General features: G+C 39.1%; 2 protein-coding genes across 2 annotated transcripts; both read left to right on the top strand.

The window, feature by feature from the left end:
- Nucleotides 1-34,062: 34,062 nt before the first annotated feature.
- LOC144025968 (uncharacterized) lies at nucleotides 34,063-35,978 on the top strand. The gene is made up of 3 exons (XM_077532383.1): nucleotides 34,063-34,219; nucleotides 34,847-35,146; nucleotides 35,333-35,978. The coding sequence occupies exons 1-3, from the start codon at nucleotides 34,075-34,077 to the stop codon at nucleotides 35,650-35,652; spliced, it is 765 nt and encodes a 254-aa protein (XP_077388509.1). The 5' UTR covers nucleotides 34,063-34,074; the 3' UTR covers nucleotides 35,653-35,978.
- A 16,473-nt stretch (nucleotides 35,979-52,451) lies between these two features.
- LOC144026295 (uncharacterized) lies at nucleotides 52,452-60,826 on the top strand. Its single transcript, XM_077532884.1, has 11 exons — nucleotides 52,452-52,643; nucleotides 52,769-52,844; nucleotides 52,956-53,227; nucleotides 53,348-53,449; nucleotides 53,800-53,882; nucleotides 54,383-54,448; nucleotides 54,527-54,732; nucleotides 55,273-55,372; nucleotides 56,586-56,733; nucleotides 60,159-60,279; nucleotides 60,537-60,826. Exons 1-11 carry the CDS (start codon nucleotides 52,545-52,547, stop codon nucleotides 60,824-60,826), a joined length of 1,563 nt encoding a protein of 520 aa, XP_077389010.1. The 5' UTR covers nucleotides 52,452-52,544.
- Nucleotides 60,827-72,089: the final 11,263 nt, after the last annotated feature.

Genomic DNA, 72,089 nt, shown 5'->3' with positions numbered 1-72,089 from the left:
ACCGGACGCTTCCTAAATAATATTGGCCAGAGGCTTGTAGGAGTACCCATTGTGAACAGCGAAGATGTTGATCTACTAATTAGAATATGTTTCAGTCATAAATGGTCAAATAAAAAGGCTATTGTTAAGATATTTTTTTGGGAAATCCTACATAGAGTAGCTTTAAGCATGCGGAGAAAAATCCCTGAAAACAATTTTGCTGCTATTTCACTCTGATGCGCATTTTTTTAAGGGGTATACGAGGTCAGTGCAGCCGCTACCCCTTTGGGTGCCCTAAGCTTAAAAGTGTGATGGTGCCCCCAAATTGTATTTGATTTTTTTCGATGGGTGGGGGGTATTTTCATACAACGATAATAGTTTACATGGGTTGAAGACCCAACCTCAACATTTTGTTGCACCCCACGGACTGGTTCAAACAAGTTTTGGCAGACCAGCAATCATTCGCAATTCACACGGGTTGGGGTGGTCAAAAGATGACACGATTGATTGCTGCTTTGGTCTGGTGGCTGGCTGCACGGCTACTAAGTAGTGGCTAAACTGCAAAAAAGTACGTCAGCAGCCTGTGCATGCTTTCCACATGTTGCTCCACTCGCTTGTTCTAATGATTCAACAGGATTGTTGTGCTAAATGTTTTTGATTACTTACCTTGCACAACGTCTTCATTTACTTCACGAGATACCACCAGAAAAACGACGGGGAAGATTTCAATCTTGTCAAAGCTGTTTCATCTTGGGAAGATGATGCCAAGGCATGGCTTGTTTGGCTGCGCGTTCGGTCATTGTTTACTTCCTGTTTCTTTTACGTTTTTCTGTTTACATCTTCAACTTGTAAAAAGCCGAAGAAAAGGGAAACCTGCTCTGATTGGCTGATGTCACGCACATTTCCATCACATCTGATCACTCACTGATGCTCCCAGCTTCATTACGATATCACAATTCTTAATCTTAATCATGCAGCACAGAGCCCTATTAATGTTTTGGAAAGTAATCGATAGAGTGTGGGATATTGTGAGGCTGATGTGTATGCTTCGAAAAAAAATAATTCTGAGTTTTATGAGAAATTTAGGTTGCCATATGCGGCTGTTCTGATTTTGGTGCGTCTATGACCGAGATTTTTGATCTGGCAAATAAATTATAACATTATTCCAAGTACCCCCAGCAATGTGCTCACGTAATATTTATTTCTGTTTTATACATTGAATGAGTTTTTTTCCATGTATGTTCGAAATATCCAACTGTGTGAGTGGTCATTGAACGCACCTAGAGCTTCCTGCCGAACGTGAATGAATGACTTGCTTCGTTTTCGTTTGCTTCTCTCCACGCATCTCTGGATCGTAGAATGTAAGCACTTCCCCCGACCCCGTTCTTCATGTCTTTAAAGTGTATGGGACAGCTCAGGACATTTTTTAATATGTTGTTTGGAACGATATAATATACACGACAAAATGAGCGGCTCGTCGAGTCAAAACATATTAAAAGAGTATTTCCTTATTTTTAAATTACCCGCGCAAAATATGGCCATTGCCGCGCTCCAGCGGCCGAATCGGATATGACATCAGCGGAAGAACGGAAGTCAGCGTCTTTGTTGTAAAACGCTTGTGCTCCAATGCTTGTGGGACGAGTGACTATACTGCCCCCGGCACGCGTGTTAACAGATGCAACATATCAAGTGCATGCGTGCGCACACACAGGCAAATGCTGCCCACACGGATGATGGTGCTCTACGCACGATGCGTGCTGCGCGTATAGGGTGTGGCGGCCCTGTACGAGGTGGTTTCAGCTTCCATGTTCTCCGTGTGCCACTGTATATTCAGTACACTCCTGCAGCTATATTTGCTGCTTTAAACCCCCTACAGTCTAAGCCAGTGTTTCTCAAGCTTTTTTGAGCCACGGCACACTTTTTTTCATTGACAAAATCTCGAGACACACCACCATACACCAGACACACCACACATAGACAAAAAAAAAAAAGAAAAAAAAAACCCTAACTAAACTAAAATAGCTATAGTGTTTCATTTTTATTGAGCAACAAGTTCACGTAACTTGGGAAGAGCGCAAATATTCTAACAGGAGCATTATGCACATTATAATCAAACTACATAAAAGATTTTGTCAATGCCAACATTGCAATAACTACTATTCCATTTCCTCCTCAAAATTATCAGCTTTCACTTGATCTCTCTGAAGAATATACTTTTGTACACTTTCAATAAAGAGTGTGGTGATATATCTTCAGTTTATATTTCTACATATTTCAAGCAGTGCTTCTCAAATAGTGGGGCGGGCCCCCCCAGGGGGGCGCGAGGCTCCATCAAGGGGCGCGTTTGACCTCGGGGAACATGCTTTTTATTTTTTTTTATTTCTATTTTTTTCTTCCTGTCCTAGGATAAAGTGCAATTGCACCGCCACTACATTAGGGGGCAGTGGCGCTCTCATTATTGGCAGAGTGTGCGCAGGGAGCATTCGCTCGGTGGTGTGGGGGTTTTGTTTGCACTGAGCATGCGCGCTTTGCACACAGCAAAAAAAAAAAAAAAAAAAATCAGTACAAATTTTATGTATTTTTGTTTTGCAAGTTAAAGGTTTTTTAATATTGTACTCCTGAGTTAATGCTGGTGATCAGTTTGAATGCATTATTTATTGATTTTATGTAAATGTATTTTTCCTTATCATATGGTTTGACATGGTCAGTCAAAAAATGTTTATAGTTTAATTAAGGATTTAATTTTATTTTTGAATTTCAGATGCACTTTAAATCTTTTCTGTTACAGTTAATAAAGCTATTATTTGTTGTAAGGTGGTCCATATTTCCTTCGTTTTTTTTTTAATTGTCTTATACGTTAAGGATACAGTGTTATGCAGAGGTGCGCTTAGAACAATTTTATAGACAAATGATACGATTTATAGTCGCGTGCCCGGGGGGGGGGGGGGCGAGATGTTTTTCTTCTTAGTGGGGGGGCATGACAGAAAATAATTGAGAAGCACTGATTTAAAGGCATGTTTAATGAATTGTTCAAGTCAGAAAACTGCCTAAAATGCATCATTCACATACATGTTGTTACATAACTGCAAACTGTTTCTCACCTTAATTTGTTCAGTGCTCGCGACACACCGCGACTCCATCTCCTCCGTGAGTGTGATTTGCCGAGACTGCATGTTTCTTGTAACACTTTTCACGTGTTTAGCACTCATGAAATGCTTGTCTACAGTTGACCAACAGCTTGGGAGGCGTTCTAGAACGCTTCTTACGCCAGCGTTTCACCACGTAGAGTTTTTCGGAACGAATGCCACTCATTTGAGCATTGTATTTTCGCACACTGGAGAGAAGGAGGAGGCGTGTCGCATAAGAGAGCACCGCCAAGTACTTCTACTTCTTTCCCCAGCAGCGCCTTTTTTTTTTTTTTTTTTTTTTTTAAGGTACGTGTTTACTTACGCTTAATCCGGCAGCTTGTGACAGTGCTAAATAGGCTTGAGCTAATGCATGGTACCTCGGTATAGCTCAACAGCAAGTAAATACACTTACCAGCACTCAGTATGATGCTTCCTTGTTCACAATTCGGTCCCGGCTGGGCGTGTTGTTGCCAACGGACAGGACGCTGTGTGTGAGAGGTAGCCCGTATTCAATTATATCCTTCCCGCTTATAAACCAGTTTCCTTAATTCAGAAAAGGCCCTACAGATAAATTGTCACAGCAATCAATCTTCATTCAATCATGTCACAGCTGCATGAAAGGCATTTATTTATTTATTTTTTTTAAATCAGGTGGTAAGCAAGACAGGTCCGTACAACAGTGACAACGCCATTTTAGCATTTTTCCTCAGCATTCATTATTGTCGTCCGGCAGTCGGGCTAGTGTCAAACACAAAACAGAAAAATACATAATAATAAAGACAATTGCTTTCCTCTTCATGACGGTGGTGGCCGGCAAGGGCAGGATTGTCATCTAGAAGAATGCATGCATGCACCCCAACAAAATCCATATGAGGTGAAAGGCTTCACTTCGCTGGCATTAAACTGCTCATTTGGACGTCTGCACAAGTTGATCCCCGTTCACATTCACGATTCTTGAATTTTTGTCTTCGGGAAACGAACAAAGAATACATCCTTCATATATGGACGGTCGGAGTGTCTGGAGTGGTTTCTGCAAGTTCCATAACAGCTGTGTTTACTCAGCATGTTGTTTTCCAGGGATAAACGAGAACAAAACAAGCACTATTTGCATGACTCGTCAATGAGCGAGCTTCTGTTTGACCTACTTCCGGGGTCAAAATGCTGAGTCTAAAAATAGCAGTCGTGCAGTTCTCCATTCCATGTCACCTTGTCAACAGGTGTGCGGTGCCCACAAGAAGATGTGTGCCTTTGCTTTCCCCTGATATATATATATATATATATATATATATATATAGGCTATATATATATATATATATATATATATATATATGTATGTATATATATATATATATATATATATATATATATATATATATATATATATATATATATATATATATATATACGGACCCGTCGCCATGGGCGGGCCTTGGGGGTCCGTGCCCGCCCTGTCAGTCAGCCGTGCCCGCCCTAGCAAGATGACTCACCAACTATTCGTCCTATCAGTCACGTAAACTTGTGCCTTCTGTTTCAAGTAAAGCATTGCATGCCAGCCTACCACATACCTCCTTTCAAGTTTGGCTTTGATTGACAACTAAGGCTAGCTAATGACAATCAGGATCAGGAGGGATGGGGTGGGGTGGGGGGAGACGTGCGCTCTGCAGACGTGCCTTAGACAAATCTACTTCCGGGTAGATAATGCGCATTTGCCGGCTGGCACTACCACAAAGACTGAGCAGTGAGAACGTCGTGCCGCTTTAATGAGAGCCACCAAACGCCAAACCTCGATCCAGGATGACACAGTTGACATCAATGGGAATCCTGAGTCCACTGGTTACGTTTACAAGTGAGTGTCAAACTTTTATTTTAATTAGTCAAGCCACACAGCACGGATGAATTGTAGCAATACACAGTATGCTGTTAACAGACCCAAGCAGTCACACATACACAACAACAACTAAGGAGAATAAAATTATTTCTCACTAAAGCAGTTGCAGTACAATGTGAGTTGAATTCTCTTTTTTATTGCCAAGTTTGTTCATGTTGATGAAAAAAAAACAGCACTTTACACATCCTTTTGGATTGATATTGATATGTTTTTCACTGAACCCATATGTTGTTTCTGTATATCATCGACATAACTCAACCTTATTTCTAAATCACTTTAAAACAGCCATTGCTGCATACAAAGTGCTGTGCATAGAATAGAAATTAGTCTTTTAGTAGACACAAGTGAAATAAAATAACACAAAATAAAATTAATTAGAGTAAATATAAGTTAAGTATACATGCAAATAAAATACTAAAAAAAATAATAATCTGTACAAGTATAGAAATAAAACAACACAAAATACAGAAGGCACCATAAAAAAAGTAAAATGATGTGAAGTCTCATGCTGAGTCAAAGATCAAAGAATAGAGATGTCTGGCAAAAATGAAAGGAAATTTTGTCCATATCGTACAGCCCTAATCCAACACGCAAATGAAGGCAACTGCTAGCCAATTCCAGATAGAAGGGGCTGGGTCACAGAGTCATTCATTCGGACATAGTTGTTTACAGAAGTGAAGATCGAGTGTATTTATTTCAAATGAACTTTTGAGTTGAATAAATGCAAAATGAACTACACATTTTTTTTTCAGTTTGTCTTTGAGATTTCAGAACGAACTGCCGCTTTTAAGTAACAGAAAATATTTCTGAACACTTTTGCAGTTGTCACAATGCCGCTGTACAACCTGATGAACATTAGATTCAGGTTGATAAAGTGTGCCCCCCCCAAAAAAAGGTAATGCCCCCCAATTTCTTTCTGGTGACGGGTCTGTATATATATATATATATATATATATATATATATATATATATATATATATATATATAAATAAGTGCTGTCAAAGAAGTTAAAGTGTTAACTAATTAATTAATCACAAAAAATTAGCGCATTAATCATGTATTAACGCATATTAATCGCTAATAATTTTGACTGCAAATGATCCTTTAGCATGACAGCGGATGGCTACGTTAAAGGTAGCACAGGTTGTGTTTGAACAATAAACATAACATGCCTTAAAGTGAAGCATTTAATAAATGTTTGCGTGTAACATTTAGAATATTTGTTGATCTCAAACTATTGGGGTCATTTTTTTTCCACTATAAATTATGCAAGTAATTAACTGATTAGAAAAAGAGGAGGATGAGACGTTCTCTTAACATTAAATGCCGAAGAAATTAACACATAAGAGGTGCATTTTAAATTTGGCGGGCAAAAAATGTTGATAAAAAGCCTTTTTAATTAAGCGATTAATCGTGATTAATCAAAATTTTAAGATGTGATTAATCTGATTAAAAAATGTAATCGTTTGACAGCCCTTATATATATATATATATATATATATATATATATAACAATACAACATAGTGTTGTGACTTTACAGTCAACCACACACAATCATCAAGTGATGACAACAATGCCGCCACCTTGCTTCCAATTGTTTGTTTTTGTTGGTGAGAAGGGTGAAGGAAAAGCATCCTTGTCACGGGTTTGGGAAGTAAGCGTGGGCGGGGACAGACGCCGGTGCACCTGCTTACATGCATGCAAAAGGCGGAAGGAAAAAGCAGCTCGTATGCACAAAATATACCAAAAAAAATAGAGATAAAGAACATATAATAAATTAATTACAAATATCGATACTTTAGCTTGGGGATTGATACTTAAAACTCAACACTCTGGATCTAAGTATTGATATTTTGGTATCGATCCGCCCATCCCTACTCCAAACAAAACATTGCCTCAGATAATTTTGCCTTTTGCAGTACACTATTGCAGATGAATTGTTGAAAAATAACTGACATTTAAGTCACTATTTTTATAAATCTACCAAATAACTGTTGGAGCGTCCTTCTCCCAGCTAACGGCCGTGCTGTAACACCAAAAGAAATATATTTAAATTAATTAACCCCAAAGGCTCATGTACATATTAATTGGTAAAGATGAAAAAGAAGGATATTTTCTGCTATAATTATAGCTAGTTTCCGTTAGTTTTGTAAACGTAAAATGTTTACGTTAGTTTTCATTGTCTTGATAGCATTTTTGTTTTTATCTTATTTTGTGAACACAATTGTAAAAAAAATTAAGAATGACTTTTGTGATATGGACTAGAATAAAAATAATACGAAATAAAACCCTATTTGTTTTCCAAAGTCAGTGAGAGCCACAGACGGATCAAAGAGCCGCATGCGGCTTTGGAGCCACGGGATGCCGATCCCTGCTTTAAACATTTCTGTCTGTCAGAAGAAAAAAGAAAATCTCCTCCCTGAGCCGTGACTTTATCATGGTGAAGGGGGTTGCGTGTCCCAATGATCCGGGGAGCTTGAATCCAGTTGTCGTGGGCTTTTATGCCCCTGCCGGGGTCGCCCAGGACAAAATTTGCATGTACATTAACGAAGGTTGGTACACAAACTGCAAGCTGCCAAACACTTGCTGTGCTGAGGCAATTGAACTGATAATTCAATTCAGATAATTCTTCAGTGAGTCAGTTTATGCTCCTGCTATGTTGAACACGCACTTCTCCTGCGCTGAATTCCAAAGGAATAAGAGAAGCCGCTTCCATTGGCCAGGAAAGAAGCCAACTGTGTTCACTCCCACGATGGTACAAACACTCCTTAGCTGTGCCTGTCTAAAATATATAAAGAAATAACACTCCACCCATACACACACACGTAACCTGACCACACATGACAATAAAGGCTATTCTATTCAATTCTATTCTAAAATTAATTTTGAAAAACGAATGCTAAATGCTAAATTAGCATACTAATGCTAGCTTAGCATGGTAATGTTAAATTAGCACACTAACACTAAGTTAGCATATTAATGCTAATGCTAACTTAGCTTAAGCATTAACATGCTAAGTTAGCATTAGCATGCTAAGTTAACATTATTAATGATAACTTGGCATTTAACTTAGCATGTTAATGCTTAAGTTAAGTTAGCATGCTAAGGCTAGGTTAGTATGGTAATGCTAAGTTATAATGCTAATGTTATGTTAGCTTGCTGACTGATTGAGAGGTACGTTTGACAAACTGTTCAGTGCATTCGGTTTTCCACCTTGCAAGAGTCAGCAGTCACAGCCAAAATTTTTCTAGTTAATATCATTAACACTTAGTATAATCATCTTCATAGGTTTAAATTGTGAGGTGTAGTTTTTTTTCACACTGTTTACAATGTCAAACATCAAAGAGCTTGATAAGTGAGTGGTAATTTGAATCCACGGTATCCGTCACAGATAATACTTGTCTCACATGGCCACACTTGCATGAATGCGTAATTACGCATGGTTGCCAGCTCTCTCTATTGCTCTTGTTTTGTCTTCGTACACACACGCAAACACAGTGGCTAATGCCATCCGTCTACCCAAATGCTTTTGCCTGGCTTAATGCAGATGAATGGAGCAGAATAGTTTGTCTGGAAACAAATGACTCACGGCAGTATGTATTTGCTTGCACGATACAAATGCGGCCATCATAAAAAGACGATCCCAATAGGCAGTCTTCCTAACAGACAATTAAATGGTTTGCATGAATATGAGATGAAAACAGTAACCAAAATTATTACGGTTACCTGGAAACGGTAACCCCCCAAACAGTCACCAGTATTCATTCCCAAAACGGCAGCAAAAAGTGAAAATTTATCAGAGGCTTCCCAAAAATTAGTTTTCTATAATTTAAGCCTGAAAATGCCCTCCCACACACATACCATAACCCAGTGGTGTCCAGACTACGGCCCGGGGGCCATTTGCGGCCCGCCGTCCATTTTTCAGTGGCCCGCGACACATGCTAAAAATAGCATTTGACTCAGTTCAAATAAAATAAAAATAAAAATATATATATACTTGGAGATCGTCAAAGTAAGAAGGGAGGGTATCGCAAAACAGGTGCCATAAAGGTTATTTTAGTTCGCTGAAAAAACTAAAACTAAAATTCAAAAAAAAATATTGTTACCGAAATAAAATAAAAATGAAAATGCTTTTTAAAAAACGAAAACTAACTGCAACTACGTTTTATGTTTACAAAACTAACTAAAACTAACTATAATTATAGCAAACGTCCTTTTTTTTAGTCTTTGGTAATTAATTTAATGAATGAGCCTTTTGGGGATGATTTTTAATGTGATTTTTAGTCATTTATTTTGATATAAACCGGAACAACAACGTTTGAAGGTATGTCACACAGAAGTGACGTCACTTAGCAGCAGCCAATAGAAAAGCATCAAAAGATGATGTCACTCCCATGCTGTTTTTTTAAATATTGCGAACAAGTAATACGCATTTAAAAAACAAAACTAATACTAATACTGAAACTACAAAACCAAACTAAAACTAAGCATTTTTTAAAGAACTAAACTAATAAAAACTAACAGAACCATCCTGAGAACTAATAAAAACTAACTATAATAAAAATTCCAAAACTATAATAACCCTACTGCCATATTACAAATAAATTGGTTTATATACTGTAGCATTTTTCTAAATATGCTAAAGCACAAATAAATTATTTGTACAATTTTTAGGACTAAACACAATTTTTCTTCATAACGTCCTTCTGATTTTCTGTATGTGGCTCTCAAATGAAAAAGTTTGGACACCCCTGCCATAACCCATTTTAAATACAGCATACTTACCAGTGATGACGCAAATCTTGATGTTGCAATTACAACCCCTCCATAATTGGAGTGTCAAGGTATTCCTGTTCTTGTTCTATACGTAAGACATTTGTATATTGGGGCAGCGTGGCTCAGTGGTATGGTGGCAGACTCCCAACCCAGAGGTTGTGGGTTCAATCCCATGCCATTAAGTGCGTTTCCATTACCCTCAGTTTTGCGCAAAAGGCATGTTTCGCAAAAGTAAGCTGGTAATGGAAACACCGGATTTGCGAAAAAACTCTCAAATATCGCAAAAAGGTTTTTGCGCTCTCATGAGGTGGTTTTTGAGACTTATCGAAAAAGAAGTATTTCGCAAAAGTGTAATGGAAACACTTTTTGCGCATTAATAGTCATGTGACACCCGCCCGGTCACGCGGAAAGGACTGTAACACGTTTATGTGTTGTTTTTTTTTATTAAACTTTCAATTACTATATGTTTTGAGAATTGTTAATTTCGGTTTTGTATTTTAGTTTTACATGCTGAAGTGATTTGTATCGGCTACTGCACGTCATGAGCGCAAAAGAGAGAGAGGTATAATCGAGCGAGACTCCTTCGAAAAGGTGAAGGAGAGGAGAGCTTGAAATCCTGTCCTGCCATGTCTGGTTGATTTAGCAGAAAACATCAGAAACTGTTAACAATTTGTAACCCGCCTATTACCCAGCTTCTGCATGGGAACAACAATATTTTAGGATTACAGGAAGTAGGAAGTACGGTGCCACTCGCTTTCGTGTCAGAACTGCTTGCCGGCTCCAGAGGGACATACATAACAACACTAACACTAAATGCCCGAAACCGCCCGATGAGGGGTGAGTGATTTTAAAGTAATATAACTACACCGGGCGTCCGTCTACCGTAAACATCATGAGCACCTCCTACAGAACAGCGAGGTCTCGCGAGACGGGACATTCCGAGAATTGCGCCTCAGAAGCGAAACTCTCGTCAATGGAAACAACGACAATTTGAAATTGTACTTTATCGAAATAGTACAATATCGCTTTTATTTTTGCGAAAAAGGGTAACGGAAACGCACCTAATGTGACCATGTCAAAGTATCCTTGAGCAAGATACTGAACCTCCAGTTGCTCCTGATGCTGCATCATCAGTAGGTGAATGAGTAGTCAAAATGCAAAGCGCTTTGAGGGCCTTGTAAAGGTGGAAAAGCACTATATAAATGAAGTGGTATTTGACTTTTAGATAAAAAATAATAATAATAATAATAAGAAAAAAGTTACAAATTTGTTTAAAAAAATGTGAAGAATCAACACTAAGTGGGTCTCTTGGTTATGTTTTTAACCCTCTGAAGCGCTTTGTGACTTTGTGTCTGTGAAAAACTTAGACGATAAAAGTTTGCTTGCTTTTCTTGCCTTCATACATATAAAGTACATACTATACATACATGTGCATAACTCCACACACCCTTAGGGAAGACGTACCTTTTTTGACCCAATATCAACTTTTCAAGGTGGTCATCAGACATTATTGATCTGTACTTGAAATTGATGATTTTCATGTGTGAGAAAGCAGACTTGCACAGATAAATTGATTAAAACAAAACAAACCAAAAAGCTGTCAGGTTCAAGGCACATCTGAGATTGGGATACTATACTTGGGATACACCCACCAGCAGTTTCCTGAGCTGAACACGCAATCTTCATAGCAATATCTATCCCATCTTTCATATTTAAGTCTTTCTACACAACGCTTGCTGGTGAATTATTCGTGTTGGGAATGCTACTTTATAAAAGTAATTTGTTATAATTATCTATTACTTGTTGAAAAAAGTAACTGAGTTAGTAAATGAATTACTATATAATAAAAGGCAGGCAAAAGTAACTATTTTCATAGACTGGTGATTCCATACTTTTTGCTAGGGGTTGTAATATTGGGCAGGAGGTGGCATTAAAAAAAATGCACATAAAATGAACAACATTTTGATCTGGTAAAAGTGTCTGTTTGGAAAATGCAATTTTATATATATATATATATATATATATATATATATATATGTATATATATATATATATATATATATATATATATATATATGTATTTATTTAGACTTAGACTTGACTTTATTGATCCCTCTGGGAAATTTACATGTCCAGCAGCAATAAGAACAGATAAAATAAAAAATAATTCAATCAATCAATAAATAAGGTTATTACACCAGAGATTGAATTAATAATAATAATAATAATAATAATAATATTATTATTATTATTATTATTATTATTATTATTATTATTATTATTATTAACAAAATAAAAATTCAATCAATAAGGTTATTACACCAGAGATTTAATTAACTAAATTAAAGTACAGTATTTATTCTTCATTCCACTGAGATCATTGGTCAATCACAAGTGTAAAACAAATCAGTGAGCAGCTTGTCAATAGAGGGTCCTAAGGCAGCTGCCCACCCACCCAGCTGATTCGCCTTCGTATATAATGTATATCCAAATTGGATGGAGCTCAGCCAGACTTCTTCACCATATCTAGTTTTGTCTTCATATTGACTCAATGAAGTTACTTAAACCTATTTTTTAGAGCAGAATTTGGAGCCTGGGCTGCATGGATAAGAACAGGTATGGTGGCTTTACAGACTTCATCATAGGTTTCTCCACAAAATTACAGACTTACTGCAGTGACTTGTCACTTTTTTTTGCTGTCTGGCTTAAGACATTGGCCGTGTATGGTGTACTGTGATTATGGCGGCGTGACTAGTTCCGACGGCCTTATCAATGAAGTGTGGTGATTTTTCAGGCATGAATTTGAGCCCCAGCTGGAGTAACTTTGCAATTACTTTTTAAAATAATTCAAATGCCTTTCTTAATTCAAATGTCATGTAATAGTTTTACTAAAACTCAACTTTACAGCACTACAAAACAACTGTAAGAAAGTGTTGTACCTACATGATAAAAGACAATAATTAAATAATACAATCCTAAATAAAATGGCATCTTCTAATTAAAATGAACAATATCTCCCTTGACATCAAGCATACAGAAGGTGCCATTTTATCACCTCTGTAATGATCACTACAGACAGAAAATCATCATAACTATGCCTTGAATACATGATTAAAAAACGGTATGTAAGCATCCCTGCACTGCTGTATTTGATACATCAATGATGATGGAAAACAATAACGTATGGATTGTAATTATTTACATTTGAAACAACATTCATCCATTTTGTAGTTATCGTTTGTCATTGATGTGCATTTGCATGCACAAATCAGCAAGTAAATCCATTATTTCTGCTCAGTCACCTATATTCTAAAAGCTATTCAAATATTCAATTACAATAAACTAATTTTCCAGGAGCCACTGAAGAGGTCAAGTCTTCTCTCAGATGATCTTCAGTTGTGGAATAATAATGAAACTAACAGGGTGCTATTATTCTAATAGCTTCTTTGCAAGAGTTTTGTGTCATGTGTCACAAAGGGTTAATCAGCATTAAAAAAAAAAAAGTTCATTCACTCTGTCAAGTATTTAAACGAAGTTCAAAGGGAGACACTAATTCACATCCTCGTTCTACTTAATAACAACCTTGTGTCAAAGTTATTTTCAACCTTATTAAGATGATAAGTTAAACTAGAAACTTAAAATAAGGAACTCATTTATAACTGTGAGCTCTGGGATGACAGTCGAGAAATCACTTCCCTGCACATCATTATCAACAATTGTTGAAAATCAACCACATCTCTAAGACGAACGCTTGACAAGACGTGAAGTTCTTTCCCATCCCTTCTTAACTTTTGTTACTAAACGGAGTATGAGCAAATGATTGAGGCATCCCTCAGTCACGCCTTCTGTCGCTTAAGTCTCCGATTGGTTCGTTTTATCCATGTGAAGTTAAGAAATTATAATTAAAACTTAGAGGCCTTCGATCAGGGGTGTCCAAACTTTTTCATTTGAGGGCCACATACAGAAAATCAGAAGGACGCAAGGGCCACATAACGTTATGAAGAGAAATTGTGTTTAGTCCTAAAAATTGTACAAATAATTTATTTGTGCTTTTTTTTGCATATTTAGAAAATGCTACAGTACAGAAACCAATTTATTTGTAATATGGCAGTAGGGATATTATGGTGGAGTTGGTGTTTTGTTTAGTTTTTGAGTATTTATCTTTCGTCCGATTTGTCTCATTATTGTCAACCTTGTCCACCTGCGTGTCTTCCCTTCCGTGTGTGTTTCCAATTAGTGCCCTGTGCCTGCTGTGTTCCCTAGGTGTGCCGTGTTAGCGTCTAGTTAGTGTAGTTTATTTAGTCTGTATTGTATTTTCCTTCTGTGTGGGAGCATTGTCCCAGTTAGGTTGGTTTGTGTTCTGGTTTGGTTTTGTCACGCCATGTTAGGGTCTGTCTTGTTGTCTTAGTCCAGTTTCCCCACGGTGTCTCTGCAATTGGGTCCATCCACCACCTCCAATCATGACAATTTTATTTTGTAACAATATTGTTTTTGATTTTTAGTTTGTTTTTCATTGATTTTAGTTAACTAAAATAACCTTTAATGGCGCCTATTTTTCGACACCCTCCCTTCTTACTTCGACCATCTCCAAACGTTTGTGTTTTGTTTATTTTATTTGAACTGAGTCAAATACCATTTTTAGCATATGTCGCGGGCCACTGAAAAATGGCCCCCGGGCCGTAGTGTGGACACCACTGCTTTAAATGGAGCCAAACATGGATAATGTAATTGGGAGGGATGGGGTGGGGTGGTTGGGAGACGCACGCTCTGGAGACGTGCATTAGCCAAATCTACTTCCGGGTTAGAGAGTGCACGTTCGGCCACCCACCGCCATTTATCATTTCTGTATAGACATATCTAAACTCAACCGTATTTATAAAGCACTTTAAAACATCCATTGCTACATACAAAGTGCTGTGCATGGAATAGAAATCAGTCTTGCAGGAGAGACAAGGGAAAGAAAATAACACAAAATAAAATTAATTATAGTAAATATAAGTAGGTAAGTATACAAGAAAATAAAATTAATATTTAAAAAAATCTAACAAGATGTAGGGAAGTGAATAAGTAAATATAATAAGTATAAATAAAATAATCCAAAATACAGAAAGCACCATAAAACACTGAAATGATGCGAAATCTCATGCTGAGTCTGTTATGTTTAGGCTATCTTGTTGAGTTTGTTTTCTGTTGAAGTTGCCATGGTGCCAGAGGGGCGGTGTCAACCACGGCGCACCTGCTGTCACTTTGTAATCAGCAGGGGTTTAAAAGCCGGGTGTCGGCAGACAGGAGACGTCGGGCTATTCCGCATTGCTCCCTTGCTTGCTGCCAACGTGACCACTCGTTCCTCGCCTTGCTACGTTTTGTTTTATGACGTATTCTCCGGTCCGCAGCGGTTTTGTCCACGCGCGCGTCCTTAGTTGCTCTTCGGCTCTTTTAGTTATTTGTAGACGCCTAGTAGTTTTCCTCCTTTGTCATCTTGCTCGCGGCGGTTTAGTCCTTCTGCGCACTCTCGGTTGTTTGGTACTCATGCTGTATAGTTTTATTATTTTGCTACTTTGTACATTGCTGCTTCCTTGGAACTTTTTCCATGCGCCTTTTGTTAAATTAAAGTATCGTTATTTGTCTCGGATTATCTGCTCTGGGATCCTTATTCGCACGCACACATATATCCTTAACAGAGTCAAAGACCAAAGAATAGAAATGTCTGGCAAAAATGAAATGAAATTTTGTCCATATCGTACAGTCCTAAATCCAAAAAGCAAATGAAGGCGACTGCTAGCCAATCCCAGATAGAAGCGGCTGTGTCACAGAGTCATTCATTCGGACATAGTTGTTTACAGAAGTGACGAGTGCTTTTGTTGTAAATTAACTTTTGAGTTGAATAAATGCTAAATGAAGTACACAATTTTTTTTCGCATTTGTTTTTTAGATTTCAGAATGAACTGCCACTTTTAAGTGACAGAAAATATTTCTGAGCACTTTTGCAGTTGTCACAATGCCACTGTTCAATCTGAACAACATGATGAAGTGCACCCCCCAAAGGTGCCCCTCCGCCCAAAAGGTAATGTCCCCCCCGAGTACTTTCTTTCTGGTGACGGGTCTGCTTCATTGTCAATAACAACTTTAACATGGATAGATGATAAATTTGTAACGACTCGACCGAGTCGATGAAAAACAGATCCCAGAAAGGCAGGCTCAGAGAAGGAAAACAATCTCGATTTATTCTTTGGTTAAACCGAAGAAGCAAATCTTGCTCGCAGGCAAGATAACGAGAATCACAAAAAACACTTGCACACAGCAAGGAACCCGAAGGTAACAGAAAACACTTGCAAAAGGCAAGGAGCACGAATATAACAAAAAACACTTGCAAAAGGCAAGGAGCACGAATGTAACACATAACACTAGCAAATGGCAAAGAACGCGAATGTAACATAAAACACTTGCAAAAGGCAAGGAACGCGAATGTAACAAAAAAAACACTTGCAAAAGGCAAGGACAGAATAGCAAACACAAAACACTTGCACCCGGCAAGGACTACACGAAATAGAATGCGGAAACAATCAAAGGCGGATTAAACAGAAAGCGACGCGGATATACACACACGTGAATACAAACTAACCGAGGACCAAAACAGATACTATGACTTTACCAAACTTGGAAACGCGGAGAACACTTGGACACACTGGTGAGCAAATAATAATCCGACACCGGAGAGGGCAGCTCGGAGTCCTTTTAAAGCATTGATTGCTAACGCGTAGCAGGTGCGGCGCTGGGGAACGCCTCCCTCGTTAGTGGCACTGAAAGAGAAAGCACAACAGGCTGAGAACCGAACCATGACAAAATTTAACTCACCTCAAGTGTTCCTTGCTTATTTATGATTCATTCATTCACCCATTTTCTGAACAGCTTATTCCTCACAAGGGTCGCAGGGGTGCTGGAGCCTATCTCAGCTGGCTTTGACAATAGGCAGGGTACACCCTGAGCCGGTTGCCAACCAATCCAGGTATTTATGATTTAGTAATCACAAATTCATGTGTTTGTGTGTTTTTTTTGTCTGGGGATCTTATTTGATGAAAATTCACCTATTTGATGTTTTGGCTGTCCAAAATACCCTCAAATACCACATAATGAAGGTAAAGCTCTGTCTCTGTGTCATGGAATTGTGTTAAGTGACACATCTGAAAGATAAAAAAAAAAAAATTGAAGGGAGGCGTCAATTATTAGTTTTTTTGCTCTTCTATCAGTCACATATGATACAAAGTAAGCCATTTATTTTAAAGGGAAATGATGTAGCAAGATGAGTTTGGAATGATTCTAAAATCTTTTATGATTATTCTTTGTGGCGTATTTAAGGTTTAGAAAGATGTTACTTTTTTGCTATTCGGGGGCTCGCTTCTTATTCCCCATCCCAATTTATGTGTCCCTAATACAATTTTCAAATTTATTCAGGAGCTCCCAAGTGGCCGCAAGTGTACACTGTGAGAGATAGTGACTCTTTGCCTCCACCAATGTTGAGTTTATCATTTCTTCTTCTTCGAGAGAGAAGGGTAGGGACTTGGGGGAGGAGAGGAATAATGTCGGTGAAACAAAAAAGTGAGCAAAAAACACCAGATGTGTGTCCAGGAAACAGGTGAGTCGGACCAAATTTTGTCAAAATCCCACGTCTCATATGGGCTTTCAATAGTTTCAAATTGTCGTCAATACATCTCCGTAAACCTCCACCCTTCGGCTGTTAACGGGCTTAAATAACAGCGATTCTCCCACTAACTTTCTTCGTGTATGGTGTTTCTATACAGTCCGCCATGTTTTTTTGCCACACAGCCATCCGCGCATGCGCTAAACATGTCAACAAAGGATCCTCCTATACACAAACTTAAAAAAAATTTTTAATGGGTTATAATTACGTTTTTATTATTTAAATGTAACACTTGCCCTGGATTGGCTGGCAACCAGTTCAAGGTGTTACCCCACCCACTGCCCGAAGCCACCTAGGATAGGCTCCAGCACCGCCTGCGACCTTTGTGAGGAAAAGCGGTTAAGAGAATGGATGGATGGATGGATGGATGGATGGATGGATGGAACACTTGCATACAATCTTTGGGATTAACATGCAAAAAATTGCTCCTCATAAATAGAAAGTTGCTCCTCAAACAAAATCATTGATGAGCAAAACTGCTCCGCAACGGGAAAAAAAAAAAAGTTATTTTGAGTCTTTCTTATAGTGACATTGCAGATAGTTATGTGACTGCTGCCCGCAAAGCAGTAGCGAAGCTACTGCTGCGGAGCAGTCACATATTAGTTTGACTTATGATTGATCTGTGTTTGTACTGGGTTACTGAGTGTGAATTGCATTAGCTGTCGTATCATTGCAGAGGTTCTGAAAGATTTAATCACTTAGTGGAGCGCAGGCCAAAACATTCAGTAGCAAGGTACTTCCTGAATAATTGATGGTTGACACATGCCAATATGATTTTCGGGGATGAACAGCTCCATTAATTCCAAATTCACAATGAACATAACGCAGCCGACTGTCCTATTATTTACTGCATTACTATGTTACAAAGAATGGTTAATGGGCCATACTGTAAATGTAATTATCTCAGTTAATAGATGCTATTGTTTAACAAAGACATTAATGGGTTAGCTTGTGAGCCCTTCTAAAATTCTGTTGCTATCAAAAACAGCAACACAGAAGTGTGTTATTAGCTGGCACCAAAAAATGTTTTGTCTTATCTATTAATCCATTTTATGTGACATGGTTTGCGTATCACTAATCAATAAAAAGTGAATAAACCAAACCAAACCAAACATTAATACTACCATATTCAACCTTAATAGTGTACTATATGCTTTATTTTTTATGCTAATGCTCGTTGTATATGTGATCTGTCATCACCATTAATCTTTGGGGGTTTTCCATTGATTAAAGGAACACTTTACTTATTGATCCATTTTTAGCAGCAAAAAGTTGCTACTTTTTCAATAATTAATTTGGTGACGTGATTATTTTTTTATGTACATTTAATAACTTTTAAACCGATGTTAAAATGAATCGAACGCCGGCATGTTTGTTACACGTGACTAAATAACCCGGATGTTTACGTCACTAGTGTGTAAACGCTACACTATGGAAGCACTATGCAACGCAGCCGTGCATCTCGCGTCAAACCCGGAAGGATTAAACCTTATCGCTTCGAGCCAACACGACAAAATAACTCTACCGAAGGAAAGTCTGCCTTGGATGTGAAAGTTGTGGCGCCAGATGGTCTTTTCGGGCACAAAATAAACTTTGACGAACGAGTGAATCAGGCGGGGGGTGAGTGGTGTTCGTGCGGGAGCTGCACATGAATGGACAATCCGCAAATGAATGTGTGCTGTCTGGAAATGAAAAAACTCGAGGATCGGTTCCTTGCGGACAATCTCAACTGCATCCTGGAACATCAGACATTCAACATGGCAATACTAAATAGACATTCTCAGGATAGCTTTGGTTGCGATGAAAGATGTGAAGAAGAAAAGTCTTGGAGGAGCAAATATCCAACAGGTAATGTGACACACAGTACGAGCAATGCAAAACGTGTGGAACTGACGAAATATTTCAGGAAAAAGAAAAAATAGTAAAATTAAATGTATCGTCGTTACAGCACCCAACCTCCCCTAGCTGTTTTTTTTTTCTTTTTTTGCGGAGCGTCCCACTGCGGTCAGGCCAGCCGCCACTCGAAAAGACGAAGTCAAGCCAGCCGCCCCAACGATTGTTAATACTGTGCATTACGGTAACGTGCCGACGTGCCCCTGCGTTGGCCACCTTCAAATGAATTATGAAATAAAACAGTCCGTGCAGTATAATAACGAATGCCCCCCCACCCCCGAAACATGCCTACCTTTCGCTTTACATTTGCTTCGCTTCTCCGAGATCTTTCAGTGGCCGTAGGGAGACCTCGATTTGTGCCGACTGTTGTGAGAGTGAGCTCCGTGTTGCTAGCAGAAGTAGCCGCCAGAGATCCTCCATCGGCTTGATTATTTCCCACGTCTGGTTCTTTAAAGATACTCGGTACTGCGTTGGGCTTTAGTATTAGGCGTGTGGCGTACCCCATCTCAAATTGTAACATATTTTGTATGTAAGTCCTCATGCCTGAAATGTTCGCTGCGCGCACGCCTGCTTGTCCTTCTACTCATGTCGGTTTTTTTTTTTTTTTTTTTTTTTTTTTTTTTTTTTTTTTTTTTTTTTTTTTAGGGGGTCTCGCGGGTTTTTCCTTGCCGACGCCTTGCAAAATTTTGCAATACACAAAGGCATAAGTGACAGTTTGTGTCCTCCCCGTTGTTATGTCTGCGTGAACTACTGTTCGCCAAGCGAGTATACACACTAGTGACGTCACCACTCGGGGGCGTTGCAACACGGAAGTACTTCTATGTTGAAGAAAAGTTAAATAAATCAATATAAGGGTGTATTCTTCAGCTCTTATGCATTTTTCGTAGCTAAACTAACTATTTACTGCCGATCAAGCCATACATGTAAAATTAAAGGAGCCTTCCTTTAAAACAAACAACTTAATTAAAACACAAAATAATAGTTAGGGTTTTTTTTGTTTGTTTTGCGCTACCTACCTTAATGTGCATTTTATGCGTGTGGACAAAAATCTTTGACTTCCTGGGAGCTTTCAGAAACGCAAATGGAAACATCTGCATCCACAGTGTAGTGTAAACAGATGTGCTCCTTGGCACAAGCTTTTATTTACATGCGTGTGTATGCATATGTCTTTGCATTCCCTTCCTAATGAGATTTTGCAGGATGGGAAACATCTGAGCTCCTTCTGCAAGCTGCCAAGGATGATCAGAGAGAATAGAGATGTGAAGTTGTCTGACAACCTAATAGTGTTGAGTGTGAACATTTATTCACGAGTAGCAGTCACAGAGCCACCTTTGAAAATGACATGAGCTGAGTGACACAGGCGGCAAGAAAACAAACAGTGGTTGGCAAGCTTTCATGCAACAATAATAGTGTCAAATGTCTTAACCTGCCAAATCCTTCTGCGCCACATGCGGAAAACAATGAAAGCTTAACTAATAGCTCATCACCACAACCATACTGTCACTGTCTGCTGTTATTTGTCTAATGCAAAGTTAGACGGCTCATGTCACAAACAAGTAGGGCTGCCAATTTCTGATCCCGAAATAAGGGACAGGTGCACGGTGTCATGGTGGTGTGAGCATGATGTGTGAAATCAGTGTATATTGTGATTAGATTTGAAATGCACAAAGTGTGTAGATTCCCTTTAATCCTAACTGCAGGCCATCATTATGTAACCTCATACTCAACCTCAAAGAAACCACAATTTGCCCCTTTACCTTTTCTTTCTTACAGGTTTATCCATTCTCTCTTCCTAACCAACCGGACAACACTACACATTATTATTATTATTATTATTTTTATTTATTTACTTATTTATTTATTTATTTATTTAGCCACTTGTGCAGTATAAGCCACTACAACAAATGCACGTGACAATGCCGGATGCCTGTGATTGGCCGACAGGTGCCGTGCTTGGTGACATTGCCGTTTTAGCAGATCTAGGACCTGTAGTGCGGTTTGCCGTGTTAAGCACTGATTGCGGAACTTGCCAGCAAGCTAAATTCTCGCAGTATTTGTTCATAAATATTACGAGTATACATCTTGTACACTCTTAGAAGTAAAAGTTCTTGTTAGAACCTTTTTAGGTTCCCCAGTTTGTCCTCATAGGAGAACCATTTTTGGGTTCCTGTTAGAACCATTTATGAAGGTTCCACCTGGAACCCTACCAAAGGGTTCTACCGAGAACATAACGGGTTATACCCAGAACCTTCTGTGAAAGGTTCCACCCAGAACCCTGTATGAGAGGTTCAACAAAGAACCCTGTAAGGGTTTCATCTAGATCTCACACAGGGAGTTCCACTGAGAACCCTGTTATGTTCCAAGAGTTTCATGCAGAACCTTCACATCGAGATCCACTTATAACCTTTTTATATTTCGAGGGTTTCATCTAGAACCTTCACAGAAGGTTCCACTGAGAACTTTCATATTGCAAGGTTTCATCTAGAACCTTCATAGAAGTTCTATTTAGAACCCTGTTATGTTTCAAGGGTTTTATCTAGAACCTGTGCAAGGAGTTTCGTTTTTTGGGGGGTGTTAAGAACACACAAGAACCACACTGTTCTACAGATCAAAATTATTGTTTATTATGTTAATAATTGTTGACAGTGAGAAACATACAAATTTTTAATGAGGATTTTGGGTTTTTTTACAGGATTTTGTTATTTACAAATCTTCAAACAATGATGGATAAGAACAAGCAGTAAAAACTATTATGTAGGTCCCGGAGGGAGGCCAGGACAGAAGGTAACACAGGTCCAGTGGATCAGCAACATGGCAGCGAAGCGATGCACACCAGGCTGTCCTCAGCAGGTGGATTCAGATCATCTCCAGCAATTGCGACATGGAGTGGGAGGACAAAAAAACAGAAGACAGTTAGTAGCATTAATACAAGGCATACATACTGCATCAGATGAAGCCCTTTATAACAAAGTAGAGCCATGCATCGTCGAATGAGAGCAGTCCGAGCATGCAGTCATTTATTTAATTTATTTATCAGCGCATAATGGTGATAGCAGAACAGACTGAATAAGTTTGGCTCCTATAACAAGAGCCTCCGCTGGCACAAAATCAGGTGAAAGTGAAGGAAACCGACAAGGTTTTCATATTAATTACTTTTAATAATGTTGAAATACTTTTCAGTAAAAATAAATTCCTGGAAAAGGAAGTTCAATAGTCATCCTTAATCCACTTGTTGAAGGCAGTGGCACACTTTTTTTTTTTTGGTCCAAACTCTCTCATGTCTACAAAAGAAACAACATAACATAAAAAAAAAAAGTCTACCATTCTCCATAAGGGTCCTACAGTCACACTTGCTGAAATAAGATTTAACTTACCTTGATTATTTGAGGCTTCCGATCACTTCAATCCACCTTGTCTTACAAATTCATACACAGGTGATCACGTGAGTGAATAGTAATCACCAATGATATGTCACCCCTGTTTTGAAGAGGGCGGAGTGTGCAATCTGGAGCAAAACCGGTATTCAACTCCCAGTGCAACTATCATGGCAGCCAGCTCCCAGGACACATACACTAAAATCCAGCTTTTCCCCTGAGACACATGACCACCACCAAACACTCTCACCGTCCGTACACCAGTGTGAGTAGCACTGGAGGCAATGTGTGTAAAATGTCTTGCTCAAGGACTCAACAACACAAATTGGAGAGAGTGGGATTTGAACAGTTGACCTGCTGGTTACTGCACAAACATCTCTACCTCCTGAGCAACGGCCACCATTCACAAACAGCCACAAATAAGTCAACTCCCCAATTTTCAAAAGTGAATAAACCGGACAGTTACAACAGCAGGAGCTAAATTAATGTACAGAGAATATATTGTGTTGCTACATTAGATATTGGTACTATATTCTTAGGTTAAGTTAAATTGGAAATTTTCACACAAAAAAAGTTTTTCTGCGGACAAATGCCTCTGAAATACCAGTCTCAGTCGCATAGTGTACTGACAAAAACAAGGAGTTGGAATTGAACATCAGACCTTCTGGTTACTAAACAAATACCTATACCTCATAGGCCACAGCCACAAGCGGTAAAGTAATTGGACGAGTTCCCCACCAAGGTGGGTTACAATGAGAGAATTTTTGTTTTTTTTTTTGTACTGTATTAGGTTAAGTGTTGTAGAGAAATTGGGGGGTGTAGACTCGGGGAAAAAAAACTTGGAATTCCTGAGTGGGAAAAAAAATACTAAGTAAATGTTACAATGGGAGCTTTGAGTACATTTTACCAGTTTATTAAAAAACAAAACAAAACAAAACAAAAAGGCTGCTCAAAGGGTGAGGTACAAAGCCACAACCTTCAACCTTCAGGTTCTGGGACAGCCAGTGTACCAAATGAGCCATGCTGTGTACCAAATGAGCCATGCTGCTTCTGTGTGTATATATTGCTGGTGTCAGGTGGAATCCGTGTAAATCAAAAAATTGGCCTCATTTTGGACACACCAGCAATGCAGTACAGGGACAAATAAGATTGGCATAGCTCAGGTGATCCAGTGGTTGTCTCCCAACCTGGAGGTCTTGAGTTCGGTCCTCAATGCTTGTGACTTTTTTTTTTTTTTTTTTTTTACTGGTAAAATTTACTCAGTACTCTCGTAGAATTTCCTAAGAATTTCTGAGTGAATACTGAAACATGACTAAACATTTTAAAATTTGATGAAAAGCATCTTCTAATACCCATGTTTCCAACAGCCCTTGAAGAACCTCTTCTTCCAAAAAGAGTTCTCTGTATTGAAACGGTTCTTACAGGAACTCTGAGCCTCAAAACAACCCTTGAAGATGTATTTATTTATTTTCCAAAAAAAGGGTTCCCCAGAAGCCCATAGTTCTGGATAGAACCTCTGCCCTTCACGAAGAACCCTTTTGGAACCCTTACTTCTAAGCATGTACAAATAGGGCTGTTATGGGGCCATTATTGTAGCAAACCTATTTACAAATCCACATTTCGATCCACAAATATGTAAAAATACTTTGTACCCGTAACCGAAGTCGCAAACATGTAAAAAGAATCTACCAATGTGTCACTGACTTTACAAATACGTAACGAGCAGTGTTGCCACAGTTACCTTGAAAAAGTAACTTAGTTACTTTACTGATTACTTGGTTTTAAAAGTAACTAAATTGCGTTACTAATTACTTGATTTTAAAAGTAACTAAGTTAGATTAAAAGTTACTTTTTTAGTTACTTTCAGCAGCTGCCGATAACACCATCTCAACATAAAAATAATGCGGTAGAAACGGAGTTCCAAATACTTTATTGAAAGTGCATTTTTAACATGAAAATAAAGGTGTTTTTTTTTTTTTTTAATGAAAAACAAAATAGGCAGTCTCTCGACTTCTTGTAACGTAAATACTAAAACGTAAAACAAAAAATAAAAATCTATCAAGGTTGAAAATGAAAATCCCCTTAATTCCTCTATTGTTTGTTCCGCTATTCCAGTGTGTACACTTGAGTCGACTCGTGCATGCTGAACGTGACTTGTCTGACGTTATTCTGTCCTCAATGTGTGTGTCCAACACAAATTGACAGATAGCGAACAGTCAAAGTGGAAAAATGAAGAGGCTGGAGTAAAGTTTTCGTTTTTACTGTTGTCTTCAATCTTTCTACTTTATCTTCTGTAAAACTGAAACAATATGAACATACAATACAATGTTATGTCAATCAAATATACATGCACAAACAATAATGATAATACAAAAAGCTGTGCATAAACTGCAACATAACTGGTATTAGTTATGCAAACAAACAATCAAATGCCTTTTATAAATGAAAGCAACATTAAAGGAAAAGGAAACTCACAAGCGATGCTTTTCTGTGGCACAAGCAACATAGGAAGTCGTGAGAAATGTCGCCAGTATGCAAGCTAGCGAGTGATTTGCACACGGCCCACTATTAACTAAAGATATCATGTGATCACCTACCGGAACGCGGCTGAAATCAACTGAAAAACAATTACGCGAAAACGCCTGTAGAGGGCGCCAAAACAACACAAACTAGGCAGGTCCAACAGGTCATGACAGACGTCACTCCCCCTGGCGAGAGGGCGGAGAAGACCTCATCCCATAATGCTTCACGGACCAGTTGAGGATGGAAATAAAAATTATTTTTTTTTACCACTTTTATGGTCCATAATGTACACTTTTTTTGTTGCGTTGTGTGCCTGTTGGTTAAATAAAACTAGTAGTAAAAGTATCATCACTTTTGTTTTGAATGTGCAAACCATTCACGACCAGACCATGGCTGAATTCAGTGTGGTGATCAATGACTTCCGCCTCATCGTCGTAGTTAGCGGCAGTTGTTTGTGACTGTTACAACAGTGGGATATTTTGCCTTCTTCATGAAAATGTGGAGTAACGCATTGAATCTCTGGACAGTAACTTTAATCAGACTACTTTGTAGAATAAAGTAACGTGTTAGACTTCTAGTTACTTTGGAAAGCAATTTTTTTGAGTAACTTTGGAAAGCAATTTTTTTGAGTAACGCGTTACCGGCAACACTGGTAAAACGAGAATCTACAAAAGTGGAACTGAAGTCACAAATGTGTGACATAAATCTGCCGCTTTATGGGCTGTGAGTAGTGGTGTGGGTTTGCTTCCCCGCCCGAAAGATGTTTTTGTGTGCGCGTGAATGAGTGAGTAGAAATATATATATATATATATATATCTGGCAGAGAAGCAACGGACCAGCGTGAATGTTGATGACGTATGTAAACAAACATGCACGTACATGGCTGAGAATTATCATGCCTGACAAATTTATCGAGCCCATTTTTTGCTATCGTGCAATTAATTGATTTATTGCTTATCGCAACAGCCCTAATTGTAGGCTATATATCTGACCTGTAAACACCGCACTTCTTGATTGGCTGTATTCTTAAGAGTGACTTTTGCTAGTCCCGCCGTGCAAGAGTCACAAATGGGTGTGGCGATTTGCAAATGCGTGTTGAGAGCCAATAATATTTGTGGTGTTGGTTGCAATCTTGTTGACTAGGCCATAGGCAGCATTTGTTTGTTGTTGTTGTTTGTCTTTTGGAGACCAGGGGGCACTTCAGATTCTCGTCTTTGCCCAGGAAATTTAATTTCCTATCATATCCACGGACTTACTTATTACTAGTGTTGTTCCGATACCGGTACTGGTATCTGCAAAGGCCCCGATACTGCATTAAAACAGTGGTATCGGTATCGGTGAGTACTAACAAGTAACATGCTGACATGCTGAGCCTGATACTGTTAATTTCACTGCTAATATAAGACTTTGGATGCAGCATCTTGTGTCTTGCTCGTGCACGACATTCACTGATATGTGACATGTTCACTGCATGCTGATCTAAGATATCTTATTGGCCCCATGAATGATCTGAACCAATGGCAGGACAGCTTTTTCATGTTGAGGAAAAAAAACCTTAGATATCAGTATGGTATCAGCATCGGCCCGATACTGCAAAGCTGGGTATCGGAATCGGTATCGGGGGCCAAAAAACGGTATCGGAACAACACTACTTATGACCAGTCCATATATTTAAGTTTTGTAGGATGGTATATAACCGAGTCAATCGTAGCAGCGTTCCTCATTTGCATTAAAATTAAGGCGGTCCAAGGCGCACGCTGTGCTTAAGAAGAGGGAGGCAAACTCCCTCACTGAATTAAGGACCAATTACTATGTTCCAATGTACCAGGGTGGCCTTATTCCCATTTCCCAAAAAAAAGATGACACTTGCCCCAGCCTTGAAATTGTGTTACCAATCGCAGTTACAGAGTGTACTTCACCTCCTATCAGTCACGCAATGCCAACTGGACATTTTCACAAATTTATTTAAAAAAAAAAAAGATCCGGACGCTCGAACAAGACGTAAGAAAATGGTCTGTCCTCGTTTGGGAGGACAGACCATTTTCTTACGTCTTGTTTGGTCACTCTACAATGTACCAATTACTGATAGAATTAACCTGAAGTAACTGTAAATGATGTTACCTTTCTAATTGCTCCAGGTATGCAATATCTTTAAGCAAGCATCCATATTCTCAACTCAAGTTTATTTATATAGCGCTTTCAAACAGCCTGAACTGTTATACTTATTCCTAGATACATACTGTATCTAGGAATGCAACAATTGTCATGCGCTGAGGTTGGATCCCAAAGCGCAGACACAAATAAGATTTTAACTATTTATTCACATCGAGAGGCGTGGAACAAACTTGACTAGACGAGAAACAAAGAGAGTTGCACAGAGAGACAGTGGTCACAGAAGTAATAATCTGACAAAGACACACACACACACACACACTTCTCCAACCTCTACTACAGACAATGAATCGATCTGATTGGTTGTGACTACTTAAAGGATTAAAGATTGACATCACAAAGCTCATGACATCACATAGCATAAAACCAGTTGAAACATCACATAGCGTCTTTCCAGTTGAAACCAGATGATGGTTACATCAGTTCAAAACAGACACTTGTTACATCAGTACATAACAGACACTTGACTTCACGGTCATGAACCCAAACTTAACAGGTCATGAACTCAAACTTAACCCTGGCGTGACCCCAGACATGACAACAATGGTCCGGTTCCGCTAATACTTGTGACCCTATTACCCTATTTTTGTATATTTTGTGTGATTGCGTAGCGTTAGTTTTCTGCATCTATTTTTAGTTATGACGTACAGTGGAATCCCCTGTATCGCCTCATTTTCAATTCCATAATTTGCATGTAGTGCTTTGTTGTTTCTAGCAGGATAATCTTATCTTTGACCCCCCCCCCTTTGATTATTTATATCTAGATATCTCATGTACTTTTGAGGTATTTGTGATCATGCAAACAGCTATATCCGATATGACAGCAAAATTTTGGAACAGCAACAGATCTCAGCTGTATGTGAAGAAGGCTGTTATCATTAGGAGTAAAGAGAGAAAAAAAGAAGAGAAAAGCAGAGAGAACAGGTTCTTGAAATCTTAAGGAGGCAAGCCACAAACCACTCTGAAAAGGATACTAATTAAGGAATGACCTGGAGAAAAAGTTAGCCCAAAACGTCAACACAGTCTTGTAGATACTTCAGAATTCTTTGAGTGGAGAAAAGAGAGTGATTGCCCGTGATATATTGGGGAAGAGGGTTGTTGGCAGAAAGTTTAGTAATGTCTGTTTCAAGAACATGATTCTGGTAATGTACAATGACAAGACTGAAAAGTTTGAGCAGTGTGGGTGAAAGTAATGATGATGCTGAAGACTATAATACAGTGGTACCTCTACTTACGAAATTAATTGGTTCTGGAAGAAAGTTCTTAATTAGAAAATTTTGTAAGTAGAGACGCATTTTCCATGTAAATGCCCTAATCCGTTCCAAGCCACCCAAAATTCAGACATAAATCTTTTATAAAGCATAAAAAATGCATCAAAACATGTAACAAATACATGTTACAATTAGATTATTGCACAATAAATGAGAGTTGTGCGTAATGTAAAAAACAAAGAATAGAGTAAAAAATAAAAATGATGGTGATTTACCTTTTTAATTGCTGTCCTCGTCGTTTTTTCCCCTCTTTGGTTCATGTTCTCTCTCAGAAGTGTTTTTTTTTTTTTTTGCCTGGTGTTTCGTAAAGAACTGATAAAAGGATGTTTACTTTTTTTTTTTTTTTTTTTTTTCATTATTATTATTAACAATCCTTCGAAAATGTCCAAGGCAAACATCATCTTACCGAGCAAATGCCCGACTGGTGAACACTTTTTCTTGGTGATTCTTTTAAACAAATTCCGAAACTTCATGAAAACTTCCGGTATGGCATCTTTTTCCAAAAAAGGCCCGTCTCGTCACAATTAAAAACTTGCTGTGCCTTCATCAGTCACCAATTGTTTGAATTTTTGCACATATTCGTCGGCCGTTAGTTAATACATTTACGAAAAACTATCGGAACACCTTGTGGGCCGCGGGTTGAATGATGAGGACGCTGGATAGACACTGATTTATTATCTAGGCTCATAGAAACCTATGGTAAAGGTTCCTCTTAGCCAATGGGATGCCAGAAAGATGCACAAACACCGATCTAGTATCTCTACGCTCATAGATACCTATAGTAGGTAATAGGCATAGCTGAAAGTATGTTGCGTTCTTTCGTAACTAGAGGCAATATTTTCCCGTTGAGGTGTTTCGTAACTCGAAAATTTCGTATGAAGAGACGTTCGTAAGACGAGGTACCACTGTATCTAAATTTTTGGCCTTTTTGCCATATATAATGACCTGATTGTTAGTATTTCTCACTAAACATGATAAATATGAACTAAAGGGCTCCGGCAAGGAAGTAACTTGTTTTTCACAGGGTTGATTTAAACTGAGATCTTAACTCATTTACTTTTTTTTTTTTTGTAATTTATTTAAAAAAAAATAGGTAACGCTTTATATTAAGGTCCTATTAATAAGCATTAATAAGAGTTAATAAGAATTAATAAGTGTTAATAAGTCCTTTATATGATGCTTATTAAAATTAATATGTGTTTAATAATCTACATTAGTGTTAATAATGGGGTTAAGGTCCTATTAATAAGCAATAATAAGAGTTATTAAGAATTAATAAGTGTTAATAAGTCCTTTATATGATGCTTATTAAAACTATTATTTGTTTAATAGTCTACATTAGTGTTAATAATGGGATTATAACAGTTATACGAAACACTTAACTGAGCTTCTTGCAGCTACTGGCTCTAAAGCAAGAACAGTGTCTTATGAAGACTAATAAATCTTTATAGATGCATTATTAAGCTTTTAATAAACACTTAATGAGATATCTGCAGCTACTGGATCTAAAGCGAGAACAATGCTTTATTAAGGCACATTAATTATTAAGGTTTATTAATTACACATTTAATAATTATTACCAATGGTTTCAACACTTCCACATCTGGAATAAACACAAAATGTGATTATGGTTGATACAATACTGAAGAAAAAATACAAAATAATACAGTTGTTGTAACAGTGAACTCAGAACTGGTCATTTATTGCTGTTGCAGTCAAGTTAAAATGACATTTTTCACATGTATTAGTGAACTTTAAAGGCATTTTGAAAACAAAAAGCAAAAAAATACAGTTCATCTTTAGCACCTGTTAATATTGAGGTATATAAAAAACATCAATAAACACAGAATTGAAACAGTTTTGTTTTTCAAATAATTTTATGAAAAATTTAACATAATTAACAACAAAATTTAACAACATTTACAACGTTCAAATAGTCATCTAAGGCTGTTTGAAAGTGCTATATAAATAAAGATGATTTGGCCATTTGCTTCAAAACATCTTTTTTTCAATGTACTTGAAAGTAAGATATGCAGTAAATAGACACTTTTATAAACCATTACCTACAATGTATTAGTATGATTAAACAAATTCTGAAAATGTGATTGAAAACATCACTACGGACAAAAATAGTACAACTGCAACAGTAACACATCAAAAGTGTTTTGTCAATATCAATGCAATGATGATGAACAGATCTAAATGTACATACATAAGGAAATGGTGGGCTATTGTAATAAAGATCAAAGTGCTAGTACTTTAAACCATAACATCACTATGAATATGTATGAAATTTGAGTGGCAGATTTAAGGCATTTCTTTACTGGCTTCATTCTTCAGAACTCCCTGCCTAATCTCTAGCCTTCATTTTACCCTGTACCTCTTAGCTATGTCAAGTAATAGCCTACCAAGAAGACCATCTTTGTGTTTCCTACCTAGCCATTCTGTCCACTCAATAAGACAGAGATGGTCAGACAGCAAGGACTCAGTTTGATTACCTCTCTGTCTCCAAACTTGCTCCTTAATGCTACGCCAGGCTCTTTCGATGTGCTGTGTGTGGGCACCTGTTTGGGGATCTACATACCACCTTGAGTGATTTACAGTCATATGATTGTATCCAAGTGCAGAGAGGGAACGGTAAGCGCGCCATTCATCACTAATGATGTTTGATCCTATCCTGACATGATGTGCAATCAGTGGAACCAGGTCATGTCGGGTTCTTCTTTCCACCAGGCGCAGGACTGGCTTTACTCTCTTTCTCCTCTGCTGCTGCACACCAAGCATGCCAAAGACCCATTTCCGTCTCCTCCAAGTGCCACCCATTCTTCCTCTTCCATACTGTTGATGAAGACCAAAAAAGAAAAAAGAAACAGAAATAGCTCACTAGCTGGTGTAATGAACCACTTTCAGTCAAGCTAAATGATTATGTATCATGAATTAAATCAAATTGCAAAAAATACGATTTTTACAAAATATTTTCACATTTCAACTTCTATTTTAAGTGTGACATTTCATTTTTCATTTATTTATTTATTTGTTTATTTTTAAGGGGAGGTTTGTGGCCTCTAACTTTTCTGGGACGTTTTCTTTTTAATCTTGTAAATGTTATTTAGTTATTTATTTATTTTTTAAAACAGTATGTATAATTAAAACTACTAAATTAATGTAATAACTTAACAATAGTGATAATAATATTGATGATGGTAATTCCATCATTTACGGGTGAATCTATCAAAACATGAGAATACTTGAAGGACTTGTAGACAGACAAGTTCCTGGAAGTAGTTTGGGAGAGTATAAGTTTTATGGCACAAGTGACCAAAAGGATTATTTTATTGTCTAGCTCACTTATTGCTTGCACTTAGCAACACAAACCATTTAAAGCATGCTCTCTACTGAAGCACTACACACCTTCCGCTTATGGCGGAAGTGACTCTCATCAATTACAATGAATTCCCGCCGTCCACCAATCCGCTGTCCTTGCCGTCGTCTCATTCGTTCAACTGCCCTTCTACAGACCTTCCTAAGTTTTTTGGCCATCTTGGAGAGTGTTGCAGTACTTGCAGCGATCTGGTCTTCCATCATATCAACCTGTCTGAGGCGTAGGCCCTGTGCAAATCTATGGAATATATAACATGTTAACTATATAGTTAACTTAGTTTTCTTGAAAGCTTTTCCAATATGATCATCTAAAAATTTACATGTATTACCTATAAATAAACTGCATCCATTGAAAGAGTGAAAGTCTCGACTTGTCGAAAAGAGATTTGCCCCTGATTGATTTTACTGTCTTGGTCCCTCGGTGCACTGCTCGCTGGCATGTCCTTAATAAAAGCGTGCCATCATGTTTGAATGATAAGATAATAAACAGGTTATTAAGCAATTTAAAAAATATATCATTACTGTGCATTAATCTTCAGCAACTCTTTAGAACTTAAGCAACACATACATATGACTTGTGAATGTCCAAGATTCAAAAGGAATTTAACAGGCATTTTTGGTTGGGAATTTAAAAATCTACTAGTCAGTTGGCCTGCATGATTTGGCTGATGACTTTAATTTTATTCCCTAAAAATGCATTTGTTAGGGTTCCATCTTCCAAATATACATCTTGAATCCTTTCTAAAGCCTCTTAATAAATATATAAATACGCTCAAAACTGCTTCTAAGCACTGTTAGACACATTCATAAAGGACCTACCTAGCTAACTAACTCAAAGTAGCATTAAAAAAAAAAAAAAAAAGATTACCAGCTGTAATGGTCTCTGCACGTCTTCTTTTCCAGCTTCATCCTCTGCTGACAGATGCGACAGTTGATCTTTTTCATGAGAAGTTTTTTCCCCTGGAGGTATTTTATAAGTTTTAATGTTTTCCTCGGCGAACTACCTTCAAAAATAAGTTTTGCGAGTTTGTTTTTCAGCGCCATCCTGCACGTCTTTTTTCTTCTCTTTTGGCGGGCTGTGTCCGATTTTTTTTCCTACATCCGTTACGCACCATTTTGAAAACGGAAGTTCCGGTTTAAACTCGTGGAAAGTACGACATATGGACCAACACGAACACTTCGGATAATGGAAGTAGCTGACTCGCTCCCAACTCCTTCGCCCCCCTTCAAAATAACGACGCGTTCTGGGCGTCAGAAAGAAGCATCCGGCACAAGGAAGCGTTGTCGGCCAGAGGATACATCTGCTGGTACGTATATCTGGGACTAACTATTCAGTGCGAACTCGTAGCTACACAGCTCGCTAAGCGCGGGAGCTTCTTTTGAGTCAGGCGCCATTGACCGTTAAGGAGTGAAATGCTTGGCCAAAACAATAAAACAACATACAGAGTAAACTAATTTTAAAGTTGTCTTTGTTACAAATACAAATACAAATGTGACAATGGTGCACGGTACTTGGCCATAATACATATTAATAATGATGTTTTTATGTGTAACGCTTTGGTTTATGCAGATAGTATCAATCGTTGAAAGACATGACATACCCAGCTGTGCTAGTAGTATGTCAATGCAGTTATAAATGTACAGTTTCCCTCTAGTTGTGCATGGCCTGATGTGTTTACACATTTCTGGACACTCTTTAAAACGTTCCAAAATATAACATTTCTATTGTAAACTGGTAATGAAGATAATTGAAATATTTTTTTAATTGGACCCCCCCCCCCCCTTTTTTTTTTAACAGAGCAATCATTTTGTTAATCTTCAAATTAATTGAATTTATTTTATGTTGTAATTTTTATCATTGTCTTGAACTGCACTTGTTTACCCTCCGCCCCCCACCTCCTGGACTACTGGAAGGTATAATCTATGATTTGCATTAATCTTCAATTGTCTTCTTTTTTTTTTTTTTTTTTTTTTTTTTTCTGTTCCAATATGTCAGATGATGCCCAAATGGCCCCCACTGCCAAGCTCCAAAGGCATGAGCTGGAGCTGGCGAAAACAAAAATAGCATGCCAGGAACAGCTAATCAAGGAGTTGACAAAGGAGCGAGATTTCTTAAAAGAACAACTGTTGCAGGGTATGTCAAAAATTGCCTTTTTGCACCAAGATGTTAAGTATTTTCTGTACATTTTTTTAACACAAGTAATGGTGATTCAATTTGTTTGTTTTATTTTTTTATTATTATTTTTTTAAATTTGTTTTAAGATCATTACTGAACTTATTATTGTGTGAATTAATTTATGCTCTCGCAATTTGACTTTGAATATTTTTTTAATCTGTGTCCTTCTTTACCTCAAGTGTGTTGATTGAGTTTTGTTTTTAACCTTTTACAAATAACAAGGGAGAAAGAAAAATAATAATACACAGGTCAGCAGTATTAAATTGGCCAATCCAATGATTGCAGTCCATAGCTGTATTGATTCAGTTTATATATTGTGCTATAGTTCATTTGTTCTTTGCTACAGGACTAGGACTGTAGACCTCTGTTGCATAAACACTATGGGCAGGAATGGTTCACATACAGCCCTGCTCTAAAGGAAACAAAACAGCATATTTAATCTCATAAACATATATGTTCTTTTATTCTAATGTAATAGTACAGCAGTACACAAAAATAATTTAGTTCCAAAGAGTTAAAAGCTTTATTTTAACCGGTTCCCTTACCATCTATTGTGATCATTATTTTTAACATGTCTTCTTACAGCATCAAGAAACCAGCCATCAACCAACTTGACATATGATGAGCCACCGCCTGATGCATCTGCTGCAGAAGTTTCAGATTTTTCAGAATCATCTGATTCAAGTTGCTCATTCTCTACTGACCCCTCCTCAGACTCCTCAGTCTCTTCAAGCTCTACAACCTCAGATGATGGCAAGAGGAAGAAGAAGAGGGGGAAGAGAAAGAGGTCAAAGAAGATCATGAAGAAGAGGAAGAAGAAGAAGGGAAAGAAAGGAACAAGGGAGAGAGAAAGCAAAAAAATCGGACGCAGCAGCATTTTAAGGGGTAATTGATGCGAATAAACCTAAGCTTTAAGTAGTCCAAGTATGTGGGTGTAAGTTGAGTTGTTGAATAGTAAAAGTGTGCAAGAGTAAAAGTGTGTTAGTTTACCTCATGAATGGTTTGAGATTATTCAATGAAAGATACTTATTGTCGTTGATACTAATATATGCTTTCTTTCTTCTTCATTAGCATGTGATCCGGATGAGGTCATTGCACGCTACAAGAAAGTGTTGAAGGTCTACAAGAAGAAGCATAGCATTGTTGCTGCTTGCAAAATGGTGGGGGTGGATCGCAACACAATTGCCTTGAATGCACCAATTGTAGAGCTTTCCATTGCTGCCCCAGAAAAGTTTGCAGAGTTCAAAGCTCAACATACAAGAAAGACCAAGCTAGGTGATTTTGCAGGAAAATGTCTTGATGCCATCCGTGGCAGTCCAAATATTGTTAGTTCCGTTATGGCACTGAAGAAATCAGGGAAACTGTTACCCGTTGGTAAAGGGAACTATTGAAATGCTTTCAAAGAAAATGGTTACCGTGTTTAAAGTTAAAAATAAAAATAAAAAATAAAAAATGTTGGATTCTAAGATGTTTAAATGTGGAATTTTAAAAACATTATTACCTCAGGCTTAAGGTGCATTTTACAGATTTGCACATATTTGTGTGTGTATGTGGTTTTTTTTTTTGTGTGTATATATTTTGCTCAACATGCTTAAGATCACTAGAAAGTGCAAGGTGAATTTACTACATTTTGTTTTAGAAAGATGAATCTACCTCAGTTTTATGTTGCACTTTACAGAATTTCAGTTTTCTATGGTGAATGATATTTTGTATATGCCTCAATATTAGCGGGTGCTAAAGGTGCACTCCTTTTGCCTTTTGTTTTCAAAATGCCTTTAAAGTTCACTAATACATGTTGTGAAAAATGTCATTTTAACTTGACTGCAACAGCAATAAATGACCAGTTCTGAGTTCACTGTTACAACAACTGTATTATTTTGTATTTTTTCTTCAGTATTGTATCAACCATAATCACATTTTGTGTTTATTCCAGATGTGGAAGTGTTGAAACCATTGGTAACAATTATTAAGTGTGTAATTAATAAACCTTAATAATTAATGTGCCTTAATAAAGTATTGTTCTCGCTTTAGATCCAGTAGCTGCAGAATGCTAGTTAACTGTTTTTAAAGGCTTAATAATGCATTTACAAACATTTATAAGCCTTAATAATTCATTGTTCTCACTTTAGATCCAGTAGCTGCAGAAATCTCATTAAGTGTTTATTAAAAGCTTAATAATGCATCTATAAAGATTTATTAGTCTTCATAAGACACTGTTCTTGCTTTAGATCCAGTAGCTGCAAGAAGCTCAGTTAAGTGTTTCGTATAACTGTTATAATCCCATTATTAACACTAATGTAGACTATTAAACAAATAATAGTTTTAATAAGCATCATATAAAGGACTTATTAACACTTATTAATTCTTACTAACTCTTATTATTGCTTATTAATAGGACCTTAACCCCATTATTAACACTAATGTAGATTATTAAACACATATTAATTTTAATAAGCATCATATAAAGGACTTATTAACACTTATTAATTCTTATTAACTCTTATTAATGCTTATTAATAGGACCTTAATATAAAGCGTTACCAAAAAATAAAAAAACGTTTTATGTTTTAAGTGTCCCAAAGACGTATTTATACGTTTTGGGGATTTTTTTTCCAATGCTAGAGCATACAGAAGGCTTTGATGTAGCCTCTCAACTGCAAAGAACGGTTGCAGAAATGGTAGTTATTCCACAAACGGCCAGCAGGTGGCAGCAGAGCAAAGGAGCTCAACCAGGGCCATGTTGAAAAAAAAGCTAAATTACTCACAATTCTAAATAGATGTGTGAGAATGGATGAAACTTAAAGCTAAATTCTAATCTAATTGCTGCAAAACGAAAACAGATAGAAATATACTTTTTTTTCCTGTTGAAAAAAGAGACTTTAATCTTTCTTTTGATAGGTTCTATGTTTTTTTTTTTCTAGCAATGGAACACAATATTCTGTGGGCCTTGCAAAATCAGTCCAAATCCAGTAAAACAGCCGGAAGCGAACGGGATTGCTTCTGTGAAAATGGCTGGGAGCGAATGAGTTAATGGGGAAGTCAACCCAAAAAAAATAAATATTTATTTATAATATGTTGTATAATGTAGCCGCGAGGGGGCACAACCCAGTGTCTTCTTGTGCCGGTCCCAAGCCCGGATAAATACAGAGGGTTGTGTCAGGAAGGGCATCCGACGTAAAACTTTGGTCAAAACAAACATGCGAATCAAATATATGACTTCGATACCGGATCGGTCGGGGCCCGGGTTGATACTCAAGGACGCATCTGTTGAGGAAGGACACATCTGTACTTGCTCCTGCACTCGCTCGTGAATCTAAATACTTGTTGATTTTTGCATTGGGATTTTTAACTACATTGTTGCAGAATGCCTGGCGGGAAAAGAGCTGACGAGAATGAGGAGATAAAATCTTCTCTTAAAAAACTCAGTGGAATGGTTGCCGAATTACTTGAAATGAAGAAGAGCATTGAGCCACTTCTTCAGGAAATACAGCAATTGAAGAAAGAGACACAGGAAAAAGATCGACGCATTGTTGCCTTGGAACAAAAAGTGGATGATTTGGAACAAAATCTTCGTATCAACGATGTAATAGTCACCGGTATCAAGATCAAGCCGCGCCGTGGCCCTTTGAGAGCTGCGGCTAGCACGAGCACGGAAGATTCTGACCAATATTCAGGGAACGAGACTGTGGAACAGCAAGTGACACTTCAACTCAGAGATTTGGGATTAACTGTTGATCCTGCGCACATTCAGATGTGCTTTTCGCTTCCAACTGGAGGGACACGACCACCGGCAGTTCTGATCAGGTTTGTTGACAGAAAGAAAAAGATTGCTCTTCTGAGAGACCGTCACAAGCTTCGTGGGAAACATGTCTACATCAACGTCAAAATCATCATCTACCTCACCAAACGAAATGCTGACATCGCCAAAAAGGCATTTGTATTGTATTGCTGTTCCCGTTTGAATCTAAATATTGTCTGGCTCGAATTCCGTTTGTTCTAACAGTCAAGGCTACATGATAAGGCTGTATTGTGGCTCCAATGAATCTGCTGTCAATACGCAAAATGGGGGTTGGTGGTCTGGTTCCTGGAATGCAGCTGGCGTAGGCCGCTCTGCTGGGTGAGCTAGGCTGGGCAGCGCACAGGAGTCATCAGACCCACAACATGCTAGCAACCAGTGGTGCTACCTGACCAGAATCGAGTGCTGAAATTGCTTGAAAGCAATGGGCCGAATGCAAGCCGATCTACTCTTCTGGAAAGCACAACATGTGTGAAAGCTGATCCGAGGTCAGCGAAGACCCTACTGGTGAAAGAGAAGAATTGCGCTTGCCTTGGCTGCTCGCCTGGCGGGGTGGGCTTGCTGGTGGCGTCTGGGGACCGACTCACTAGTTCCAAATGACTAGGACTAGCCACAATCTACACACGGACATTCAAGATGAACTGAGCGAGCAGTGTCTGGGATAGTATGGGATGGATAACGATAAAAATTAATGTCTATTCTAAATAATGTATATGATTGATGCGTTATAGTAATGGGTCGATGGGGACGGGTCCCGAATAAGCTTCGGCTTCTACCCGTCAGCCCTTCTTTCGGATGTCAATGTTGCAAATGATGTGATGTGATTGATGTAAACTGTAATGTGTCCGAAAGGAAAAAATGAATACATAAAATAAATAATAAATAAACAACGACCGCCATCGGTGCTGTTGACCTACAGGGTGCCGGTGGAAATTGGACTACTGTTGGTCGAAGAAGGAGAGGAGGAAGGTGTGTTCGTAGGAAGAAAGAGAAGAGGTACACCACTAGTCTAGGACTTAGAGTAGGGACTTTGAATGTTGGGAGTATGACAGGAAAAGGTAGAGAGCTGGTTGACATGATGCAGAGGAGGAAGGTGGACATACTGTGTGTTCAGGAGACCAGATGGAAAGGGAGCAAAGCTCGAAGTTTAGGAGCTGGTTTCAAATTGTTTTATCATGGGTTAAATAGGAAGAGAAATGGAGTAGGAATTATCGTGAAGGAGGAGTTTGTTAAGAACGTCCTGGAGGTAAAAAGAGTGTCAGATAGGGTCATGAGCCTGGTTAGGAATCGAAGGTGTGATGATCAACGTTGTTAGTGGGTATGCACCACAGGTAGGATGTGAGGTGGAGGAGAAGGAGAACTTTTGGTTGGACTTTGATGAAATGATGCAGAGCATCCCTAGAAGTGAGAGAGTTGTCATTGGTGCAGACTTCAATGGACATGTTGGTGCAGGAAACAGAGGAGATGAGGAGGTGATGGGCAGGTTTGGTATCCAGGAGAGGAACGCAGAAGGACAGCTGGTGGTTGATTTTGCAAAAAGGATGGAAATGGCTGTTGTGAATACTTTCTTCCAGAAGAGGCAGGAACATAGGGTGACTTGCAAGAGTGGAGGTAGAAGTACACAGGTAGACTACATCTTGTGTAGACGGTGTAATTTGAAGGAGATCAGCGACTGCAAAGTAGTGGTAGGTGAGAGTGTAGCCAGACAGCATAGGATGGTTGTGTGTAGGATGACTCTGGTGGTGAGGAAGACAAAGAGGCCAAGGGCAGAGCCAAGGACGAAATGGTGGAAGCTGAAAAAGGAAGAGTGTTGTATGGCTTTCAGAAAGGAGTTGAGAAAGGCTCTGCGTGGTGAGGATGTGCTCCCAGATGACTGGACAACTACAGCAAATTTGATCAGGCAGACAGGTAGGACAGTCCTTGGTGTGTCATCTGGAAGGAAAGGAGATAAGGAGACTTGGTGGTGGAATGAGGAGGCGCAGAAGTGGATACAGAGAAAGAGGTTAGCTAAGAAGAAGTGTGACACTGAGAAGACTGAAGAAAGTAGAAAAGAGTACAGGGAAATACAGCGTAAGGTGAAAGTAGAAGTGGCAAAGGCCAAACAAGAGGCTTACGATGACTTGTATGCTAGGTTGGACAGTAAGGAGGGAGAAAATGATCTATACAGGTTGGCAAGGCAAAGAGATAGAGATGGGAAGGATGTACAGCAGGTTAGGGTAATAAAGGATAGGGATGGAAGAGTGTTGACAGATGCCAGCGGTGTGATGGGAAGATGGAAAGAGTACTTTGAAGAGTTGATGAATGAGGAAAATGAGAGAGAACGAAGAGTAGAAGGGGCGACTGTTGTGGACCAGGAAGTAGCAAAGATTAGTAAGGATGAAGTGAGAAGGGCATTGAAGAGGATGAAGAGTGGAAAGGCACTCGGTCCTGATGATATACCTGTGGAGGTATGGAAGTGTCTAGGAGAGGTAGCTGTAGAATTTCTGACTGGGTTGTTCAACAGGATCTTAGATCGTGAGAAAATGCCTGAGGAATGGAGGAGAAGTGTGCTGGTGCCCATTTTTAAGAACAAGGGAGACGTGCAGAATTGTGGCAACTACAGAGGAATAAAGCTGATGAGCCACACAATGAAACTATGGGAAAGAGTAGTGGAAGCTAGACTGAGGGCACATGTGAACATTTGTGAGCAGCAGTATGGTTTCATGCCAAAAAAGAGTACGACAGATGCAGTATTTGCTTTGAGGATGTTGATTGAAAAGTACAGAGAAGGTCAGAAAGAGCTGCATTGTGTCTTTGTTGACCTGGAGAAAGCTTATGACAGGGTTCCCAGAGAGGAACTGTGGTTTTGTATGAGAAAGTCTGGAGTGGCGGAGAAGTATGTTCAGGTGGTGCAGGACATGTATGAGGACTGTAAGACAGTGGTGAGGTGTGCTGTAGGTGTGACGGAGGAGTTCAAGGTGGAGGTGGGACTACATCAGGGATCAGCTCTGAGCCCCTTCTTGTTCGCAATGGTTATGGACAGGATGACAGATGAGGTTAGACAGGAATCCCCATGGACTATGATGTTTGCAGATGACATAGTGATCTGTAGTGAGAGCAGGGAACAGGTGGAGGAGAAGCTAGAGGCGTGGAGGTTTGCCCTGGAAAGGAGGGGAATGAAGGTTAGCCGTAGCAAGACGGAGTATCTGTGCGTGAATGAGAGGGACCCATGTGGAAGAGTGAGGTTACAGGGAGAAGAAACCAAGAAGGTGGAGGAGTTTAAGTATTTAGGGTCTACAGTCCAGAGCAATGGAGAGTGTGGAATAGAAGTGAAGAAGCGTGTGCAGGCAGGCTGGAACGGGTGGAGAAAAGTGTCAGGTGTGATGTGTGATAGAAGAGTTTCAGCTAAAATGAAAGGAAAAGTTTATAAAACTGTGTGAGACCAGCAATGTTGTTTGGTCTGGAGACAGTGCCACTGAGAAAAAGACAGGAGGCAGAGCTGGAGGTGGCAGAGATGAAGATGCTGAGATTCTCTTTGGGAGTGACCAGGTTGGATAGGATCAGGAATGAGTACATCAGAGGGACAGCACATGTTAGAAGCTTTGGAGATAAAGTCAGAGAGGCCAGACTTAGATGGTTTGGACATGTCCAGAGGAGAGATAGTGACTATATTGGAAGAAGGATGCTGAGTTTTCAAATGCCAGGCAGAAGATCGAGAGGAAGACCAAAGAGGAGGTTTATGGATGTAGTTAAAGAGGACATGAAGGTAGTTGGTGTGAGAGCAGAGGATGCAGAGGACAGAGTTAGATGGAGGCAACTGATTCGCTGTGGTGACCCCTGAAGGGAAAAGCCGAAAGAAGAAGAAGAAGAAGATTTATAATATGTTGTATGTGTCCACAATAGTTTAAATATGGCATTTTGATCAAAATTCTATGTGTAGAATATGAATTAAGCAGCAAAATCCCATAGTTTTTATCCATCTCAGGGGGTGGCCATTTTGCCACTCACTTACTGTCAACTGAATTTTTTTCAGACTACAGTTTAGGAAACAGACAAAAATGACTGCAATGGCATAAAAAATAAATTAATAAATCAATTCCTATGAGAAAAGACCAATCAAATAAAACTGGTGCTAGCTACTGGCTGCAACAACAATATTTACAAGGTTGTAATTGCTTGTTAATCTATCAACAAATAAACCACACCCATAACAGCTGCCCCTGTTCCTGCAACAGATGCTGATTACTTTGGTGTTGAAGCCTCATCATGTCCCACGCTTGACGCAGCAGGTTCTTTCATCTTAAGTTCCATCAGTTTTCCCTTTTCTTTTTTTGTCTTTGTGATTGGCAGTTAAAAGGAGAACCGGTTTGGGAGCTTGCGCTGATTTAGCGTCAAAACTGGTTTTGTGTGGTTGTGAAGCGCTCATGGAAAGCAAGGAATACAATGTTTTTCATTGATGTGTAACATGGGGCTTGTCGGTCAGGGAGCAAGAGCAAATATTCAGAGACAGTCCTGCTATTTATGCAAGCAGGGATGCTTGAAGGGTAAGTAGAATGGAATAGGGGAGATGATAGGGTTGAAATGCAATCAGAGGACTAGCAAAAGCGGTTAGCTGTTAATCATTCACCTGGCTGTGCTCTCTACTAAACTGATGGACTGGACTGCAGTTCTATAAAAAGGTTTCTTCAAAAGAACAATATTCATATGAGTAGTTCCCTTGTGAAATGATTCATTGGCTGGCAAACAAGAAAAGGAGTCATGCGTTATGGATCAAATCCTTTTGGCAGCTGAAATACCGAAGACCTTTGTACACTTTATTTATAGTTGCACCCAATCAGAATGTGAAGCTAAATAAAGTGGTTTCTTTGCTTTTTTTTGCTCACCTCACTGGCTTTTGACAATGGTGGTGATTGGGATGTATTTCATGCCAGGGCGGATAGAGATGAATTACGCAGCATCCCACAGTTGGTAATTTTTAGAAAATATATTACTGCACAGGCACAGATTACGTGGGTGTGCAACAGCTCAGGTGCCCACAGGCAATTGTGAGTGCACAGAGAATTCATATTGCTGGTGTCCAGAGCAGTAAAATTGTCTTTTATCTGTCGGAATCTTGTTTTCTTTTCATAATTGTCACATCAATAAACACCTCAAACTAAAAATCAAACATCAGGGAGAAATATCTCTTTTTGACAGGTTGTTCAACTCCGTCTCCAGTGCTCAACATTTAACATTATGTCCTACTCTTGCCTAAACGACAATAACATATCTCACCAGGATTCCTCTGAATCTTTGGAGGGTGATAAAACATCCTTTTGCCCGGATATGTCCAGTTTTTTCTTTCTTTCTTTTTTTTTTTTTTTTTTTTAATTCATTCATGATCATCATTAGCATTATTTAATAAAAAAAAAAAAATCATTTTCAGTGTGCGGCAAATTGGAGTCGGAGTAGCAAAGTATTGTATTTATTTATTTATTTATCAATTTTTTATTTATGTATTTATTTATTATAAAAAAAAGGAGGTGGGTGTGTTTACAGTCCACGTGTAAACATTGTTGCACAAATGTTTGAAATCTTATATTTCAGCTGTTTTTTTTATTATCTTTTTGCCATCAAAATTTATTATGCACGATATGATTATCATGAGACATTGCCCCTAGTGAATAATGTTCAAGTTCAAATCTATTGAACTATTTATTTTAATTTATACCAGGGGTGTCAAACTTGTATTAGCTCAGGGGCGGCATGGAGGAAATTTTACGAAGTGGGCCGAATCGGTAAGATAATGGTATATAACTCAAAAACAGTTGCCATCAATTATACGCAGATTTTTTTTTAGATTTTTGGGCGAGTCCTAAATTACGGAGCTCAACTGTAATCTATTGTATATAAAGGGATACTTTACTTATTTCGCCATTTTTGGCAGTCAAACATTAATATTTTGCCTATAATAAATTTAATATTTTCATTGTTTTTCATGTACAATTAGTACCTTTAAAAACACATTTTGCAATTTGCTGTCGACTAAAAATGACATTACAAAGGGTCAATCACAGCTCAGTTTGTGAATGTCACGTGACCAAACCTAGAACACAGGTGAGCTGTGATTGGTTACCTGAGCCCTTGTGATGTCATTTTCAGTCGACAGCAAGTTGCAAAATGTGTTTTGAAAGGTACTAATTGTACGTGAAAAATAATGAAAGTATCAAATTAATTATAGACAAAATAGCAACTTTTTATTGCTATAATGGGCTAAATAAGTGAAGTATCCCTTTAAAAAAATAACACGAATGCAAATGACACGCGGCAACACTTTGCCTGTATGAGTTCCGGACGTGTTAAATCTACCTGTTTTGCATACATACATACATACATATATATATATATATATATATATATATATATATATATATATATATATATATATATATATATATATGTGTGTGTGTGTGTGTGTGTGTGTGTGTGTGTGTGTGTGTGTGTGTGTGTGTGTGTGTGTACATATTAGAGCTGTCAAACGATTACATGTTTTAATCATCATTAAACACATCTTAGAATTTTGATTAATCATGATTAATCACTGACTTAAAAAAGCATATTTCGCCCGCTAAATTTGAAGTGTACCTGTTTTGTGTTAATTTTGTTGACATTTAATGTTATGAGGACGTCTTCAAAAATGTATATCCACTGCACACGCTCATCCTTTTTTTAATCAATTAATATTTGCATGATTTAAAATGGGGAAAAAAATCACCTATGGCATAAGTAAACATTTATGAAATGCTTTACTTTAATGCATGTAGTTATGTTTATTGCTCAAACTCCAACAGCTGCCTTTAATGTAACCATCCACTGTCGGCTAAAAAGGATCATCTGCGGTCAAAATTAATAGTGTGATTAATCTGTGGTAATACAATGATTAATGCGCTAATTTTTTGTGATTAATTAATTAGTGGGCGGCACGGTAGTCGAGTGGTTAGCACGTCCGCCTCCCAGTTCTGAGGTCTCCGGTTCGAGTCCAGGCTCTGGCCTTCCTGGGTGGAGTTTGCATGTTCTCCCCGTGCCCGCGTGGGTCTTCTCCAGGTACTCCGGTCTCCTCCCACATTCCAAAGACATGCATGGCAGGTTAATTGGGCGCTCCGAATTGTCCCTAGGTGTGCTTGTGAGTGTGGATGGTTGTTCGTCTCTGTGTGCCCTGCGATTGGTTGGCAACCAGTCCAGGGTGTCCCCCGCCTACTGCCCAGAGCCAGCTGAGATAGGCTCCAGCACCCCCCGCGACCCTTGTGAGGAATAAGTGGTCAAGAAAATGGATGGATGGATTAATTAGTTAACACTTTAACTTTGACAGCACTATATATATATATATATATATATATATATATATATATATATATATATATATATATATATATATATATATATATATATATATATATATATATTTCCCAGAATGCATTGTGTGGCGCAGTCTGCCGGTTTCACTCAGGAAAATGCACTTTTTAAATACAGGATGTGCACACTTTAACTTTCTCTCAGTCTATACATCTGGGTTTATGTTAATCTTTGGTGGTGATTTCGTCCTAAACCCGCACCCCCCCAGCCTGTATTTTGCCATTTTGTGTTTGTTTTGTAAACAGCGGGACATTTCTGTGGAAAGACAGTGTTTACACCCCTCCAGCCAATCGCAGGGGTGGGGGCGGGGGTGGGGTGTCGCAAACGGGGCCGGGCGAACATGTCGGCTGCGTGACGTCAATCCCGCGGCAATTTGAAAGCACGCATGGATTTATTATTTTTTTTCACTCACTCACAGAAACTTACGTGTGTGAATAAGTGAGTGAAGAAAAAAAAATCTGTGCGTGCTTTCAAATTGCCGCGGGAGTGACGTCACGCAGCCGACACGTTCGACCGGCCCCGTTTGCGACACGCCACCCCCCGCTTCATGGCGGGTCACAGATGAGCCTTACCATACGTGGATCACTCTCAAGGAAAATGTTATTATGGTCATAACTCATTGCACATGCATGGTGGGGGTAATTATGAGATGTCAAAATGTTATTTATAGGGAATATGTTTTGTTTAAAATCTCCTGTATGTTTGCAGCCTGGGCATTTCGGTGCCATGCTTTTCAACATTGAGGCTGCAGTTAGACCAGGCTACACTTCTTTGGCATGCATGGATGTGCCATGCTGATGGAACGACTGCTCCATTATGGAAAGAAAGAAAAATCAATGCCAGGCCCATTCCTGAGATGAATTTCTATAAAGAATCGGCGGGGGAAAAGATTTGCCTTGGGTCTCCAAGTGCACAACAACAGGAAGCCTTTTTGGGTCGATTTGGAAATGGCATCTGTCGAGCCAAGGTCAGTTGGACTCAATTTGACAGTGTTAAGCTAATTCAATCTCAAATTGGCTGTTGATTTGAAGTGACCATGGCTCGGGCCGCTACTCCAATATGGCGTGACTTGGCCGTGTCGCAGCCTCAATTGTCCACAGTGCACTATGCACGCCATTATTAAAACCACCACGAAGCCTTGTTGACAAAATGTGGTCTGAAGGGAGAAGAACACAGGGTGCCTGCTGTGTTGCGGGGAAGAAAATGCGAAGAAGCTGAAATGCAACTGTATCGCTATATATGTGTTGCACAGGGTCTCAATCGCGACATCCCCAAGGAAACATTTGGCATGACACCAGGGTCAAATGAAGAAGTAACCATATTCAATTCTATTCTATTTTATTTTATTCCTTAAAAATCTAAATGAAAAGGTACAGATAAAAGTAAAACGTGATCTGCCCCTGATCAACAACAACAAAAAAATAATCAGCACATAATAAATGACAGCGAGCGGTCAAGACACTCACTGTAAGGATTCTGTATAATAATTCAGCAGCATGTCCTTATGCTATATGTATTTTTCCAGTAATTGAATTTTTTTCAAGTTTTTAAAAATACAGATATCATGACTCGAGTCATGCAGGAGTAATGTTTGGGTCTTGTCTCGCCTGGGTTAAGTTTGAGTAGAGTTCATGACTGTGCGCCAGAGTTCACGACCCGTTACGTGTCTGTTTTGGTATTGATGTAACAGCATCCAGTTTCAACTAGTCAGAGAATTCCATGTCAGTACTGGTACTCACATGTCTAGCCACAAACAATGAGATTGATTGACTGTCTATTTAAGGGTCTGAGAATTGTGTGTGTTGTGCCGGATTATTGCTTACTGTTTCGCTGTGCTTCTCTGCTGCCCAAGGGGGGCTTGGCGTGTCGTGATTCTCGATGCATTCTCGTCGTTTTAGTTTAGTCAAGTTATGTGAACAAATAGTTAAAACCTTATTTGTGTCTGCGTTTTGGGATCCAAACCTCTCAGCACACAACAACAGATCGAAAGATGATTTTGTTTTACAATCCATAAGCTGACACCTTGAGTTGAAATACATCGCTCTTTTTGTTTTGTTCTATATTTTGTTTTGGAGAAAATATCTGTTCCTCTTAATTACATTTTGTTTTTGTTTTTTAAATAAATTTGTATATTAACCGGTAAAATGTCATGACATTTTAACATTATTTTGAGACGGTTAAACTCCATCAGTTCATTACATTTTAAAGTTTTTATTTGTATAAATAATGGATTAGTGTGGTCTCTGTCAGGTGTGCAAGTTCGCAAGTACAAGCCTTTTGTTGAAGCATCCCCAGATGGACTCGTTTGGTGCAAGTGTTGTGGACATGAGGTTGATGAAATGACTTGGCCCTACAAGCACAGGGATTCAGAAATCAGTTCTGCAACTGGAAATAAGAGCTTTCCTTTGAATACTAACATTGAGGTGAGGCCAGGCCATAAGTATTTCATACAGTTTCAAATGTACGCGTACAACGCTGTGACCTTTTTGAACTGGTCACCAACGTTTTGTGTGGTGACTCGCGTACGTCGGAAGGAGAATTTCATTGAAAACATGATTGGCAGAGTTGAGGCTTTTTTGGGGAAGCATGTCCACGTCAGACTTTTGGCCGCAGAAGAGAGAGAATGTGAGGCCTGACACTACTCAGTTGGACCAGAAACTTTATTGCGTGTAAAAGCACCTCAGAAGGGCCTAGAATGGGATGCGACTCGTGCGACAACTGGTTTCACCTGGAGTGTCGGAAACTTAAAAGGCTGCCAAAAGCATGAAAATGTTATTGCCGAGACTGCGATAAAACAAATTGAGGTAGTCTGTTTTCTTTTGTTTGTTTTGTTTACATAATATGTAAAAAATTGTGCTTCTGGTGTTTGTAATTGTTTCATTTTTTTTCTTTAATATTTAGTTGTGTTCTACCTCATTTTTGTGGAATAAAATTAAGACTTGAAAATTATGTTTATGTTCCACTAAAAGTAATAGACAATAAATAGCTGATAAAACAATTGAGAGGTACCGTTTACTATTAGAAGGCTTTATTCTTGCAAATTCTGCCCCGCAAAAAATTACAAATCAGAGCATATGTAACAGGTACGCTGTCCTATACAAAGGTAACTGATAGTGACAAATTTGCACTTTAGGCTCGACTCAGAAGACTAAATTCTTCTAGGAGTAGAGAATAGGACACTGGACACCTTTTTTTTTAAATACACAAACACAGAAAACACAACAACAGACAGACAATTGTTGACAAAAGGAAGTATATTTCAATTCGTTCGTACATCAGACTCAACAGTCCGGTAGTAGGGCTGGGTTCAAAATATCGATATATCGATATCGTATCTATACGCCTTTTCATATCCCAATATCGATACATAAAACATGTATCGATCAATCAATATCCCCCTCGAAGAGAGCTGGGATAGGCTCCAGCACCCCCACGACCCTTGTGAGGAAAAGCGGTTAAGAAGATGGATGGATGGATGGATGGATGGACAATGTGAATGTCGTGAGTGTCAGGTTGTTGTTGTTGTTTTTTTTCCACTTTATTTACACTGTACTGTGGTTGTAATTATTATTTGTTTTTATAAGGCCATGTTAAATAAAAAAGATTATTAGTGTAACTGCAGTGGATTCAATTCTTAATGTAAATATTCATATTTTTACTAATGCATTCAATTAGAGTAAGAAGTTTCTACTATTTGCCGCATTGGTAATTTTGACTGTCTAAAATAGCTACTACGTGAATTCCTCAACTGAATCAAAAATTGTTGTGAATCGTGAATCGAATCGATTCTGGAAATCTGATTCGATACCCAGCCCTATCCGGTAGCTCCTATCAGATTGAGATTTGTCCATAATGGATGATTACCCTCGGTCTACGACTCACAACCAATTATTATTGTCCAGATGAAAAAAAAAAAAGTCCAAGTGCGAAGGAAGAGAATGATGAAACGTGAGGCTGTGAGCAGTGTGCGAGGGCAACCGGAAATTCTCAGTCCACAAAAAATGGAATGAAAAGGTAACAAAAGGCAACAAAAGGGGACAAAAAAAAAAAAAAAAAAAAAAGGACAAAAAGGGGACCGGCTGCACTACATGCAACCTCCTACCGGCCCGAGCAGAGCAGAGCAGATTCAAGCTGGTTTGACTCCAGGTACAGTCCATTCCAGGCTCCAGGCTCAGAATAGGCGACTAGCTCACCATCCACTTGGCCTGGTCCAATCAATATTCTAGTGTACACACATTGTCATATCCAGGAGACTAAATATTGGAAAACACTACAACGATTACAAATATGTCTCACAATTCAAAAGTTCAAATATTCTACCATACAAATAAAATATTTACCATTAAAAGTCTCAAAATTGATTTAGGTTAATATCCAAACAAAAATCCATATATAAAGTGCATAACAGCCCCAGTCATCAACTGGGCAGCGTTAATGTGTATTTGATAAATGGATGTAAACCAAAAGAAAATAATCAAAATATCCATCCAAGCAAGGGTCACGGGGGCGCTGGAGCCTATCCCAGCTTCGGGCAGTAGGCGGGCTACACCCTGGACTGGTTGCCAGCCAATCGCAGAATAACCAAAATAACAATCTAAAATACTTAAATTGCTTAAGAACTTGTTCAAGTTTAAAGTGCTTCAATTACTAAAGTTGCTTCAATTACTTTCGAATTTCTTTAAATACATAAATCACAATAATCAAATTTTCATGAATGGAACATATTTGGAAGGCATTTCATTATTAACCACACCTACCACAAGCAAGTACATTAAAATGAATGAGGAAGCTAGACTTTGTTAGATAGATATGAGGAAGCTAAGTTCGTTAGCACGCTCACCAATTGACCGTACCGTAAACCACGCCCGCATGACCTAGTAAAAGCAATCAAGACGCAAGACGTCATGTCTGCGACGGCATGTAGTGAGTGAGGAGACTCTGGGGCCTATTCACTTTTCGCAAGGTTTGCGTCACCTTTGCACGGCGCTAACCGGTAAAAATGGAGCAATCCGGGAGCGCCTAATTCACTTATCCCGGGTTTACACCGGTTGCGTGTGCGGTGCGGCTGCGGTGCGGTGCGTCTTGACTGCGTGCTCCGGACGCGTCAATTTTTTGGCCAATCCACACCGGCTCCGCACAGCTGCGGTCCGGCAGCTCCGTCGCCGACCACTTCCCGCCGTGTCTCGCGTGACCGTGCGCGATCATGTGGCATTAAAAACAACGACAAACACATAGAAAGTCTGTGCTCAACAGAGAAGCAGAAAGAGAGGTGGCCTTTTTTTATTTTGTGGCTTTCTACCTCCAATATAAACCTCTCCTCGTCCATGTTCGCTGGTGTCTAAACCGTTAATGAGCACCTCGCACGTTAACTCCAGGCCCGTCTTCGCCCAAATCACGTTTTGCTAGCATGTTTGCGAAATAGGAGCTGGCGAGTGTTTTATCTTGAAAGGTAACAGGAAATTTATTTTGAAACTGCGTCGGTCTTCCTGTCCCGCTCGATGTGTTTTGTGCTAGCTTGCCATTTGCCGGAGGCCTACCGCTGCGGCGTCCGGCAAAAATAGAAAATAGGTCTATCCTTGCGGAAGGGCTGCGGCACGCCGCAGCTGAGACGCAGTCGACACGCAACACACCCGCAAGCGGTGTAAACTGCACCATTTGAATGAATGGAATCTAATTGCTTGCGTCGCCGGAACGCACCGTAACCGCACCGCAACCGATCCGGTGTAAACCCGGGGTAAACACGCTCTGCCAACCAGATTGCCTCACGGTGCGCCGGTGTTATTTGCGCGTATGTTGATTAGGTAATTTGCATTACATTTGACGCAAAAAATGCCCACCCCAATGCAAATGAGTCTCATTGATATGCAGCGTCTAATTCACTAACGCCAGCGCATATAGCCACATCACTTCTGCGTGACGCAAATAACATCTATGGAAAGCATGTATTAACCTGCCACAGGCTGGATCCCGGGATCATGACAGCAGTGCATGTGGCACGGTGCACTGTCGCTCTCTGGCTGATCACAGAGACAGAGAGAGAGACGGAGAGAAATTTTCTATGTTGGTTTAGGACACATAACGTAACCCGGGCTGATTGGCAATGGCTGGGAGGCATTTTACGATCATTTTTACGTGCCAGATGCATACTGTACGCCCACGGCAACCTCTGAAAATTATTTTCAAAAAACGTTTGCACCAACAATTTGTACTTTATGAATGAATGACGTCGTCGTCGTCCTCTCTGCTCTGTACAGCTTAATTGCGCTCTAAACGCTTACTCTCGGTCCAACCTCTCTTTCTGATCATGTCATCTTTCTCGCAACTGTTACTATAACAACCATGTTCTTGGTGCAAATCCACTGCCATGTGTGGTAAATCAGGTGCAAATTTGCTCCAAGCTGTCAGTGTTGTGGGAGTGTTTGCGCCGGTATATGATTAGAGCAATATCCTTAGTGAATAGGTGGGTAACTGGGCGCTGCCTGCGGGTGCAGTTGTGGTGCAATCTTTTGTGCTATTACCGGACGCAGCGCATGCTTAGTGAATATACCCCTCTGTCTTTTCCTGACTCTGATGGAAAACCAGCCCAGCAGATCACATGGTCGGGTAGGCTTGAAAGCATGTACCTGTACATTGGCTCACAGTGACTGTTATCATGAAATATGAAATAAGACTGTATGTGACAGTTATAACACAAGCATGCTGGGAAGAAGTTGTTTTTGATAGATGTGTTATGCTGCACAATTACACAACATTGTCAGGCATCATAACTTCTTTTACAGTATGATCAACGTATAGTTAATGAAGCTGCCCAGCATTTTTTATCAGTGTTCAACAGAGAAATTCCTGAAGGTTCTGGTCAAAATCAGAGCAGAAGTGATGAAAGGCCAGGTCTGGGGATTGAGATGGGCAGGTATGAGGGTGGCTTATATTTTAACCATTTTCATTCATTCCTTCTTAACATAAGTGTTAACCTTCCTTTTATCCTTTAGATCTTTTCCTGGGTATTTCAGACGTGGCGGAAAAAACAAAGCCCGCTCAAACAGTGGTTGCAAACCTGCGAAAATTGTAAAAAAATGGGTACCATTTGATTTATCCTTTTTCTTAATTTCTTGTAAAATGGAATCAACTCCAACCCCCCCTGAGGAGTTGCAGCTTATACAAGCAGGCTTGGGAAAACGGACACTTTCCATTACATCCGACATAACACACACACAGGTGAGATATTGGATTGATTGAATTTGAAGTGTTCATATTTAATTTATGTAGTTAGGAATGTTTATTTTATGAGACTAGGGAAAGTAAATATTGTAGTAAAACATGTTCATATTTTTACCTATTAGTTATCCAGTTTGCTAAAAGAAGCCTATCCAAGGATGAACATTCTTGAGGACAGATGGATTCTTTTCAAAGCAGCAGGTGCATTTTAAGTACTAAATTTAGAAATTTAAATAAATACATTTACTGTCATTGAGTGTTATCCACTTTTTTGTTGTTGTTTTTAAAGAAAATGTTGTACTTGCTTCTTAGGGGGAAATGGAAGGAGGAAGATGTCTGCAATTGCATTAGAAGCAGAAGGTTACACTGGTTCCTTAATCAAAAGGGCCTCAAGTGGAGGGAAATTTGTGCTGTATGTAGTGCCCCTCCAAGATGAGCTAGATTTAACACCGCTTCCAGCTGATTCACCAAAGTTTGCTCTAATGCCAAAAGCAACTTTAAAAAACTGCAAAATGGAGATGCCCCTCCAGATGTTGGCATTGCACATTGATCAGTGCTCCGGCACATCAGACTTTGAAGATGAGGTAAACTATTTTCTCCATTGCTTGTGAATTTACATTTTTGGAGTCTTGGTCTAATATCACTTACTGAAGGATGTTCTATGGTGAGTTTTAATTTGGTAAAACTGTTCTGTTTTTGCTAAGGAGTCAGATGTGCTGTGTTTGGATGAGGTAGCATCCCCAAGCTCAGCCCCAGGGTGTATTTCTGATGTGCCACAGTCTTCTGGAGAACATTGCTTCCACCAGGTACAGTTACTTAGTCAAATAACATTGGGTTTCATGGAGACGAACAGCGAAACTGATAACTTCAGATGCATACTTCCTGTTAATTTGTACAAAGTAATGCACTCAAAGCTATATTTCAAATATATTATTTCACACCACCCCCTTTGGAATGTCCAGTTGCTAATTCGTACAGTACATTTGTTTTCTATTTAAATCCATTAGAACTTAGAGCAAAGGGAAATTATAATGAACATTTTTATTTAATAAACTACTTAGTTTGAAAGTTGACACTCCTTTAGGAATTTAATCAAACTGACAGTTCTTTCTTGCAGACTGACATATCTTCTGAATTATATTGTGTCTTAACATAGGCAAGTGATGTCAAATGTCCAATTTGCACACAAGAATTTCCAGAGTCAGAAATTGAACTGCATGCAAGTTTCTGCAGTGACAGGTAACTATTGTGTTACATTATGTTGTGTTTTTATTTTACGGTTGCTTGAATAGGGTTGCATAGTGTAAGTTCAAAGACAAAACTATGTGAATTAAAGTCTTTAAGGTGAAGTCCGGAATTTTGACTGTTTCTATTTGTGAACAAACCATATCTGTTTGTAAAGAAACAATTCAAAACCGACCCCTCCCATGGCTCAACCCATACAAGCTTAACGTTCACGCTCCCTGCCTCTGACGGCACTCAGCCAAGCCTCGGTAGCTTGCTGTACAGCAGCAGATGGTGTCTCAACTATGGTACCTGCGAGAATAAGTGACGAGGTATCTTGCGAATGAGGTCAAAATCACCACCACACATTAACAGAAGCCCAGAGGTGTAGATTGAGAAGAAGTTTATTTTTACAAATTCCGTATTTATTTAGTGTTTATTTCTGAGTGAAAATGTTGAACTTCACCCTTAACAATAAATACTAAATGTGTTATTATTTTACATTTTTACATTAGGATGGAGAAGAATGTCTGCCAGCTTAACACAGCCGAAACATTCCCCGGTCTGGATCAGATCTCATGGTAACTAATCAAACTAATTTTTACTTGAAAAAGTAGAATTATATTTATGTGTACTTTTTTTTTTTATACCTTCAACAGTGAAGATGATGTTCTTCAGTGGCTTTCAACACAGATAGACAGAAGCAAGACTTTTGAAATGTGTGTGTCCAGAGATGGTATAGTTGACAGAGGTCTGAAACTCTGGAAGCGAAGAAAGAATGGCAGCCCAGTGAACCCTTTGAAAGTTTCCTTTCTAGGAGAAGCAGGTGTTGACACTGGCGCACTGAGGAAAGAGTTTCTTTCAAGTGAGTAGTGTGTTTTCATTATTACTTTGGTACATCTGTGTTGAATGCAGTAGAGAGGTGTTTCCCGATCTGAGACACGCGTATCTCTAGTCGTATGTGAGCATATTACAGGGGGTAGGTTTAAACATTACGTAATTTATTTCCCAGATCAATATCATGTCATACAGATTACAGTTATACAGTTTTATATTATTACTCAGTATCAGAGAATATTTAGAAAACACTTTTATTGACTTTGTTCTTAAAAAAAAAAAAAAAAAAAAACACGAACACACAAAAAAACATGGTATTGATTATCGAACTTCCCAAAATGAATGTTCAAGGTAATGAAACAAAATACTGTAAAATGATTTTCATTAAAAAAATATGTTCTTCTGGTGGTTCTGGGAACCACTGCAGTGCAATTACACAATATAATAATACATGTATATTTGTAATTGTACCAGACTGCAGTAACAATGTTGTTCTATAAATCCAGCTTAGTAACTTTTTTTGTGGTCTATTGTTCTGTCCCCCACTCCTTTCTTTCTTTGGTTGCAGCAATGGTTGCTGGAATAGAGAACAGACTCTTTGAAGGAGAGAGTAAAAAGGGGAAAGTACCTAAATACTCCATCAGTAATTTGGATGATGAGCTTTTCAAGTATGTTCCACTTGTTTGTAGTGCTTTTGTTTATTACCATGGCCATATACAGGGTGACACAAAAACAATGGTCATCACCTAAACTTGAATAACTTTTTAAATAATTAATCAATTCTTTTTATTTTTCAGATTTGCCAAGAAGAATTAATGCTCTAAGAGTCTATCAAATTTGACATTCGAGATGCCATGGACCACTGCGGAAATAAAATTTATAGTTGAGGCATATTTTCGGCTAAAGTATATCCACACAGCTCAATTGCAATTCAAAGAACGGTTCAGATGGGTCACCAAGTTCAGAACCCTTAGGACTGTGCATAACCTCAATGTAAAAGACACTAACAATCACACTGGATGACTGAAATCATCAAGGAAACCACACAACATTGCCCAAGCAAGTCTGTGTGTCGGCGAAGTCAGGAGCTTTGAATCAACCAGGAGTCTGTGGAGCATTTTGACTGCAGATCTGTCTGTTAGTATCTTTAAAATTGAAGTTATGTGCAGTCCCATGGGTTCTGAACCTGTTGACCCATCTGTAGATCATTGAGTGGACAGGTGATTCACAACATCCGAATTGCAATTGAGCTGCATGGATAGACTTCAGCCGAAAATAGGCCTCAACTATAAATGTCTTTTCCTCAGTGATCCATGGCATCGATAAGGTCAAATTTGGAAGACTCTTACAACATGAATTCTTCTTGGTAAATCTGAAAAATAAAAATAATTGATTAATTATTTAAAATGTTATTCAAGTTTAGGTGATGGCTGTTGCTTTCGTGTAATCCTGTAGTTACAATATAATACAATGACCTATGTTTTGTTTCAACTAATCATGTATTTGTTAAATGTTATAAGTAAGGGTAGTACTTGGCAGTTACAGTAAGTGCGTGCACAAAGAAGTGGAATTGATGTAGTTATTGAATGCAAACAATAAAAGTTGTCACCATATGTGAATGGGCCCCGGCCGGGCACTGTGTTTTGGAAAAGTTGGGCTCCAACGCCAAAAAGTTCAAGAACCCCAGGCCTGATCTTTTCAATAGGTGTTTAGTGTATTTGTTAAAAAAACAAAACAAAAAAAAACAAAAAAAAAACAAAAACATCAGCTATATTTAAGTAAATGTGGCATGTTCGAACTAAAACAGAGCAAGCACCTGAGTTTTGTGGCAATGGTTATTCATTTATTTATTTTTATCTTGTGGATTTACCTGCATTTCAGAGCTGCAGGTGAAATATTTGCAGTGAGCCTTGCCCAAGGAGGACCAGCACCAAGATTTCTGCAAGAGTGGTGTTATCACTATCTTGTCAATGGAAATCTAAAAGCAGAAGGAACTGATGACACAGACTTGTCACCCTTTATAAGAACGGTAGGTTTAGTAAAATTTCTGTTGTTAGTTTCATAATGACAATACATATGAATTACATTTGCACGATTTTATTTTCATTACTTAAACTAGGAAATTAAATTGTTAAGTCTTCCTGGGTGGAGTTTGCATGTTCTCCCCGTGCCCGCATGGGTCTTCTCCAGGTACTCCGGTCTCCTCCCACATTCCAAAGACATGCATGGCAGGTTAATTGGGCGCTCCAAAATTGTCCCTAGGTGTGCTTCTGTGTGTGGATGGTTGTTTGTCTCTATGTGCCCCTGCGATTGGTTGGCAACTGGTCCAGGGTGTCCCCCGCCTAAAGCCCAAAGACAGCTGAGATTGTGATCCTCTTGTGAGGATTAAGCGGTCAAGAAAATTGATGGATGTTTCATTCTTTTTTTTTAATGACAGATGTGTCTTTCATCTCAAATGTGCTGGACTTAGTATTTGTACATCATCAGGGTAAATAAAAAAAATTATGCAAAAATTGTTGATGTTTCAAAATTAAAAAACAACAACACTAAATGTTAGCTTGGACACATGTTCTACATATCTTTAATTTTTTATTTTATGGTTTGCTCTGGAAAGCACTTTGTGGTGTCCTGTCCACTGTGTTAATTACACCTCTATTTGAGCTTTCATGTCATAGATGTTTTCTGAAATTGGAGGAACATATTGAACTTTGTCTTTAACGCAAGACAAAGTCACACACATTGAGGTCCATGGCTCTAACAGGCCAAGGCCAAGCACAGAGAGCGAGGTGTTTAGCACTTCTTATTCACATATCAGCTAATGTTGTCCATATTGCCAGTAGTTTCCAAAAGCAGCACTTGTAAAACATAAAATTAAAAACTTGAAGGCATGTACAACACAAGTGTCCGAGCTAGAGTTTTCTCTCTCTCTCTCTCTCTCTCTCTCTCTCTCTCTCTCTCTCTCTCTCTCTCTCTATATATATATATATATATATATATATATTTCCATTTTTTTGAAATATCGTGTGGTGACTTTGGCATATATGTACACACTGCAGAGCAAGGAGTAGTTTTCTAGGGGTGTGCTCAAAAAATCGATACAGCAACGCTGCTGGTTTTTATTTTTTAGGTACAATGCAAGCTGCAAAGGCAAATATATATATATATATATATATATATATATATATATATATATATATATATATTAAGGGTGTCACGATTTCGATTTTTTATCGAAATCGATCGAAATTACGTCACGATTTCGAGCATCGAAATAGAAGAGAGGACACACGATTCGATGCCCCCCCCCCCGCGCCCGCCGCCACCGCCGCCACCTCCCAGGAAAGCAAATGAGACGCAGCCATTCAGCTACTAGCTAACGGCACTTGTTAGCTGACTTCTCCTGCAGTCATGATGGCAAGCGCGGACAGACACAGCAATGGTGCTTCAAGCCGCTCCCGCTTCTCTCGTCACCAGTTTGGAAACATTTTGCGTTCCCGGTGAGTTATGTCGACAACGTTCACGTTGTCGATAAAAAGACCACAGTTGCAAGATATGCTATGTGCGCGTACTGTACTCGGCCACGGTGTTACGCCCGGCTCGTCAAGGGGAAGGGAAGTAACACAATAACAGAAAATATAGAGTAGATAAACACGGGTCGACTTTAACATCTGAGTAGTTTTAATTGAAATTTCAGGCAGGGGTTTGACAAGGGAGTGAAAGTGGAAGGTGAACAAATAATAACCGCATTTGACAGAACTGACAGAACGGAGGAGAAACAACAATAACCAATAGGGGTATAATACACGGATACACAATAGCGTCGCGCTGGCACAGTCGTCCAATCGGAGTGTCGCGCTGGCACAGTCGTCCAATCGGAGTGTCGCGCTGGCACAGTCCTCCAATCAGAGTGTCGCGCTGGCGCATTCAAACTGAAGTACCATTATACGGGCACCAGCCGACACAAACACACACATACATACTAGGGGAGCGGAGCCGGCGGCGGGCCCGAGCCGCCAGCCTATAACAACGGGAAACACGACAAACATGACGGGACATTTACGCAGGCATCACAAAGATTTAGATTTATCAAATTCAACTAGAAGTGGGAAAACAACGGTCCAACCAACTATTTCATCCTCATTTACAGTGAAACTTCCACACACTTCAGCTCGCGCGAAACGCCAGATCCATAGGTCTATTTATAGCAGCAGACCTGCAGCCTTGGAAAACGCTGGATTCAAACATTTAATTAGTGTACTTGAACCACGCTACAGTATGCCCAGCAACTGTAAATGTTGGGATATAGTTTGTTCAGGCTGTATTTGTTCCATGACTTTGGATACAATATATTTTTTGTTGTTGTTGCACATTGCACATTATTTTAAGAGGAACGCACAGCACACTGTTGTAACCAAAAACAGTCAATAGATGGCAGGCACCCACTGTGACTTTTTGTTTTTGTTTTTTTATTTTTTATTTTACACTTCAGTAAGAACAAGACGGTTAACTTTATATTGTAAATAAATTCTTTGAATTTGATCATTCCTGCCTAATGTCAATTATCATATATTACATAAATTTACACAAAAATAATATGGAAATTGCATCACCTATATGTAGCCGATCTTTTGAAATAAGATTTACTGTACAATGAATAGAACCAATGATCATAGACTAGCCTTAGCCTACAGAAGCATATGCCTCTGTGTTATAAAGTGGGGGAGCGGAGAAAAAAAAAAAAAAAAAAAAAAAAATCGAAAAAAAAATCGAATCGTGACCCCAAAATCGAAATTTAAATCGAATCGTGGAGTTGGCGAATCGTGACACCCCTAATATATATATATATGTGTATACATCCATACAAAGCCCAAGAAGAAGTCCAGTTGGGAATCGGCAGGCTGAAGCACCGCAAGGTGGTTGGCAGTCCAAGAAAGTTGAGCAGGCTTGGGGAAGGCTGAGGCTCCCTTATTCTGGTCAAAGGCATCCAAGCACATGAGTTTGGGGGCGAAAAACACCTCGGGCATCAGCTGGGGGCGGCAGGGAGAGATCCCTGCTGTCGCTCCGCCACCAGTGGACGTTCTGGTGAAACGTTAACAACTGGTCGTCCCCAGTTGATGACCCACATTGGCCCACAGAGGTGTTGAGGGAGGTGTCGCAGTACACCTGCTTTTAAGACACTGTTGGTGGTGCGTCGGGCAGTAATGCCCATAGCCCAGCAGAAATTACCACCATCAGTATTGCGATATGCATGGTGGCAAAACTGTACATGACACATCATTGACCCCATAACTAATGAACAATGTTCAGTCAAGTATACCATAATTCAAATCAACAATAAATATTTTAAACCGAATATAAGGGAGAATAAGTTGCATCCTTTACAGCTGTTTCAATTCTGTCACATTATTGGGAATACATAATTACTACTGACCTTTTGGCCTTTGTTTTTCTCAGGTGGATTCACATTACATTTTGGCACACTTGGCCCCAGTGATGAGCCCACGTGGTTCTGTAAAGCACTCGCTTGAGTCCAAAATCTTGGAACACTTTCAAGATTTTCTACTTGAACTTGAGGGTATGTAAATCACTTGTGAAAGTTACGGTCATTGAAATAAGTAGCCTCTACTACATTTATCATGTCTTGGGTGAATACAGATGAAATGACTGAGATTGCACAATGTAAATAAATTTAGTTCCTGTGATTGTTTCATTGTAGTTTTCCTGTTTAAATAATGTTCAAAATATCTATCAAACATAACTTTGTCTGATAAAAGAACTTTTTTTTTTACATGTTTGTTACTTAATTCCAGCACACTTTTCTTTACTTTTTAGATGCAGAAGATGTAGTTGATGGAAACCCCTCTGTTCCTGAGGTAATGCAGTGGATAACTGGGCAGGGTCACAAACACCTCCTTATGTCTGACAGAGAGCAATTTAAAATAACAATCAATTTTGACCACAATTGTGAGGCACACATGCCAGGTCACACAGTATGTTACCCTCTTGTCAGTGCCTGCACTAACACCGTTACATTCCCAACTACTCATATGGGCGACTACCATTCATTTAAATCACATCTTCTGACTGCTCTCAAATTTGGTGCCGGATTTGACAGAGTGTAATTGAAAGGGGGGGGGGGGGGGGAAATCACGTTAATTGTTTTTGAGTACTCACAGGCTGTTCCTCCCAAAATGTTTGTTTTAGTTCATTTTGTGAGCTTTCTAGATTTCTTGTTGGCAGGCCAAGTTGTTCTGGATCCTATGAGAGAAATGTCTGTGTAAAATGCTGAATAATTGACTGTTCATACGTATGTTTTTCCTGAAATAAAAGTCAATCTGTTTTACACAGGAATTTATTTTCATTTGTGACATAAACTTAACTGCGATTGGTTGGCAACCAGTCCAAGGTGTCCCCCGCCTACTGCCCAGAGCCAGCTGAGATAAGCGCCATGATTAAAAAGAAAAGAGATGATCTTTTCAATTCTTTTTATAAGCTTACACACAATGATTTTGCATGCATCCAAGTAGAAAGCATAGGGCAACACAAATATGGCTGTAATGATTTTATAAAATATGACATTTCAGTTTAATTTATACTAATAAACAGTATTATGCATTATAAAATGTCTAAAATGTTCTGACAGTTATATGTGATTAACTCTGGTTATGTACACTTTTTCCAGCAATAAAACTGCCCCGACCTGTTCCTCTTACAGTAAACATGCATCTCGCTATGTCTACATTTTCGACGCCTTGGTCTGCTCGCACTCTGAAAGAGAAAATCTAGTAAGTGTAATTGCAAAAAGTACACCTAGTCTTTAAGACAATGTTAAGTGACTGAGTTCAACAAATTACTGTAAACTCAAACTTGGAAGTCTTTGACTTATTTCCTACCACTATCAAAACTTTATATTTGTTTATTTTTGTACGTATGTATGTATGTATGTATGCGTGTATCTTTGTTGTTGTTTTTGAGGGTCACAACTTGGTTTTAGAGTTTAGGTTTGAATAGAGTTATGGTTGAGGCCAATTATTTTTGGTGGTTGAGTTTAGGGGAAGGAGCTAGGAAATGCATCAAGTCAATGAGATGTCGCCACGATGATACAAAGTGTGTGTGTATACAAGGAGATTCAAAAAGAATGTGCCAAAGTCATCATGCAATATTTGAGGGGAAAAAAAAACAACCAAAAACAATAAACTCTTAGATACACGTGTTGTACATATAATACCTTCAACTTTTTATTTCTTGTTTTACGAGTGCTTAATCTGGAAACTACTGGCAACATGGAGAACATCAAGCTGATATTAATATTACTCTCAAACACGTCACATTGAAATGTGTAATTTTTGTTTAAAAGGCAACATGACATGATAGACAGTAACAGTGCTGCTCTGAGGCAATGGGTGATTGTTACTTTTCAATTGCCACGTAATTCAATATGTAACATAATGTGGAAAATAGCAAATTATGTAGTTGTGCTAATGTAATGAAATGCCATTTGTAAAAAATGTATAGATACATTTAAACTAACAGTCACAACATTGGCTATTAAAAATATTCTGACAGATCTTGTTAAAATTGCCCATTCCGGGATCCATGGCAAATCTATCCTCTTCATTCAGTGTCAGTTTTAAGTAACAATGAGGCCTTTAATTTATTAGAGATTATCATAGACTACCTTGACTTAAGAATGGGTCAAGGATTTGGTTAAAAAAATATTTTACAGTACAGGTATTTCACTTTAATCATCATTTAATTCATTCATATAATTTCATTAGGTAAAATGTGATTATTTCTGACTTATTTCTGTAAAGATAGTAGTATAGTACAGTTTTACAACCACTAATATTTCATTGAGTTTCCAGATTTAAACACAATATTAAGAACAACCACTATCATTCCAAATAATTTTACTGAATGGGTCAGTTAACACAGATGCAACCAATGAAGAGATGAAATTGATTCTTCTACGTATGTATTTTGTTTGATACAGACAAACTATACCACAGCAGACTGATGTGTAGAGACAAAGGCAAAACCTAATTTGCAAGGGACCTTCCTGGATGGGCTTTTATAAGCAATATACTGTATACCAAAGAAATGCAAATGCTAAACTGCTTGCTTTTTGACCCTGTTGTTGAAAAAAATTGGTTGAATTTTTTGTTAAGAATTAAAAGCAAAACAAACATTATATTAAGTCTACTTTGAACACTTGCCTGGATGGCCACCCATGTTGCAGCACTCCATCCATGAAAAATCCAAAAGCGGTCTCTGCTTTATTGTTTCCTGCTGCATCCAAGTAAAAGATCTGGAATAAAAGATGTGTGTATAATGTTTGGTGAAGAGATGAAATAAGTTTTTTTTTTTTTTTTTTTTTATTTTTTTTTTTTACCAAAAAAAGGATCATGATTACTACCTTCCGTGAAAAGCCATCAATAGCTCCAAAAATCACAATACTGTACCTAAAAAGTAGTGATAGGTTACATTTTCAATTGAGACAAATAAAAAAATGTGTAGAAATATTTTTTCAGGAGAAATAATAGTATACCTTATCAACATGTGGTTTGTGTCGATGTGGACAAGGGACAAAGGAGCAGGAACAGAATATGTCCGTCTGGCAATGCAAGACAGCTGGAGCATTCTTGAAATTATTCCAGCACCATCAACACGTTGCAAAGACATCTTCACACGTCTCCATGGAACACGATGACCCAACGCTTGGAGAAAGCCTTTAATAAGCCTATACCCAGCATAGGGCATTCGTGCTTTAATTGATCTAACTTTGCGATCCAACTCTTCATCTGTTATGTCAGAGTAACACTTTCTGACAGAATGGTTGTGCCTTCTCATTTGCCTGTACAAAATTGACCTGGAAATCCCATGGAGTTCAGACAAGGAAGTCAAGGGTAACCCAGTGCTGAGGAGATCTAGAAGAGTTTGTCTTTCCATGGTTATCGCAGGTCGACCCACATTGCCTCTTAATTCAGTTACAGCAATGTCATTGAATAGTGGTAGGACGGGCATCTGTTGTAGATAACCGCTGACAACCTCACACAACTGCTGAAGACCCTCTATTACACTCGCAGGAATGTCCACATATGATGCCCCAGCTCGAAGAAATTGCAGCTCCTGAGCACAGATGAAGTGCAGGTATTCATCGTCAACGGGTTGGCTGTTAAGGACAGAGGCGACCCTATCTCTGGCCCTATGCAGGAGGTGCCAATGCATGGATTCCTGCAACACAAACAGACTTAAGATAATGCAAGTGGCAAAAAAAAAAAAGATTCACAGTTCTCCCCCAAATATAGTAATTGAATGAGCATGTTTATGAGTATTTAACTATGGCTACACAAATATTTTTTTTTTATTCTAACCATTATGCATTTGCAATATTTTTAACAAAATATAGCCAAATCTTTAACCCACTCTAAACTGCCATCCTGAATGTTGTTCAATGGTGGTAAAACCACATGTATTACGGTACCTTATTTATTTTTTGACCAGTTTTTAATCGTTTACTACTTTTTTTGCACTGTTCCTACTTGTACCACCTCTTCCCTACACTTTTGCCACATTCTAACCTAACACAGGCCATATATATAACTTCTGGGTCACATGAATTGTACCTATTTTATCATAAAACACAATCTCTGTACTTTTTTTTATATGATCTGTATTGACAACAGGCATACTGTGAACAAATTTAATTTTGATTTAGTTATGTTACATTTTAAAGCAATTAAATTAAAACTAATTTATCAACTTATTATATTAATTTTTGCAACAATTGAAAGAATGATACAAAGATTTGTCAACAATATTTTCCTACCATGCTTGTGTTGTGATTACTGCAGAATAATTAGAGCAGGTGATGTGTGATTTCATATTTCCCCACCATGAGAACAGTCACTGTAAGCCAATGTACAGTCTTTCAAGCAAGTGACGGCCTACCTGACCCTGTGATCTGCTGGGCTGATTTTCCATCCTGCTGTAAAGAGAATGTTCTGTGAAGAGAATGTTCTGTGAAGAGAATGTGTGCTGTGAAGAGAATGTGAAGTTTTCTTAATGAATAAAACAACAGCAGCTATCTATAAAAAAAAAAAAAAGTAATAAATTTAAAAAAAGTTTTTCACAGTTTTTCGTACTACCAAAACTAAAAAACATCACAATTCATGACTAGATTAACCAAACTCAAACGGTTACGTGGCCTGGACCCTAGAAGTAGTGTCACCGCTTGGACGGTGCACGAGTACCCATTACTCAGATACCCCCACTTTTTCAACTTGACTTGTAAGCAACCAGCACCAATAAATAAGAATCACAGAATTATCACGAATTTAATCTCTACTTCAAACATCCAAGATGTAGGGGAAGCAGCTAGTGTAAATAAATTCAATTCCCAGTCTTGCTTGTATGGGAAGCGAATGCAAAGATTTCTTTATGAGTAAAACAAACAAACAAACAACTTCATACTAACAGCTATCCCAATGAGCAGTATATTTGTGTTTTGACTGCCAACAACATAGCTTCATGAATCGGACAGGTATCACACTATCAGTTAGCCAGCTAGCTAGCACGGCTAAGCAATGCTGAGTGAGTGATTACGCTAATTGTCATGGGTAGACCAAAGCACCAGATAAACGATAGATCAAGGGTTGCTTTTACATAAATATAAGTTGTAACTAAAACAGAAAACTTTGAAAAAAAAAAAAAAAAAGTAATTATTTACCTCGTTGCTGGCGGCGACTGTACTGTAGAATAGAATGCGCCAGGGAGAGTCAGACGAACATTGTCACACCCCCATTCCTATCTGACCAATGAAAGTTGTCGCAGCGGCTTCCAAGCTGACCAACGAAAAGGCTTCTATCATCGGTTGAACGGAGGACCCCGCCCACACAACACAGAAAAAGATTCGCAACCAAAAAACAGGTTTCAATCAAAAAACAGATCCGCAACCAAAAAACAGATTCGCAACCAAAAAACAGATTCGCAAGCAAAAAATAGATTTGCAAACAAAACGGAAAAAAATGCTTTCAAAAGATTTTATTTAAATACAAATCCATGTTTGAAATGGTTTTTTTTGTTTGCAATTTTTTTTTTATTTGAAATCCCTTTTTTGTTTGATTAAAATTTATTTGAGGTTGCAAATCCCCTTTTTGTTTGATTGAAAATTTTTTTTGATTGCAAATCCCCTTTTTGTTTGATTGAAATATTTTTTTGATTGCAAATCCCTTTTTTGTTTGATTGAAAATAAAGACACAAATTTCTCTCCATAGGGGTGCACTTTTTGCTCCAACGGAGCAAACTACTTGGGAAAGGGGGAGGGGGGCGGGGTGCACTTTTGCTCCAACGAAGCAAACTACTAGGGAAAGGGGGAGGGGGGTGGGGTGCACTTTGTGCTTCAATCGCAAATTTGGCAGAAGTTTATTCTTGGATATCTGGACATGTCATCAAAAAGGCATCAAGAATTGGGGGCGGAAAAGAAAAAACAATGAGATGATGCTCGCGCGTCACTTGCAGGTATGACAATGACAATTTGTTTGTTTATTTTGTAGCAGCTACGTTTACATGACCACAGTTAGCAAAAACACTCCAAACCGCCGCAGTGGAATGGTTGTGACCAGCACGTTCATTATACGGTATGTTAAATGGAATGTGACGAGATAATATTGTTTCATATGGAACGGCCAAGAGCGGCATGTACTGATGAAAGTGTAATTTGAAAATAATAATAATAATAATAATAATCATCTTAAGACTAAGATTTCCTCATTTCATATTCATAGTTTTAACATTATGTCCAGAATTTTTACATAGTGCCCTATCAGTCATTCTCTAAAAAGGTAGATTATTAAAATTTTCATGAACCTGTGTTTTAAATATAGGCCTGCACAATACTCTAATCCTAATCAATTTAGAAAATGTTTGTACCGTGGTTCAAAACCATATTTCATTGTAGAATCCCTGAATATTGTCTTGTTTTTCTGAATACAGAATCAATGCTGCAATATGTTCAAGGAGCATTTCATACCCTAACATAAATGCAGAAATTGCACAAAAGCTGTCATATGATGACCTGATAGCCGATTTTGCAGCCCAGAAATGTAGACATGTGCCTCTGTAGGGCCTCTACTAACTTGCTTGCACTTTGTTTATTTCCAGATGTTTATTTGTTAATAGTAGTGGCGTTTAGGTTTATTTTTTATTTTAATTCATTTAGCTTTATTTATTTGAGTATTTGGTGTCATTGTTAGTTTTATAAAGACTTATTATTTATCACTTATTTTTGTGAACATTTTTAAAACTTCAATATTGACACTTACAAGTAGGGCTGGGTATCGATTCAGATTTCCAGAATCGATTTAATTCGATTCACAAGAGCCTGATTCAATTCATGATTCACAACGATTTTCGATTCAGTTGAGGAATTCATGCAGCACATATTTTAGACAGTCAAAAGTACCATTGCTGCAAAGAGTAGAAACTTCTTGCTCTAATTTAATGCATTAGTAAGAATATGAATATTTACATTAGGAATTGAATCCATTGCAGTTACATTAATCTGTTTCATTTAACATGGCCTTATAAAAACAATAAATAATCATTTAAATAAATTACAACCACAGCACAGGCTGTGTAAATAAATTGACAAAAATGGGGGGGGGTCAATATATTGATACATGGTTTTATGTATCGATATTGGGATATGAAAAGGTGTATCGATATGATAGCGATATATCGATATTTCAAACCCAGCCCTACTTACAAATTGTTTTGTTTAATTAAGCAAAACTGACAAATACTCAGATATTGTTCATTTCTACCAGGGGAGGGGTGATGGGGTGTGGGGACGGAGTGTTGGGGGGGTGGGCACCACAAAACATTTATGCTTAGGGCACCAAAATGGCTAGCCTGTAGACATGTGGGTCCCAGTACTGACATGGAATTATCTTGGAATTATGTTGACCCAGTAACGCAATTAAAGATCCTTGACATCTCATAGTTCTTACATCACATCGCATTAAAGATTCTTGACACCACATAACATCACATAGCATTAATTGGGGGTGGCGTGGATCAGTGGTATGGTGTTCGTCTCCCAACCCAGAGGTTGTAGGTTCGATCCCATGCCATTGTGACCATGTTGAAGCATCCTTGAGCAAGATACTGAACCCCCAATTGCTCCTGATACTGTGTCATCAGTAGGTGAATGGGTAGTCAAAATGTAAAGCGCTTTGAGTGCCTTGTAAGGTGGAAAAGCGCTATACAAATGAAGTGCCATTTACCATTTGCCATTAAAGATTCTTAGCATCACATAGCCTAAAACTAGTTGAAACTTGGTTACATCAGTACAAAACAGACACTTGACCTCACACCCAACAGGTCATGAACTCAACTCAAACTTAACCCAAGCGTGACCCCAGACATGAGACAAGACCCAAACATTACTCCTGCATGACCCGAGTCATGACAGCCAGCGAGACTGTCCCCACTGGGCTCATGAGCAAAATTAGTAAATAAAAAAGAAAAAAAAAGGAAAAAGAGCGACATATTTGCATCTGGGAAAAGGCCCAGTGATGATACAACACAAGAGCCTATGACTAAGAAGAAAAAGAAAGGTGACTGGACTTACATCAACAGGTCATTCCCACGCATGTGCCCCACTTTGCAGAATATGTGGCGAGCCGCTCTTGATTCAAGTTGTAGTGAGTTATTCATGGACTTTAAATTTGTTCTTTGACACCTTATGTTGGCACATTTAAGGAGTATGCTGCTAATATAGTTACATAAAAATTTGGCTATGCTAGTCCGCCTGTTAGTATGCAACATGGACCATGGCAGAGCCCTGAAGAGGAGATTTTCAAGCCGAAATGTCTGGTGGTGGGGAAGTAGGCGCACACGTAATTTTCATCGAGTTTTCTGCCTCATGAGACCTTGAGATGAGTGTCTAACATGTTTGATTGGTTTGATCTTGGTTATAAACCCAAACTTCACCGTGTGTGTTGTAAATATTCGGCTGCCGTCGTGTTACGTGTTTTGTTAACTGTGCGAGTATCAGGCTTATAAATACGAGTGTCTGAACTGCCTTGTGAGCGACTTCAGGAGTTTGATGTGCGCTGAACGTGTAAAATAAATGTGTTGATTTGAATTGACGTGTGTCGAATCTGTAGGGCGCTACTGAGAGGTGACCAGTCAAAACATCCTCTGCTCAAATTGTTTCAAAAGTGGACGCACCCTGTTTGTTAAGCTGTTCTATTTTGAGGATAAATAGGTCTGGATGTGGCCAAATGTGTCGCCCGATTTCGTTCATGTATATGAATACAGACGAAACAAAACAATTATTGCTTACGCTCAACATTATTCGTCGTAATTTAATGGATGAAAATGTTACTTTACATTAGGCAGGTATATTTGACTTTCCCTACACTTTGGCATATGTGATTTTGCGGACTGGAGATCGCTAGGTTTTTGTTTTGTTTTTTTACAGATGCAGTTCACTTGTTTACGCGTCACGTTTCATGCAACATGAAAAGTTGGACATGTTGAAGTGGTAAAGCCACTTGATTGCATTACCGCATTGTTCGGTACGATTCAGCATGTCCCAGGAGACTCTGTGTTTAGCTTATAAAGGTCAGTGAGCAGGACCCTTATAAGTTAAGCATTACAGCCAGGGCAACTTCTATAACTTAGCACAGTGGTCAGATCCGCTGAATGCCACACTTCTGGAGGCTGCCCCCAGCCCAGTAAGTGGAGCATGTTCAACCCATTCACCACCGTATCCAGGTTTTGTAGTTGCATAACTACATCATAGATATCAAACACGAAATTGAGGTGTAGCTCTGAGTCAGGTTTCTGTGGTTGGAGAAAAGTCTGCAGTGATGAAGTCCACGATGTCTGTAAACTTTCTCACCCTAGACAGTAAACTGGTTTTGAGGGCACCCACAATGTCCAGCTCAGGGTCAGGTGCCTGAGGCCGACAGGCGGCACAACAGTGACACTGGCTCCCAGTCCCACAGCACCCTATGCTTGCCCACTCTCCATGCCGGAGTCTCCCTGATCGCTGAAGAAAACATCAGCGACAGGTGACACGCCAGGGACACTGACCGGCGCTTCAGGCACTCTTTGTGGCACAGCACCCCTACAGCGGGGGTCAGTGTTGTCATGACTGGGTCACGCCAGGGTTAAGTTTGGGTCGTGCAAGGGTCATGACAGTGAGGTCAAGTGTCTGTTTTGAACTGGTGCTTTGACCTGATGTAATCAGCATCTAGTTTCAACTGGTTTTAAGCTATGTGATGTCATGAGCTATGTGATGTCAAGAATCTTTAATCTCTTTTTCTGGTCAACAGCCAATCAGATAATTCCATGTCAGTCCCGTTACCCACATGTCTAGCCACAGCCAATCCGATCAATTCAGTGTCTATTTAAGCCGAACCGAGAAGTGTATGTTTGTCGGATTATTACCACTGTTCCTCGGTGCATCTCCGCAGCCCAAGGGGGCTTGGCGTCTCGTGATTCCCGACGCATTCTCATTGTTTCTCGTCTAGTCAAGTTTGTTCTTACGCCTTTCGATGTGATGCAAATAGAGTTAAAATCTTATTTGTGTCTACGCTTTTGGGATCCTACCTCAGAACATCACATGCCACAGGGATCCAGTGCCAGCTACAACAAACTAAACTATTTACAACAAAACAATTTAAACAATTTACAATGTTTGCGTAGCTCTTCCGTTTAAAAGCGTACCGGTTTGGAGCCAGGATCTTCAACCCTCTGCATTTGGTCAGGTAAGTCTTATAGGCCTCTTTTGGTGCCATTGTAGGGTAAAGGCTCACAAAAGAGAGTTAACCCTCGACCAAACTCTCCTAGTGTTGAACGGATGGAACAAGGACTGCGTTTCTGCTTGGGGCCTCATGTTGTCCTGGGAGGTGGTGGCTTGGACGTCCTCCAGTGGCTGGTCACTGGGGTCATCAGGCTCATCCCTTAGCGGATGCCTGAACATAGGTGGTACCACCTAGAGACGGTAAAGAATGTTGGGATGTAGTCTCCAGACGGTGACATTTACCATCTCCGGGGTAAATTTACCCAAAATGGCCAGCTTCTGGAGGCACCGTTAGTCCATCCCACCCAATGACATGACTTGCAGCACATCTTTGAACTTTGCAGTAAACAAACATGATGTTCATGATTGCAATTGCAAAGCATGCCACGAATGTCAGAGTGTGTGAGAGGATTTCACCATTGAGGAGGGGTGGAATCCTCTGCAGTACCACTGACATCCATGGCATACCGTGGTCCCAGTACACCTCCAGGTTCTCTCAGAACCTGAAGGGTACGGGTAGCCATGACAGAGAGATCAAATGGCTGCAGGTTCAGTGAGTGGAGATGGACCAGATCATGGTGGTTCCACCACATCCACCTTCTCCTACTCAAGTCCCAGAACGTGATGTGAGGGAAGTAACGGAATCCCTCTGCCCTGAATCCTGCCAACAGAGAGTTCTCATGGTTTGCACTCACGTCCAACACCAACCTCACAGCACACACGAATGTGTGAGGTGATGGGAATGAGGAGGACTTTGTTGACAGGTCAGCAGAAGAATTCCTTAGTGATGGTCCGGTAAAGAGGAGGTGGGTGTCCTCCTCAGCCTGCCTAGGGTCCGCCCGCTTCAGTTCATTCCTAGGGAGCTCTGTGTTTCGCTTATATCTGTCCCCCAGAAGGACCTGAATAAGCGCACTGTCCATTACAGCCAAGAGAGCCACCAGAACTTGGTACAGTGGCCAGATCCACTGGACGCAGCACTTCTGGAGGCTGTCCCGAGTCCAGTGTTCCAGAGGGTCTGGGGATTCCTCGAAACTGGCACAATTGTAGGGTGCCAGCCCGAGGGACCTCCTCTCGAAGCTGAGGCTGTGACACGACGAGGTAAGGTAGGACTCAGACGCAGGCGTAAGGTAAGCCACCAAGGCAGCAGGTTTATTTCCGGCCAACAGGTGTCTCCTCTCAAGCTGAGAGGAGAACAGGGAAGCAAAAAAGTGGAGAACAAAAAGCGCTCCACTAGGGAGGAAAAAACAGGCAAAAGGTACTGGGGACAACGAAAAGCGCTCCGCTCGGGAGGAAAAAGGGCACAAGGCAAAAGGGGTAACAAAAGGCGCTCCACTGGGGAGGAAAAAGCACAAAAACAAGGCAAAAACACTTGGCAACATGAACGAGGACATAAGGACTGTGGGACGCTTCCATGCACTGACTGTGACACTTCGGCACTGAGGGGAGAATGCAGGTGGCTTTTATTGCTGTAGGCGATTGGTGGCAGGTGGTGATAATCAAGGGCGGGGACCGGTAATTATGGAGCGGCAGGAAGGGCAAGTGACCTGGGGTGAGATAAGAGTTAGATT

Source organism: Festucalex cinctus, chromosome 9 (assembly GCF_051991245.1).
Source record: "Festucalex cinctus isolate MCC-2025b chromosome 9, RoL_Fcin_1.0, whole genome shotgun sequence".
Taxonomy (NCBI): Eukaryota; Metazoa; Chordata; class Actinopteri; order Syngnathiformes; family Syngnathidae; genus Festucalex; species Festucalex cinctus.
This window is presented reverse-complemented; position numbering and strand designations above follow the sequence as displayed.

Coding starts and splice junctions, on each gene's coding strand:
- LOC144025968 (XM_077532383.1), top strand. CDS start 34,075: ATGTCAGATGATGCCCAAATGGCCCCCACTGCCAAGCTCCAAAGGCAT. Junction 34,220..34,846: donor AAAAGAACAACTGTTGCAGG/GTATGTCAAAAA, acceptor GTCTTCTTACAG/CATCAAGAAACCAGCCATCA. Junction 35,147..35,332: donor ACGCAGCAGCATTTTAAGGG/GTAATTGATGCG, acceptor CTTCTTCATTAG/CATGTGATCCGGATGAGGTC.
- LOC144026295 (XM_077532884.1), top strand. CDS start 52,545: ATGGAATCAACTCCAACCCCCCCTGAGGAGTTGCAGCTTATACAAGCA. Junction 52,845..52,955: donor GATTCTTTTCAAAGCAGCAG/GTGCATTTTAAG, acceptor CTTGCTTCTTAG/GGGGAAATGGAAGGAGGAAG. Junction 56,734..60,158: donor TGTCACCCTTTATAAGAACG/GTAGGTTTAGTA, acceptor TGTTTTTCTCAG/GTGGATTCACATTACATTTT.